Raw genomic sequence first — 71,276 nt, forward strand, 5'->3', positions numbered from 1 at the left:
GTTTGGAATCCCCATGCCATCTGTGGTCTCATTTTTCACATCTATAAAATGAAGACACTTACCTATTTGGGTTGTTGTAAAGATTAAATAAAATAGCACACTATTAAACTATAAAGAAATTAAGGGAGATTCGAGATGATTTAGCTGCCATCCAAAGACTGTGTAGGCCACCAAGTATTTGTTTCCATGTTCCAGATAGTAAAGTCAAAGGTTGGGACAGAAACACACTGGCTACATGTCTAGGGTTTAAATCATGTAACCCTTGAACCTTTTTTTTTTAACCATATAAAGGTGATGTCACTACCTGAATGTCACACTTAGATCCTATCAGACAGGTGTAGCGGAAAACCCTTGGGCCAAGGTCTAATGCATGCTATGCTTAATAATGAGTCAGGTTACTGTTAACTCTCACTGGTAAAGTCGCATGCCAGTTTCTAGGTCGTGCCACAACAAATACAGAGAGGCATTGGCTGGAGAGTGATCTCCAGCAGTTAACACTTGATTTGGACCCACTACATGCCAGACACCATGCTGAGCCCTTGTCTGCATTCTCCTTAATCCTCACTGCGGCAAGGCAACACAGTCCCCATCAGGTCCATTTACTGAGGGGATCAGGAGCTTGCCCAAGCTACCACATCAAGCCTGACACCAGAGTCCATGCTTGGGAACTTCCTTGCTGATAATCTCACTTGCCCCATAAGCACAATGAAAAAGAAAAGGACAGGCCCAGGGTCCCCTGAAGAGCCTGTACCCCACCTTCAGCCTGTTTGATGCTGGGTTCTACAACCCTGGGTGGAAGGTTTACAGAGAGACTGTCAGTCAATAGTCTACTACATCCTTGTTTCCTGAATGAACCAGGCTTGGAAATGCTCAACGGATTCGGGAGAGACAATAGAGAGTTGAGACACTTCTGTCATCTGTTCCTTAATAAGGTAACTGTGGACCCCCACTGATAACTCTCATTCAGCTTTTGATCTACGAAAGCAGACAAGGGTGGTGTATGCACAAAAATGTCCCCTATATTTGGAAACAAGGTATATTTGAAGACTTTTCTACTTCTGTGTATTCTTAAACCTCCACAGTTTAGGTCCATGGTGAACATAGAATTCCAAATTTTCCCCTAAGAGTCAAGCTGGATCCTTGATGATGAAACTGAGGAGCTCAAATTGAGTGATCAAGACTAGCAGGTTGTATTCTAATTTTTTGGACCTAAGTTATCAGAGCAAAAGTGCATATGCCTCTTGTGAGTTTCCCTGCCGCTGAAATCAAGGATTCCAGCTTCTGCTTGGGGTCTTCACTAGGTAAGAATTCTAGGAAATTCCTCGAGTCAGGCTCCATGACAGAGTGCTCCCCCAAAATCTTTTGCTTTGGGGGTGAGGATAGTTAAAAGGTATACTTCAGTTCTCCCATTTCTCAGTATTAAATTAAAGAGTTCGTTCTTGAATTGTCCTATAGTTTTGATATTCAAAGCCTGTCTTGTCATTTTTTTCTTTTTTTTTTGAGAAGGGCTATCTGACTTCCAAAGATACAAGGAACATAAGTAAGTGCCAAAGCTGAAGTCTCTGTCTGTTTCTTTGTTGTCTTGTGTTCATCAAGACTAGAACACCATAGGCTTGAGGATGATGCCATGGGTCTAATTTAGCTGTAAGAATGTCTTCAGGGAGCTGGGATTCTTTTTTTTACCAAATAGATAGCTTGTACATGTCACTTAAAGAGTTTGGACTCAGGGACTCGGCCGGATTTCTTTACCAGGTGTCACAAATTTGTTTACTCATCTTTTATCAAACTTTGTAGTAATTCCTAAAGTCCATGGAGGACCCACATTCAGTGACTTTGTATAACACATTTAACTCCAAACACCCTCTTTTAGTGTTAGATAAGCTTCCTGTTCTACCTCTTAACCAATTCTCATCTTCTCTGGTAAACTCTACAGATACGGCAAATTTACACCTGTATGTTTCATGTAGGATTCTTATTGTTATTTGGATACTGAAGCCCAAGGCTCTAGTTTGTCATGAACTATTGTACATGCTGAATTAACTAGTCGTATTACCTATTCTGATTTCAGTAGAAATATCTAGTTACTTGATTTTTTCAACTCTTCAGGTAGAGTTTCTGTTCTTAGCTACTTGGTGTAGGGCAAGGTCAAAGAAGGAAATACTTGAGACTCTTTGAAGGTTGGAGAGTGGGACCTAGAACTTAAAAGAACTTAGCAAGGACTGGAATCTAAGAGAAGATGGTAGAGAATAATGCTTGATTTTATTCTTAAAAACTATGGCTTTGGGCCTTGACATTAATACTATATAGTCCTTGTAATGGGGGAATGCACTGCTATCTTCAAGCTTCCTAGGTGGGAATTTTGTGTTGCTCCGATTAAAAAAAGAAATAGTTGGGTTTTGTTTCAGAGCAGGGTCAAAGTACTAGTCAACCAAATGGCCTTCAGAGTTGAGATTCAATGAACATGAACCTACTTACCACAATGGGCACTTCTGATACCCTGTGTCAGCAGGCCACAACCTGTTTAGTGTAATGACTTTTTGAAAAGGAAGCAAAAGGGGGAAAACACAGAGTCCTTCCTTCACAGCTATACACCAGACTTGCACACGCTGCCCCCCCGCCCCCCCCAAAAAACCCAAACCATGCCTATTCTTTCACTTTCATCGATTTGACCGAAATCACAACAGGGTGTCTATGAAACAATATGGCAGAAGCAGCTTCCTCTAAGATCATTGGTCTCCACCTGAACCACAAGCAAGGTGTCAACTGCCTTACTTACATTCCACGCCCAAGCAGAATAGGAGTCACCCACCCAACCCTTTAGTTACTCAGAGGATCTCTTCATCCTTTTGCTCCTGCATTGGTCAGTGAGTCCCAAGAGGAGTCACATCTATAGCAGACTCCCTCCCCTCTCCTGTTGAAATTAAAGCATCTTCCCAGGGCTCCAAATCTCATGTCTTCCCTTGTTTGCTCACATCCTGAGATTTTAGGGAAAGGCAGTAATGGATAATCTGATGGAAAACTTATTTAAAACCCTGTGCTCCTATTTCTTCTGCCCAAATTTCTTCATCTGTTCTTCATACTAAGAGTTTCAGACATTGTCCACAGAAGGATTGTATGCCAGCCAGACTGAAAAATGGGAAGCTACTACAGATTTTCCATGAAATTTCCATTTCTATGAAATTTCCACTGTCCTGGAGCTACATATAATGACAGAACATGGAAAACAGAGACTTAGGAATGAAGAAGCAGAATTGCTAGAAATCTTAGCATAGGTTGCTAGGTCAGGAAACAAATGAGTCAGAAAAGGAACTTGCCTCTAAATTCCTCCTAGAGGAATTCTAGGTACAGGCTAAGCTAGCTTCTTTAACCAAAAATAAGTATTTCAGGAGCAAATATTTAATGGTACTTTGTTCTTTTAGTACTTGGTTCTAAGAGAAACTAGCCAATTTATAAGCCCAGTTATGCAACATCAAGGTCTGTACTCATATACTGGATTTGTATTATCTAGCTCATATACTTAGAATGCTTGCTACTACTCAGGCCATCGACAGAAATTTTTCCTGGAGGAATAAGCAGAAACCATGGTTAAGCTGCTTGGTTTAATTGTTTTAGCACTTGAAAAAGAAATGTACAGTAGTTTGAACACTCAGTCTTTACTAACCTCCACGGAGGTCAAAGATTTCATTCATACGTACAAAATTAGTTTACAAATTTTTTGGCAATTTCATCTTAGTAACCCGTTTTATCCTATTGCCATTGTCCCAACCATTGAAAAAGTTTACAATAATTTACATAGAAATATTTTCAAAGTGCTTAAGAATAGTGATTGTTCTCTGGGATATTTACAGATGGCCTATACAATGTCTGTACAGATGGTGTACACTTATAGCACAAGGGTCATTGCTGGACTATGGCTTTCTAGGGAAAGTGCATATTTGGCCAGATGTGGCAATACTGTCTAGAAACTCAAGGTTAGATACTTGGTAACCATATCCAAAGCTGAAGTAGAATGTGGACAGGAATATTTACAAAAGTAATATAAAAATGGTCAAGTATACAAGCTTGATCCACGTAAAGACATCTTGATGTTCTTCCAGAATGGAGGAAGAAAGACTTCAGGTGCTGGCTCGGTTACCATTTTGAAGTGGAGGGTTATTGGTTTTAGACCTCAGAGGTCAAGACTCGTCTCTGAAGTCAAGCTAGATCATCGTCTGTGCTTACAACTGATATCTGTGGAAGAGAAAAAGGACAGGATGAGCTTGGTGACCATTCATTGGTAATGGTAACTCCAGTCTCCCAAATGGACCTTGCTTTTGAGTTGGTCAACCAAAGACCAAAGGGACATGGAAGGGAAGTCCGATCTAAAGCAGTACTGAGTTGTGTCACTGAGGCATTTGCACTTGAATTCAATGGTATCTACTTGGGGGAGAGAGAAAATGGTGGAGCTGATGCTGCCATTCCACTGAATGATCTTAAATCCTGGAGAACAATGGGGAAAAGACACGTGGGGGCCATGAACAGACCGCTGTTCTTTGTTTCACCAGACAGCTTGAGAGGGAGCGCTGAGCACTTGGTTTTTTCAGACTGTTCCCTAAGTGAAGGCCAAATACTCCAGTCGGGTTTCAACTGAAGAACAAGGGACTAACTCTCCTGCTGAAAGGAAGTGAGCTACAGTAGGCCGGGTAGGCCACTTTCAAGCATTTGGTAATGATGGTTAACAGAATCTTGGTCAGTACACTGACTTTAAGCCAACTCCCCTGTATAGGAGGATATGCAAACTTTTAAGTGTCCAGGAGATAGCTGACTTGACAGTCCAAGTAGGAGCCACTTGGTTCATCCTATTATTCACACAGAGTTTCTATAACCAAAAATATCTCCAACAGTATAGTGATAACCTTAGGTTGACTTGTCATTCTGGGACAGATGCTTATCTACGACTGACATGCATCCCAACAGGCTAGACTGTCTAATCTCCAGGGGTAGTAGATTTATTTGGTGGCTCTGTGATCCTAATGGCTCTTCCTAGCCCAAGAAGCCGTAGCTTGAATTAGCAGTCTCCTTTCCAGAAAGTCCTACTGCAAGCCAGAGTGTATCAAGACCCGAAGCTGACTTACTGCTGGGTACGTGTGTCCAACAGAAGCACTGTGTCTCCCAATGTCTATTGACAGGTCCTCTTCAGTAGTCTTCAAGTACACAGGATTGTCAAAGTTCATGCTTTTCATGTTCTTGTGCTGCCAGTTTCGCCACATCAAGTAGCCACCTACTGCCGCCATTGCCAAGAGCACTGAGGAAAAGTGAGAAGGTGACTAAGCAGGGTGTAGTCTCAAAACATACAGAATGAGGTCATGGTCAGGAATCCATGAGACTTGACATCAATAAATATTTCATGTTGTAGGAAGCCAGCATAACTAGGTGTTAAACTATAAATGGGCCAGAAGCTTAAAACAAGTTCAGAACTGTGGTCAAGTATTCTTCTGTGGCTTGGTGCTAAGCTCAACAACGTCCATTTGGGCGAGTGTAGAGTCCTGGGCCCCGGTGCAGGCCAACTGAATGAAAATTTCAGAAGTTTCTGGAAAGCTTTTCAAATTGCCCCCACCACCCCCCTGGTGTATTAGTGAAGCTTGGACTCCAGTCTTCTAGGACAAAGTGGCCATTATAGCACAGGGCCTTAGAATTCCCATGCCCACTAACTGCTCTAGAGGTTCTTTCCCCTGAGTTTGAGGATTCTTTCCTATTTTTAATTTACCCTCTGCAAGTCCTATAACTCCTCAAGAAAGTATTGAAGCATTTGTGTGTCTCTGTATGAAGCATTCTACACCTTTCTAAGGGGAAGAAAACAGTGCTCTTTACCTAAAGGAATGTACTGAGTCAGACTAATGGCCCTGATCTAGAGTGTAGTCGGCACCTTTCATGTAATATGTGAGGGTTTATCACTGCCCCTCACAGTGCCAAGAATGCCACCAAAGAGCAAGGTTTGGACTCAACTCCGTGCCAGGCTGGGGAAGGAGCGAACGTAATCAGGGTCACGGACCCTGTGACCGTGGGAGCGGTGTCTCTGGATGGATTCGAAATGCCCATCTGCTGGGCATCTAACAAGTCTATCCAGATATGTGGGGAGGTACTTACAGAGAGGAAGGATGGCCCAGGCAGCAGACGTGCCTCTCGGGGGGACAGTGGCCTCAGATACCGCTGTGGTCACATTGATCCCTACAGGAGAATGAAAGAAATCCATGTAGATGGATATGAATTCAGACTTAGAAACGGCCCCATCCGGACAAGCACCTCTTGCCCCTGGCACCCATGACTGCGGGTCAGTGCCTACTGCTTTGCCCACCAGGCACAACCAGTCCGGAAGGATTGGAGAGTCACATGCTCGAACAGCTGTTTCTAGTAGAGACCTTCGTTAAGTCGGGTCAGATGAAGAATGTCAGACTTTCGGGCTTTGGAGCTGAGGTGTAGGTTACCAGCTAGGGGCAGAGCTAGTGGTTACAGGGCTGCATGAATTACTGAAGCAATAAATACAAAAAGTGTGGCTGTTAGTTGAGATTCACAGTGTGCAGTACTGGGCCTAGTACCTCCAGGAACTAGTCCAGTAGTTGGTGAAATTTCTGTTGTGTGGATACCTTTTGTCTCACTGTTAAGTCACAGGAGTTGCAGAACCTGAATTATAGAGACTGAGAACCTGGTTAAGGCCAAGGTTCCAGAGCGGCTAGCTGTTTCATCCAGAGAAACCACTCGACAGGTTATGTCCACCCCACGGGAAACAGATCACTGCTGAGCTAAGTTGCGTGGTCAGAGCCAAAAGGAAGTCTTCATGCAAAACCAGAGACACACGAGATGTGGGACCAAACAGTGAGCATATGGAATCTGACAACTCAAACAGGTGCACGGCCACACCTACCCCTCCCGGCACCGTCCTGGAAGTTACCAGAAATGCTCTCGACAACAGAGTATCAGACACACTCGTCTTACTGTCAGATGGTCTTAGCAATTACTTTTTCAGTAAACCGAGCTCATCCCTGCCGGGATGCTGCATTACGCTAATAAAAACCTCACAGAGGAGCTCCTTGCTCACAACAGGGGTGTTTAATTGGCCACTCAATCAAAAGCTAAGAACGGAAAATGAAAATCAAGGCGGGTTCAAGTGTGAGTTTAGGGCGGTGTCGCCCACGGGGGCCGTAAGCTTTCCTGTACCCATGGCCTCTCTCGCTCTGGAGGAGAACATTAACTTCAATGATCTGCAAGTCGGCCGGCTCAGTGCTGTTGCGGGGCTAACCGGGATGCGTCAGGCCGGTCCCGTTCACACCGTGGTCACCTACCGACTCCCCAGTGCTGCAGTGAGTGAGAAGCGGTTGGGAGGGAATGACGCCAACAGCCTGGCCGGCCGTGGCAGCAGGTAGGCTCTCAAGTCTCCTCCAAGCATCGGTGAAAGCAGAATTCTTAACCTCTAGGCTAGTTTTTTCATCAGTGCCTTACTCTTCTGCCCGTCGTTAGGCCCTGCTTGTGGCTGAAAGGTAAAAAGCCTTACTGTGGCACTCCCGGCCGTTCTCCTCCAGCCTGTACCCATTGGGACAGGAGCAGGTGTACTTCGGAGAGTGATCGTTAATTTGTGGAGCCGGCAGGCACAGGTATTCACAGCCTCCATTGGGCATGTCTTCTTCACACCAGTTTTTACCTGTTTGGAGATAAAAATCCTTTAAAAGAGGGATTCTGGTACCCACTGTACAGCCTCTTCTAGAGGCTGGAGACACGAGTCCTTTTCCCCAGGGAGATGACGCTTGTCTCCTCTGTCCATCCTTCAAGTTCAATACAATGAAGAAATACAGGGACAGGCAACATGGCCTCAGGATACCGCAGATCCAAAGAAATTTCTGGAAAGCGGTATCGGGATTATGCCTGGAACAGGGGTGTGGTGAGGAGGCAGGAGGCACCCATTAAGGACCCAAAGCTTAGAGTGAAGACTTAGGGGAAGGAGAAGAGCATGTCCTCGTCGGTCTTCGCTTGGCCTTGCAGAACCCAGCCAAAGGGAGGCTGACGGGTTTCCTTTAGAAAGAACCAGGCAAGTAGTTCGAGCAGGAGCTGGTGTGACCAGATCGATGGGTTTGGGGATCTACACAGAAGATGCATCATCAGCGGGAGGTAGGGAAAGCTTGTGGCATAAAAGCTCCTTGGGAGGATAGTGCAAGAGTCTGCGTACAAGGGAATGAAGTCCAGGAGGTATGGAAAAGCCTGGAATAAAAGACTGCGTGCCGGGGCTGGGAAGGGAGAGCTGAAGTTCTGATAGCTCTTTCACTAGGAAGTCAGAAATGCAAACAAAACAAAACGAAACACCACGTTTGATGTGTTTGAGGTAGGGGACTGGACGGGAGAGTCCTGTTGTAGGGCAGGATGACATATTAAAGAGCTCCTGGTAGCCCGGCAGGTACTAGGCCACGCTGCTGTCCCTACAGCGGCCTTGTGGATGGAGGGCTGTGCTCGTCCCCGTTACCTGACGGCTGCACGAGTTCGTGATACACAATGATGTCTTGGGCATCATTAAGGTTGTTGACCAGAGTGGCCAGCTCTGACCCAGTGAATTTATTGGCACCGTAGACGGCTTCATTTTCTCCATCTATCCAGTAGACACGATCCTAAAACAGAACCCCCGGATTAGCGGGATTAACACAAGTCCATATCTAAGGTCATCCTTACTGTCTGTCAATGTAATGGCGCAAACTTATTGCACATCGGTCTGGGAAGTTGGATGTCACACCATTGGACATGCAAGTTCAGGCTTCTTTAAGTGAGCATTGACTTTACCCCATGTCTGAAGTGGAAGCAGTTTCTCGGGTCATGCTCCTCTGCCCATCCCTCCTTGTCCCACACCTGTCCTGTCCTTTCTCCCTTGAGGCACTCTAGTAACCCAGAGGTAGATGGTTGGAGCTGACGCACATATCTCACCTCAAATATGGTCAGCGCAAGAGGGTGAGCTAGGAACTCCAGAGACTTGAGGACAATCCTGCGATCTTGGCCATTCAAGTCCACACTGGACAACATGTGCAACTTGGAATCAAGCCAGTAGAGACGACTCTTTATAAGGTCTGGGGAGGAAAAGAATGGTCAGCGCACGGGATGCCATCACCACCCTGGCTTCCACTGAACATATTCAGGGAATCCAATATTCTATTCTCATAGTTCCTTCTCTAGCACGGGCTCCTAAAGTGGTGGGGGTCCCACAAACCTTGTGAGGCAGCATGCGGGGTCTGGACCCACACTTCTTCTAGGGGATTAAAGGAGCACCTGAGATTCTCCAAGGCGCTGACTTAAGAAATGGTGCTCACATTAGAGAAGTGTAAGAGAGGTGAGTGTGCTGTTCTTCCCGATGGATGAGAGTTCTTAAGGCCCAAGACGCATTGAATTTATGTCCCATATTGGGCCCAAGTGGACAGAAAAGCTAGTAATGATAAAGCGTCTAATTTGTGGAAGCCCCAGCATTCGATTTGCACTGCTCAGTTCCCCTCATCCCAAATTCTTGCTATCGAGGAACCATGGGAGCTGTCATCTGCTCTAGTCCAGAGTAAACTATGGAGGGAAGCAAAAGCTGTGGAGACCGTTGGCCAAGGTGGTGGCCACCTTGGTGGTGGCCAAGGAAGGAAGGACAGACTTACCGAGTGTAATTCCATTAGGCCACTGGATGTCCACTGTCACCAGGGGCCGCCTATCAAATCCATTCATTCCTGCTTTTTCTATTTTAGCTGGTTCTCCCCAGTCTGACCAGTACACAAAGCTAGGAAGAATTAAATGAGAAAGAAGCCTCAGTGATTTAGAAGGAATAAATTTGTAGTTTGAGATACACATTTAAACGACGACGGGAAAGCTCTGGAGACCGACAGTAACAGGTAACGGTATAAATTATATTCCAGATAAACAAAAGGTAACACTAAGAATCTACAAGCTCATTGTGAACACTATTAATCTATGTAAGTGTGAGAATTATATTTCAACCCCAAGTCACGGGTTATATATTTCCTTTATAAAAGGCCAATTCTTTCAGAGGACTGAAAGTTGACTGTATGTTAAGCCTTATTGAGGGGCTTGGCTGACCTCGTGAGGATTCTGGGGGTCAGGTGTCCTTGCTAGAGCCTCTGTCAACTTCCTAAGCTGCTTTTCTATAGCCTTTAGCACCCACATAGGGGAGCCTCTTGGTGAAATGTTGCTAGAGAGATCCATTTACTTCAACTGGACTTTCAGACGACTCGGACATTTAGATGAAAGCCTTGAGGTAACAGGGCTACCAAAATCCTCACAACGCGTGCTACTCCTGAGGTTTGGCAAAGCATTTGGACAAACATTAAAAATCACTTGCAGAAAAGCTGGTGGCCATAAGGGTTCAGACACCGCTTCTGTGTGTATGTCAAGTCAGACGTGTTTCCTTACTGTCAGTCAGTGCTCATCCTGCAGGGGGGGCCTGGAAGAGAGTGGACTTACTCGACCGTGACAGCACTGACATCTCAAACTGGATAATTCTTTGTTGTAGGGAGCTGTAAGTCTTGGGGTTTCAGTACTATTTCAGCCAGGAGGAACAGCAACTGAAAGGCTAGAAAAAACAGACTACACACCCAGACAGTGGGTCCAGAGCGAGGGAGGCGGGCTCCCGCAAGTCCGAGTTAAACAGGAACTTCCTCTTGGTTCCATCCAGGGTAGCTACTGAAATAGTCTTAGAAGCCACATCAGTCCAGTAGATGGTTTTGTACACCCAATCAACAGCGATGGCTGCAGGATTATAGACATTGTCGATCATTTTAACATGTCTACCAACCTTGTCATCAATTGAGGCACTGAAACAGAATAGGTCACAAGACATTTAAAAGTTTGACACCATCAGAGCCTGGAGAATGGACTTGCTGTTTACAAAATGGTCAAAAACTTTGTGCAGAAGAAACTCGAGTCACACCATGGCTCACCCCTCACATCATTTAACGATGCTTCTTACTGATACTAAATAACAGGGTCCATTATTGAGTTGCTGGGAGGTACTCGATAAGCAGGACTGACGCGTTGCTAAGTGAGATGTCCTTTCTTATACTCCTACAGCTACGGACACCTTGTACTCCATACACCATTGTTAGTCTCTAATGAGGAACTGATAGTAACTTAATAGTTGAAGAATCAATCAGTGTCCAGATTTAAGAGTCCCAGCTAATTAGATGCTAGCGTGGAGCTAGAAATTCCTCCAAGCCTTCACAAAGACCAAGGCTTAGGCTGAGACGCTAAGCAGAGAACTGAAGTTACCTGAAGATGGCCTTCTGACTTAGATCAGCCCAGAACAGTTTCTGAGCAGCAATGTCCGCATCAAGGGCTACAGTGTTTCTTAGCTGTTCCACTAGTTGGATATATTCCTTCCTCTCCAAGCCAATCTTCCGGATGTCTCTTCGATTCGTGAAGATCAGACTTGGCTCTTTGCCTGCAAGACAGGAGTCAGGTTCGTTTAGTGTCGCTGTAGGAAGGCAAGGTCCTTCTAAGTCAGGAGAGAGCACTTAGGAAAGGCACGGCCCAACACCTGAGGAGTAGGCTAGCTGCGGTCTGTGCCCCCCGGGGCACTGTAAGCACCTCCCAGTGTTCAAGAAGGCAGTCCTGGGGTCACAGCACTCAAAAGTAGGGTGGCTGATCAGCTGGGAACAGTCTCTGAGTAGCTGTTGACTAAGTTACTTCCTGGGACTGCATTCAAGTTTTGGAAGCAGGAAGTACGTGAACCTGGTAGGCATTCATGGTATCATACGCAAAAGAAACTGACCAAGGCAGGTGTCTGGGGAAATGCTTTTTTTGTGATACTGTACTGGCAGGTAAGTAGCACTGATCTCAAGAACAGACAGTTCCGGACTTGGGATGATTTGATTTAGGATTTTTCAACTTTATGATGGTACAAAAGCAGTTTGCGTTCGTAGGAAGCACACTTCGAATTCAGAGTTGGGATCTTTGCTCAGGCCAGGGATACGTGCTACCATCCTCTCTTGTGATCTTCTCTCATGATGCTGGGTGGTAGCAGCGAGCCGAAGCTCCTTGCAGCCCCCATGATCACGGAGACTTGAGTCCTGATGCGCTGACACCCATCTGTACCCACGCAGCCGTACCGCTTCTCCCTTTCAGTATGGTACTCGGTAAGCTACATGAGACATTCCATACTTCCTGGGCTTTGTGTTAGATGACATTGCCCAGCTATAAGCTGATGTAAGAGTTCTGAGTGTACTGAAGCCAGGCTTGACTAAACCGTGGTATTTGGTAGGTTGGGTATATTAAATGCATTTTTGACTTGGGATATTTTCAACTTACAATGGGTTTATTGGGTTGTGACCCCATCCTAAGTCAGGGGGAGCTGTACTATTTTAATTCTGTAATTGAGCTGACTCTCGGGTCAGGGGCTGTATGCTTCGTAAGCGCTTACTCCTAAAGGGACCAGAGCAACACCAGTCCAAGTCCATTTACCTACTGCCTTGCACACGCCAGTGGCAAGATCCATCTGATAGCCCCGACTACATTCACACTTGTAACCGCCTTTTAAGTTGATACAAATTTGGCTGCAGATTCCCGGGTTTTGGCATTCATCAATATCTAGGAGGGAAATTAGGATTAGTCTTTCGTGCCTAGATGACCTACAGCAAGATACTGTCGTTTCCGGGCTTCTCTCCCCCGCACCCCCAGGGCTGAGGCTCCCTTCCGGACTCACCTCCGCAGATTTTCTTATCTATCAGTTCAAACCCAGCTGCGCAGTCACATTCGTAGCCTATCACGAGGTCTTTGCAGATGTGAGAACAGCCGCCATTATTGACCAAGCATTCGTTTACATCTGGAAGAAAAAGGGACCAGAGTTACCCCGTACGTTATTTCAAATCGATTTTTGCCCCTGTTAACGTTTAAACTCTGGGCTTTTTGCGATAACTTATCGAGATAGTCTGGTCAAACCCACGAATTTCCTAAGGTCTAATAATTTGCATTTAAGATACGCATCTCGGAGTGTTTGGGGGAAGAGTAAACCCAGTCTGCTTGGCAGGTTACCAGCTGGCTGAGTCGTAGGAGTCAGGTGTCCTCCAGCTGATCAGTTATCTTTAAGGAGGTGAAGCTATGAATGAGCTGGTGACTGCTTCAACTTTGAAGGCATAAAAATGCCACTCTGAAGCCCAACCACAGAACTCGGTTCCTTAGAAGAGATGTGACAGGCCCTGCACGAGGTCCCCACCGCATTGGCTAGGGGCGATGTGAACCTTCCCCGCTCTATGCTCAGGCCAGCCCCCCACTTACGACATTCTTTCAGGGGCTCGTCACTCCAGTCCCTGCAGTCCTGCTCCTGGTTACATACTTTACCGATATCTATGCACTCCCCACTTCTGCACTTGAACTTGCCAGGGCCCAAGCACTGATTGACTACAAGGAGAAACACAAAAGCGAAGTGTCCATTGGTGGGGCTGCCCCAGCAGTCCTCTGACTCCCCCCCCCCCCCCCAGGAGGTGCCCCTCACCGTTTTTGCAGTTGACCTCGTCAGAGCCGTCCACGCAGTCCCGGATGCCGTTGCACTGCCTGCTGCCGTGGATGCAGCTCCCGTCCTCGCACTCGAACTGGTCAGGGCGGCAGGTGCGCGAAGCTGCGGTGGGGGCGGGGGGAGGAAGAGGGAGGGTCAGCCACACGGTGCAGGCGGACCCCCGCAGCGGGCACGGAGCAGACCGCTGAGAAGGCTACTTACGACAGTTGACCTCGTCACTGCCGTCTTTGCAGTCGGGGTCCCCATCGCAGCGCCACTTCTTGTGGATGCACTCGCCGGAGCCGCACTGGGTCTCGCTGGCCGGGCACTTGGCGTGCATCACGGGCTGGCGGCCGCACTGCTCCAGCGACTCGTCGGACTGGTCGGAGCAGTCGGCGTCGTCGTCGCACACCCAGCTGAGCGGGATGCAGGACGAGGTGCCGCACTGGAACTCGTGCGCGCCGCACGTGGGGGGCGCGCACGCCAGCTCGTCGCTGCCGTCGCTGCAGTCGTCCTGGCCGTTGCAGACGAAATTCCTGGAGATGCAGCGGCCGCTGGAGCAGGTGAACTCGTCGGGGCTGCACGTAATGTTGCCTGCAGCGGGGAGAGGGCAGACCGCGCTGAGCGTGGGGGACTGGTCCTGGCTTCCCGACTCTCGCTGCACAGCGCAGCGTGCGGGGTCTCATCACGCCCCCTAGCCAGCTCTCCCAGCTTCACTTAAAAGCTAAGGTGGCATTCTGTTTGCATCGGAGTTCCTGGGGTACTCGCATGCAGCCTCAGTATGGACAAGATGCAGGGGCTCTTGAGTAAGAAGGGAAAGAAAGGACCAAGAGAACTGCTGAAGGCTTAGAAGTTAATTTGAAGTGAGAACCACAACAGATTCCTAAAGGGACAGCGATGAAGAACTTAAACCTGACCGGGGCCTTCCATTTGGAATGGCAAAGACCCAGCTACCTCTGAATGGACAGACAGCTCGTCCGTCCAGGTTATCAGCTGAGAACACCACGTATCAGGTATGCAGGCAAGTGTGGACTCATCAGAAGCATTATGATTCGATTAACCCAAACCAGCCATTATGTTATGCTACCACACGTGGTTCCTTCTCTGCTGGTCCCTCAAACCAGGATCAGGAACAACAGATCTTAAATATTTTCAAATGTTAGAAAGTCACTGCTTGGGCTGGAATCTATCTCAGTCCTCACCGCCCGATCCGCAAATGATGATAAACCAGGCAGACTAGCCAGTTTGTACTTGGACTCAAATTCCTGCCGAATGAATCAAGGTCACAATTTGCTGGTAATTCGGGTAGAGACCACGACTCTCTTGGGAAGCAAAGTCTAGTTTTAGGAGGGAGATACTTGGTAGCTCTGGGGCTCACCAATACATGAAGCTCAATTCTAAGATTGAACCGAAACTCATTGGACTAGGTGCAGTGGTATCGACGTCAGAAGTCGACTTCTCCACACGAGACTGGTGTTCGGAGTACAAGCATGCTCCGCTCACTAGTACTCTGCTGCAGCGGGAGGCCTGTGCTTGTCAGCCCTGGGAGCTGTCGCTCCGGGAGCCCTATAAAAGGGCGGTAGCTTGAAAGAGTGCTCACAGCAATGTTTGTTCAACCCAGATAATTCCCAGGGCCTTGCCTGGAACGCACGGCACTTTATTACACATTTCCCAGGAACAGAAACATGAAAGCCTATGAAACAGAGCTCGTATTCACAGGCAGGGACTATGGGAAGAGCCCAGAAAGGACCGTCAGCTGGGCAGGGTTTTCTCTGGGTCTCCACTGGCAAGGTGAGAGCTAACGCTTCTGGGCCAAGTTAACCTTCGGAAAGGCTCAAAGAGCATCTAGCTCGGAGGCAAGCCCAAGTTCCTCGTAGGCTACTCAGGTCATGTATTCCAAGAGGCAGACCCACTTGAGACCTCGGCGTGAGCTTGCTGGCCCTAGTCCCCTTCCGGCTGTGCTGGGCCCACGTGAGGAAGGCCCGGGTGCCCCTGTCCTAAGAGAGACGCCACACGGCTGTGGTTTCACTGACCTATTCTGGGTGGCAGTGCCCTGAACGACCTACTGTCTCCTGTCTGTCTGCCCAGGAGGAACACCAGAGCAAGCAGTGGCCAGTCACCGGGGGACTCCTGCCAGAGTTTTAGGGCAGTAACGAAGGCCAAGCAGCTGCGCGCACAGCGAAGTCACTGGAACTGCATCTTCACACTCGAGGGACCTTCTCCCCCTGCCCACCCTTCTCTTTGAGCAAAAGGGTGTCAGGCATAAGCCACTCGACACCAGTCTTCTTACCACAGTTCTCTTCATCTTCGCCACTGTCACAATCATTTTCACCATCACACCGCCAGGACACGGGGATACACTGAGTGGACCGGGCGCCACAGCTGATTTCGTTTATGCGGCATGTTCTCATATCTGTTGATGATATACAGTCTCAAAAGAGCCTCCCCCACGCCTCCGTGCCACACTGCTGGTCCCGCGCTGCCTGCCCGGGCTCACACCTGTCCCTCGGTGGCCTGGCGAGATGCGACCTACTAGTGGGAGCCACGCCAGCCGGCGCCGCCCAGCGGGACCCCGGAGAGCCTCGACCGCGTTCCTTCTTCAAGGTTGCGTGGCGTGCTCAGCTCTGGCTTCTGTTTTGTTTGGCACAGTTAAGCTTATCGGCGGGCCTGCTCCTTGACCTGTTTTTGTTTGTTTGTGATCTGTCAGATACCGTAAGGTCACCTAATGGCCACTTCCCAAAAGGCTAGATGACCTAACACCTGGGAAGCCTCCTGACTAGATTCCTTTAAAGGTTCCTCGTGACCTACAGGAGCTTTGCCGAAATGGGGACCCCGTCCTGGTTCCTGACCTTACTGGGTCACTCTCCACTAAAACTCAGGGCCGTGTCTTTCCCGGAGGTGATCTGACCTGTCGTGACCAATGTTCTTATCGCTCCCCTGACTCCTTGCCTCGAAAACTGAAATTGATGCATTTATCTTCCTTTCTGCTTCACTGAGTTTTGTCATCCTTATTCCAGACCTAAACATGGTTCCCATGAGACTGGCACTTTTCATGTTTCCACAGCTCTCGACTGCTTCGAAATGAATTCCAAGACTTTCTTCACCATGACATTCAAAGGATCCTAATTTACCTGACCCAAATCCTCATCCTCTGTGATGTCACAGACCTCTTCCTGGCTATCCGCCTAAGGACACAGATATAAAGTGGCATACCTATGACATTTTTCTTATTTAAGAATAAGGTGTAAGCTTTACCCTACTTTAATAACCTTAGGTAAGAGATTTGTTAAAAAATCATGATGTCACCCTATTTCTAGCCACCTTACCCCTTTAGTAATAGACTATATATGTGTGTGTGTGTGTGTGTGTGTGTGTGTGTGTGTATAACATAAGCTGTACATTTAAAGCTTATCCTGGGCCCAAAGTGGGGAACCTCCTACCTCAACTTAGCTTCCAGGACCAGAGTACCATCTGCTTGGAGTCATGATTACAAAATATTTTAAATCTATGCACCTAGTCAAGGAGTTCTTAATCAAATCGGCTGGCTTCGGTCTTAAACATTCAATAGCGAAGCTACCCAAGAGAATGTCAGTCTTGTTAGACTAGGGACAATATTCTTTAATAGACACTTATCAACTTGTTAATGACTTGACTGACCTTGGAGTCCACTGGCCCACACATCAAGGCAGGCCAAGGGAAATTACAACCAAGTTTTGGATGAAATAAGACTTAGAGCTACAAAACACGAAACAGCCTGGGAGAGTTACGGTCCAAAGCAAATCACTCACGGCACTGTTCTGGGTTTTCATCAGAGCCGTCTTCGCAGTCGGGATCCCCGTCACACTGCCACCGGCTGGGGATGCACTGGCCATTGTTGCACACAAAGTCTGACTCGGCACACGTCTTCTTCACTACGAAAGTTGATCGGCGGGGTTAAAGTCGTAGGCACCCGAGGGCTGGTATTCTCACTGGGGGTGAAACTGCCTGTTGACACCTTTTACTCCAACAACAGAATGGAGCCTGCTAGCGCTAAACTGCCAATATCCAGGCGAACACTAGAAAAATCTTTTTTTTTTGTTTTTGTTTCTGTTTTTGTTTTTGTTTTATTCTCCAGAAGAGCAAGACGGTCATTTGAGAGAGTTGGGAGATATGGAAGTCATGGTAAGACAGGGGTTGCTCCTTACCTTGCAACCCAGGGAGAACGTTTAAGCCCGGGTATAAATAAGGTCACATTTTAGAAGCCAAGAGGTGGACTAACATCAACTAAAAGTCACAGAAGATGCTGTGGGGGCTGCCAATGTCCCCACATGAGGGCTAGAGTGACAAATCACCTGAGAAAGGTATAAATTCTGCTACTAATTCCAACAAGGGCAGGCCTTTTCTCCTGTGATTCTGGTGACTATGCCACTTGTCCAAAATGGGACAATCCACGGAGTGCGGACACCGAGAAGTATGCCGGGAAGACAGGCATAAATCTGGACTCTCCTAAGCCAGTTGGGCAGCTTGGTCACTCGCCTACCAAGTAGTCAGAGATGGCAGGGAGGGTCTTTGTAAGCAGCCACATAGGGTGTTCTAGGCTCCTCCTTCCCAAGCTGCATTCTTCGTTGCTCACGTGCCTAAATTTCCAGTTTTCACTCTTCTTCCCTAACGAATATTCTGTAATGGCAAATCAGCCAAAAGATGACAGTTTGCTAAGAACTAGAAAGGGATTGCTTCAAGTCTGGGGTCTGAGCTAGGGACAACTTGCAGAGTGTAACCGCCGCCCCCACCCCCTGCCTCGGACACGGCACAACAGGGAAATAGAATGATTATAGCCCATTCTGACTACTCAAAAGACGTGGTGACAAATCCTGATGATCCAAAAGGGATAATTCTTCCCCATGAATTGTGTAGCCAAGGAAACAAGAAAGGCCACCTTAGCTCTTAGATTCACACCTGTTTCTAAAAATCACAGAAACGCTCAAACCCCAGTATTAATGGTGAAAGTGACATCCAGGCTCGTGCGCTCCTGAGCGTGTCAGAAGGTGAGGGAGTGTCTGCGGAGCTAGTTTGCGGCAGTTCAGCCTGCGGTGGTCCTCGGAAGAGGATTGGGGGGGGGAGTCGTTATAAAGAGACCACGTGGTTTGAGGATATATAAAATGTTAAGGGAGTAGGCAAGACGGCTGTCCTACCAAGTGCTGATGCTAATGATAAACAGGGACAGAAACTTGCCAGAGTTCCTCTCTCTCCGTTCTGAACACAGACGGGGAGATTAAAGAAAGGCTGTTTGAATTGGGCCTTAAGAGATGGATAGAAATGTAGGTGTGTCACGGGAAGAGGTCTACCAGTTACCCGCTCACAGGGTCTACGTTACTCATTAATCCGGTGAGCTTCGTGCTTGTAACAGACTGAGTTGGGGAGGGGGGTGCTGATGGGAACACATCACTTGTGGATTCCAAGCGGCAGTTGACTAAAAATGCTGGTTGACATGCCTGAAAGAAACAGCTCTGCTGACACTATAGCCCAGTTCAATATCGAGACGGCGGACAGGAAAAATACTAAGTGGCTTTACGAGTTTTAAGCAACTGTGCACCCTTTTCCCTTCCAGGGAGGAACATCTCAAAATAAACATGCAGAGCTTCCCTGAGCAATGTTCCCACTCTCCTTCTCTACCTGCATACCCAGGAGGCAGAGACCAGTGCTGGCTAAGGATATATTTAATTTTTCCCATTTCATGGGATTTCGAGTACATATATTTACCCTCTTACCTCTTCCAAACCCTCCTGCTGTGTCTAGACGTTATTTATGTGGAGACTATTTTAGGAAGAGCCAGCAGTGATCCCTAAGATGACCCAGGTTAGCTGCCACTAAAGTAGTCAGATGGCCAAAGCAGGCTTCTGAAACACGAGGAGAATAATTACTTTCTAAGAACAATGGGTTTTCCCCTTCGTGAGCTCCCATGATGTTGCTCAGCGTAAGACAAGTGCCATGACGCCTACGTGCTGCCATTTTTGTAATGACGCATGAAGAAGCAGGGGAGGGCATAACGAGATGGCACTTGAAGCTACCTGCATTTACCTTCTATTTTTCTTCTGTATTTCTAGTTTATAGAGTGGACATCTTTATATAACATCCTTTAGAAGGCAAATGACCATGTTGTCACTGACATCCATACAATATTGTTTCAGGATTTTTACACCAAAGAACAAAAGGATCAAAAAGTAACCTTCAGCATGTATTCAAGAGAACCTAAAGGCCATGTTGACATGTAGTTCTCAGCTGTTGTGGCTCAACGTAAGGCATTTCTCACCATGATCTTTTGATCATTGTGGTTATGTGCATACCAGTAGGCATGACAGTCTATCCCCGTTCTCTTGGGGAAAGATTGTCTTCCACCCTGCCTAAAGCTTTAGAATTAGCATCTATTGTAGGCAGAGGCTTTTTAAATATCCTTATCTGATATGTGATCTGCCCTGGCCTGGAGTTTCTATGTCAGGAGTTTATGAACCTGCTGAAACCTAAGGGGATTTCTTACTATTCATGACTTAAAAAGTCTCTGCCTACAATAGATGCTTTCTTTTTGGGGGTATCAGGGCTATTTGAAAATTATAAAAAGAAAGTCTGTTCTAAGCAAGCTTCTGTCTCTACTTCTAGTCCTCCCATCCCCTCTCCTAGCTTCCCATACCGAATGTCTGCCTGGCCTAGATAAACCAGGTCCTGCCATTTCCAAGGACCCGCGCTCGATCGGCAACATTCCACACACAGGCTGGTAGTCCCGTGTCAAACATTGAACCAGACTGCTCTAGAACAGGATGTATAGACTCTTGGGACCCTGGGGTTCAAAGCAGTTCTTACGAGCAGCCTCTTATTTTCAGAATCGTGTTATTTTCAGAGCATCACGTTCAGTGACGTGCGCGCACCCTTGTGAGGTGGCCCAGGACACTGTCAGGCTCCTTACTCACCACAGTTCTTTTCGTCACTGCCGTCAGCGCAGTCTTCGTCCCCATCGCATTTCCACAGCAATGTAATACAGCGGCCGTTTGTGCACTGGAATTGGGAGGGTTCACATTTGGCTTTTCTTCCTAAAATCAAGAGGGAGCACTTAGCTAAGCTGGGATGCAAGCGTGGGAAGTTAGAGATGCAAGTTACCCAAAACCCGTGGATACGGTCCCTTTCGGAGGGACCGCTGCAGACTCAGCAGGGTAAAACATTCTAGTCGCCAGGGCTGGGCGGGCACAGGGGCAGTGATGGACAGTTATTGAGTTCTTAGCGGGGCAAACGCCATCTGGAGAATACTAGATTTCCCAGCCTCTCTTGCAATGAGGCACAGCCTGGGATGGGGCTAAGGTCTGGCTTGTGGAATATAAATAGGAATGGTAAGATAGAACTTCTGGGAAATATTGTCAAAGGGATGGGGGCCCATTTTCCTTCATTCCTTTCTGACTCCTGAAAACTGGGCGTGGTGGCTGGAGTAGTGATTCTGGGCCAATGGAGCCAGACCAAGAGAGAAGGAACCTCAATGGCTCAGAGGCCGCAGGGAGTTGGGTGGGACTCACCTGCCCGTGGCCTCATTTCCCTCATTTGTTGAACTCATGAGTGTAGCTATAATACAGCCAAATCCGAATCCTTTCATAGCATTTCTTGGCCACATTCTATACGGTTCATGGATGATGTTCCCATTACATGCAAACTGAGGGAGATTTACAAGGGGCCACAAGGAGGGGGCTGAACAGAGGTAGAATGCTTGGCTCCTTGTCTTCGAATTTGAGGTCTAATTAGAAAAAGATATGCTTACAAAATGCCTTGGGGATAAAAATCAAGAAGGGACAGTTGAGAGGTAAAGGGAGATCCTTCTTAGTGACGGAAGAGAATGGAAAGTGAGGGAGAGCCACAGACTGGACTCTGTTCCTCTAACTCTCTGAGTTCCTATGTTTGATGTATGGATGTTTAATTCACAGGGTGGCATGAATGAATCCTTGTAAGCAGAGCACGTAGTTTTGTTTTTTGTCCTTGCCTGGCACGGGACAGCTACCGTTCAGGTGTTTCCTATCCAGACGTGTGCCTATCTGGAGGGGGTGATTTCTTTGAGCAACAAGGCAAGGGTCTAGCTTCTTAACAGACATAGACTGCGAATATTTGGGTGCCCCAGAGCTCCTGCAGATGACAGAGGGAGGCCTTCCAAGCAGAAAGCCTTCCGACTTCCTGCTACCTTCCAGCATCAGCAGCTGGTTTAAGAACAGACGCGCCGGTGACAAGCACGGGCTGGAACTCTTGTGCTGGCCACACAACACTCCCATTGGCCTCCCGATTGTCAGCTACTCCCGGCTCTCTGGGGGCAGCCTATGCTTTGTGGCTAACTCCCAGGGAGATGAGAATGCGGTCCAAGTCAGGGTTGCCATACGGGGGTGGCGGCGTTCTCGGGAACGCAGTGTTTTCGTAAACCGTGTGTGCCACTCTGCTCCCAGGTGTCCCGTGAAGCTGGGACCCAGATAGAAAGCAGTAGATTTCAGTGGCATTTCTTGCCTCTGTTTCATACCATTTGTTCATTCCACAAGTATCTTACTGGGCTTAAGATCTCAGGGATTGAGGAGGGTAGAGGTTGGCAGGAAATGTCAGGGGCTGGTTTTAATCCTGTTCAACTGAATAGGAGAAGCGGCTGCCTCCCCCCACCCATCAGTGTAATCCCAAGAGCTTGTCCGTGTTCTCCGCGCTGGGGCGAGCTGCTGCAGGGCCCCGGCTTCAGTTCTCTATCCCCCGACCTTTGAGGGCTGTGCTAAGAACCTACTTAGAGCACTTCATTTAAAAAGAAGCAAGCGTGCGATTTGTCGTCAGACAACATCAGTGGAAATCTAGTTGGAGAGAACAGTCAGACTGCGGTTAGGAGGTTCCGAAATTTTTTTTTTTTTTACTGTGTTATGTTAGTCATCATACAGTACATCATCAGTTTTTGATGCGGTGCTCCATGATTCATTGTCTGCCTGTAACACCCAGTGCCCCATGCAATCCGTGCCCTCCTTAATATCCATCACTGGGCTCACCCATCCCCCCACCACCCTCCCCTCTGAAACCCTCAGTTTGTTTCCCGGCGTCCATAGTCTCTCATGGTTCATTTCTGCCTCTGATTTCCCCCCATTCACTTTTCCCTTCCTTCTCCTAATGTCCTCTATGCTATTCCTTATGTTCCACATATAAGTGAAACCATAGGATAATGGACTCTCTCTGCTTGACTTACTTCACTCAGCATAATCTCCTCTACTCCCATCCATGTTGACTCAAAAGTTGGGTATTCATCCTTTCTGATGGAGGCATAATACTCCATAGTGTATATGGACCACATCTTCTTTATCCATCCATCTGTTGAAGGGCATTGCTACTCTCTTCCACAGTTTGGTAACTGTGCCCATTGCTGCCATGAACATTGGGGTGCATGTGGCCCTTCTTTTCACTACATCTGTATCTTTGGTTCTGAATTATTTTTAAAGGTTTTCAGCACCAAAGTTTGCTCAGTGAAAAAGAGACAAAAATTCAGACACTGATATCAACACACTCAAAAAGGTAGGCACAGGGGCGCCTGGGTGGCTCTGTGGGTTAAGCCTCTGCCTTCAGCTCAGGTCATGATCCCAGGGTCCTGGGATCAAGCCCCGCACTGGGCTCTCTGCTCAGCGGGGAGCCTGCTTCCCCCTCTCTCTCTGCCTGCCTCTCTGCCTACTTGTGATCTCTGTCAAATAAATAAATAAAATCTTAAAAAAAAAAAAAAGGTAGGCACATAATCGGGCTTCGACAGGGGTGTAAAATTAGGTGTCAAATGATGGTTTTCCCCTTCAGGGTTAGGCACTGAAGATCTTAAAATTGACTTCAGAAGCTACAGATTTCCTAGACACTCAAGCCAGCCTGCGATCAAATATAGGCACACAGGTAAAATAAGGCTGGCGTTCAGCGCACCAGCATCTCCAAGAGGGTCTCTGAACCTAGTTGTAGCAAACTAATTGTGCGCAATAATAAATGATATTAAAATCCCAGAAGCAGTGCTTCCAAGTCAATGCTGAACAGATTCAGGGCAGAGAGACAAGCATGCTCTTGGTGTTTATTCCAATACCCTGAGATAAAAAGGAGTTTCATTTCTACCTTTGCATATCTGAGATACTGCCATTTCGCCCGATTTTCCTAAACCTTCTGCCCAGTTATCTTAAAGCTGTGTTTTCACCAGGACACTCGCAGGGCTCTGGATTACCAGGGAGAACGGTGCGGGGGAGGAAGGAAGAAGGATACTGCATGTTGCTTCTCCTTGACTAGATGAGCAGGGCGGGGGTCACAGGGGCTAAGTCTGGCCGGCTGCCTTTCTAAAGGACCCTCTCTTTAAAGAGAGGTGAGTAAAGACTATAGGCCTGATGGCTCTGCCTCAGTTTCTTGTAATCTAAGTACTCTGTTATGACAGACTGCTCCCGGGCAGAAAGCGCTCCTGGTTTCGTTGAACTCCCTGCCCTGCAAAGTGACCAGAGGCCCCCACCCCCACCCCGCCCCGGTACTGGGACCTCAGCCAGACTGCAGGGCTGTGCGTCTTCTGTCCAAGGTTCAAGAAGATTCTCCCTCACACCTCGGGGGCTCAGCCGGGAATGCCGTTTTACAGAGCCTCCAGGAGGACCGACAGCACCAAACAAGTTAAGAAGCTTTGGGTTTCCAGAGCTTTGGGGGATTACGGGGTTGTGGACCCAAAGTCTATTTTCATCCATGACAGTTATGTCTCAGGTTCAGCATTCTCTTTTCATAAAAGGAACAGGCCGAGCTTGAAATCATCTCCACCCGAGGTGCTTTTGTGGATTTTTTTTTTCCCCCAAGACTTACTTATTTCAGAGAGAGAGTAGGAGGGGAGGAGAGGGGGAGAGGGCGGGGGAGAGAGAGTTCTAAGCAGACTCTGCACTGAGCTTGAAGCCCGACTTGGGGCTTGATCTCATGACTCTGAGATCACGACCTGGGCTGAAACCAAGAGGGGGACGCTCAGTGACTGGGTCACCCAGACACCTGCCCCCCCTCCCCGCCCCGGTGCTTTTAATTCTTAGACTAAGCTAAAACCACCAATGCCTCAAAAAATGACCCTAGAAGTAGAAGCTCTAGGCAGCCTGTATCCCCAGACCTATCTGCTCAGAAAGGTGAACAGTGGGGGAAAAATGTGGTTTTTAGCAGGGTTTCATAGGAATGCTTTAGCACCAAAAGTATGGTTAAAGTTGGGGAAGAAAGGCCGCGACTCTGGGGAACCCTGTGTGTTTTGCCTGTTTCAACCAGGAGGGCTTTCTGTTTCAATACTAGGGTTTTGTGTAAGCATTTGGAAAGGGTTCCTTCTATCGCTTTAAGAAATCGAACTGTTGGCCTCCATCTGGGTTTTCTTTCAGCTCTAATACTGGAACCAATATCCCTGCCCCTCTGGGTCGGTGTTGGGGGGGGGTTGGAAGTCGCTGGCACCTCATCACATATGTACGTCGTCACAGCTGTTCGCATTTGTAATGAATGAAGGCCCAGGAGTGTCAGAGGCTAATTTGCTAATTCTGTCCCTCGCACGGGGAGAATCTGATGCTGCAAACTTTTGACGTCAAGGTGCCTTGTCCCAGGAGCCTTGCTTACCTAAGGAGTGAGCGCTGCTACCCAGCCATGTTGGCAGGTCTACTGGCTCCAAGAAACTCAGGGGTTTACATGCATAGAGAAGTCAGCGTGCTGCTGCCTGACTGTCCCTGCAAGGATTAACGGGGAAGAACAACAGGGAAGCTTCAGTGGAGAACTGCATAGACCTGCTAGTAAACACCCAGCCTTCAGCGTGGGCCACGCATTTCCCTAGACGGCTCCGAGCTGCCCAGACTACAGGGAGGTTCTGGGTATCGGGCGCAGACCTGAACTTGAACTTGCACCGAGTGGCTCCGGCTGCCGCTCCACGGGGACCGGCAGGCCCAAGGAGTCCGACAGCTCTCCCTCTCCTCCTTGCCGGAGCACAAGGCTGTTATCTAGAGGAATTTCTTCAGTCCACTTGGTTCGCCACTTTGGGGCCGCCAAGGGCATTTATTTTTAGTCCGGCTCGCTACTGCTGCTGCTTTCATGCCAATCTTTCTATTCATAGGCTAAAACTCATTTTAGGACAAGCAGACCTGCGAGTCAGCAGAGTGGTTTTCTCTCTGGAGAGGTTAGTGAGTGAGAGGGAGGAAGGAAGACGGCCCCCGCCGTCAGGCACAAAGGCTGTGCTCTGGCCCTCACGTCAGCCTCTAAAGCACTTGGAAGAACCAGCTAGAAGCTGTTCAACACTTTGGTTCATCCTTCTGATTCACTGAAATAAATGAATCTTACCGTTCACTTGTCAGTTTCTCCACAGACATCGGTGAGATGATCTTAAGCAACCCGGGTAAACAAGTTCTTAAAATTGTTGGCCAAACACGCCTCTAAGGCTTTCAATTCACACCTAAATTCTAAATTCTACACTCCGAGCGCGACTATTCCCCTTTTATGTATCAGGAAAGAGGAGTATGGACAGGGGCAGCGTGGTTCTTACCCAACATCAGCCTGCGCAGAAAGCGAAATGGAACCCTGGGCAGTCCGGCTCCAGAAGCCTCGGCACTGAGCACGCACACAGCCTAGAGCACCTCGATTTCAGGACAGCTTCCTGCTGGAATATTCTGTTGCTTTTGCTTTTGGTAATTTGGATAGTAGAGTCCGTTTAAATCGATCCAGAATTAGGCAGTTTCATCTGCCAAGATGATACTATCCTAACACAGTCTTACTATTGAAAGACAAGGCTGTCTTCCCTCCTTGCCCCATTTTCATAAGGGAAAAAAAAAAAAAAAAGCCACTGGAGTGTCCTCAGCAGGGTTTTTCCTAGAAGGATGCCAGGGCTTGGCTTTCTAGTCTAGGGAACATTGGTCAAGTCAGAGCATATTGGCAAGTTATTTGTTCCTGTGGGTCGTAGACGGCTAGTGCTGGGTCGGGGGCGCTCCTGTTCTCATTTGCACCCGAGTCCCCACAGGGCTTGTTAGAACCTGTGCTGGGCCCCTCCTCCCAGATTTTCAGGTTCAGCAGGAGCAGAGTGGGGCCCAAGCTTGCCTTTCTGTATTCCCAGATGGTACTGACTGCTACTGGTCTCCGACCATACTTTGAAACCACTGCCCAAAGGTGAGGAGGTTAGGATCCAGCCCACCATGGAAGTGACTGGGTCAGTTTCCGGGTTGGAATATGTAGTCCTGGCCCCATAAGCCACACGCCCATCGCCGGATGGGCATGGGGGGTAAATGCCACACTTGGAACAGACATTATGGTGACAGTGTGAGGCGAAACGTCTGTACCCATTAGGTAGGTAAAATCTAGATGCCTTAACAGGCATGCATGGTGAAGAGGTTCTTCTAAAATCTGTCTTGTCTTTGCCAGAAGCCCCTATCCTTGAGGGGCTGTATCACTTCCTCTAAACCCTTGGTCCCATAGAGAGCCTGGGTTCTTCTCCCCTGGCATTTTGCCACCAAGCCCAGCCCTGTTCAGGCTCATCCCTCACTTGGTCTAAATGTGCCTCCTGTCCCTCTGCCTCCTAGCCGCCATATTCTCTATCCATATCAAGATGGCAATTCAAACAACCTAGAACGGCTTGAAGGGCCAAGGATGGGATCACGTCTAGGCTTCTCGCTGGCCCCAGGGCTGAGTCTAGTTCCCCACCTACTTCCCCCAACTTTTCCCAGTTGGTGCCCACCAGCTATCTGCTCAGAGTACACCCAGGGATCCCCAGGCCTGTGCGCTCACTCTTGCTTAGTCTTGGTTTGCTCCTGTCCCTGCTGTGTACTTCTCTACTGGAGTGGGCACCAATGTCTCCCCTTGAAGGAGGCCCTCCAGTCTTTTCTTGACCCTCCAGGTGTGGTCTGGCTTCTTCCCGCTGGTCACACAGCGGCCATGTCCGGAGACGCTTAAAGCTGGTTTGAATTTTAGACTTTTCCTGAAGCATTCTTTCCAGCTTTTCTGAACCTGAAGCGTGTGACCAGTTGTCTGACCAGCTAGAATACTCTGGAAGACTCTGCTTTACAGAGTCCAGTTCTCTGTGCCCACAGAGGGAGTACATTATCCTTATGGCACTTGGTCATTTAAAACCCGTGTGCTTTCCCATATTGCTCTGTCAGAGCAAGTGTGTTAGTGTGGGCGTGCCAGCCTCATTTTCCTGTGAGGACTGAGCTTCCGGGATGCAGGGAACAGTAGTGGCAGCTAACTGGTAGTGTCATAAATTTGATATGTGGGAACTGGATTTCACTTGGGACATGCTTTCATGCTCTTTGGGAATGTTGGCCGCAACCTGTTGCTGCTCAAATCTGATCAACTTTCATAAGGTCATCTGAGGAGATGGAATAGTATCTAGCTTTGTCACATTAGAGTCTATGTTGGTGACAACTGGGAAGCATCATATTGTGTAACAGAGGTAGCAAGTGGGAACTCCAGCAACCGTCAACTGCTATCTTTGATGCCTCTTTTGTGATTTTATGATTAAGGCTTCAATGTTGGGTCTGCTCACTCCTCTCCAGAGCTTCTAAGCCAGGCTGTAGTTGGAGCACTGATTTCCTAATTTGACTTCCCCACTAGACCAAATGCCATGAAAGAAAGGACCAACTCCCTAGTCACTGTGTCCACGCCCACCACCATGCCTGCTGGTGCCTAATGGCACAGGGTAGGTGCTCCATAGATGGATGTCAAGTGTTTTAAGCAGAAGTATGAGGAATGTTGGCATCAACCTACCACCTAGTTCGTGAACCTACAGATCAGTTAATAACTCAGATCTTGGGAAGGCTTCTTCGGAAAAGGAAAGATTAGAGGCAGTCTACAAAATAGGAACTGTGTTAACGCAGTGTTTGGGGGGAAAAGAACTGAGATCTAACACGTGAAGTAGTTTGCAGATGTTGTCTGTCAACTACGGTTTTATCATCTCTCTTGCTTGGCAAATTGCAAGCCCCACCCCTCCAGCCCCCAAAACCACATCTATATACATAAAGGCTCCTAGCCAGTAGGGCCAACCCAGAACCCAAGTTGGTGGCAAGACCAACCACTCCAGCCAGTGGTCCTATCTTAAAGTTTCTGCCTCCAAAGTTACTTCTTAATGCAAGAGCTTGCATACCCATCCCCTCCTCCACTGGCTCTGGAGCATTTCTAAAATTTAAAGTCATCAAAGGCTCCCCAAGCAAACATTAAGGCCCCCCCCCTTTTTTTTTTTTTTTTGCATAATCTCTGTCCTTAATATCATGGCACCTGGGAGGCATGCATACTCTTGCTTAACTTAGAGCCCCTGAATAACCAGCAGGCCCAAGCTTTCCTAGGACACATCACATGAAGGAAGAAGTACACTAACTTTACGGTATCACCTGCCATCCGCTTTAGTTCCTGCAGCATGGCTAGTGTGTCTAACCAGGTGGTATTAACCAGGCTTAGAGTTTTTATTGCTAAGCCAACAGAAGAGCTTAGCAAAGAGACACAGATTCCAACTGAAAAATGCAGAGTGAAATTATCAAGCAGGATTCTGATAGAGGTAAGTCACAGGGAGCCTGAAGCTAACAAGCTGTCAGTCCTCAAATCTGCTAGCTAGAAATTCTTTAGCTGGGCACAAAAAATTGTCCCTGGCTGCTTCTGCTCAACAGGTACATCCCGCCCATCACCTGTGCAGAAGGTACTTTTGGACCCTTTGTCTTGGAAGTACTGTCCGTGTTGTGCCCTAAGAATTCTTCTGAGATGGACGTAGAGGAGAAGGGAACATAGTAAGCAATTTTGAGTCTATCAATTAACCATCTGGAGAGCAGCCCACCCTGAGAGGCTTTCCTAAGGCAGGTACATTTATCATAAACATCATTGCAGACCTTATCATAGCCCTTGGAGGCATTTGATTTCTCATAGGCTAGAATGGGAAGGTAGCTTTCCAAAGTACATTTAACTGTGACTTAAGGTCAAAGAGGTGTAACTGCCTATCCTTGATCATTAGTCCTTCTACCAAAAAGGACAGCATCATTCACATTCTGTAAGAAATAGAGAACAGTCTAGGTATTTAACATGAGTTATCTGTACATGTATGCTGTGCTCTGAGTCTTTCGGCCTTTGGATGGAAACCCAATGCCATATGTCTGGGAGCTCCCTGTTCCCTTGATTGTGGCCACATTCTGCCCTGGGAGTTCTTGTGAAATCTCGCCAGGTTGCTAATTCTGGAATCGAAGGGGCTTGGAGCTACTTTTCATCGCTTCTAAAATGGTAGTAAAACTGCTCAAGTGAAATAGAATTTATGGTTATTCAACTTTATGAAAGGCAGAAACACGTAAATCAGGACCTCACTGCTTTGCAGCATGGAGACTGCCATAATTAACCTTGCTAGAAATGCTAAGTGCTTCAGTATGCAATTGATCACGGTACAGTCGCAATACTGGGCTGCACTGCCGAACCTGGCCTTCATACACAAGGAATCTGGGGACACAAGCGGTAAAAGCCGAGAATCAAAACAACACAGGACGGACATTCTAGCTAAATGTCATGTGAAGGGAGCAACAGGCCCATTTATGGGAGGGAGGGAGGGGCTCAGACTTCAGGAAGCTGTCACTTGCCGGGTGATCCTCCTTTAAAGAATCCGGGCTCCCATGCTTGTTCTATGGTTGAATGAGGATTAGGATCACTGTCACAGTTTCCCTTGCTGCAAGGGGATGAGAGTTAAGTTTATTTTCTCTTCTCCCTCTGGGTTAAGCTAGCTAGTACTACTAGCTTCGTGAACCTTTCCCCACAGTCAGAGAAGTTTCTGTCTCCTCTTCTGCTAGTTGCTAGCCATTTTTGAACAGCCCTCCTAAAACCTTTGTTCTTCTAGGCTCTGGCTTTAATGAATATGTGGTACCCCACATCCTAATCTTGACTACCTTAGGCTGGAGGAAATGTACTAGAAATGTATTAGAATTCCCAAGGATTTGCCATCAGGAGTGCAACTCCACTCCTGAATTTCAACTTCTCTTGTTAGCCTGGTTGAAGTTTTCAGTCAGGATCTGAGAACATTCCTGCCTTGTCCTAGAGTATTTTCGACCAGTACCATGAGTGTATTTGGCGGGGGGAGGTGTTGAAGGGGGGTGAGAAGAAGGGATGTATACAAAACCAGGACCAAAAGGTCAACTCACACACCCTGGGGCTTTGAACTTCAGAGAGGAGTCAGTCTGGGTTGGCATAAGATCAGTACCTCCTCAGGCAATCCCAGATGCTATCCGGTGGAAAAAAACGATGTGCCCCCTTTCCTTTGAAAATTTATGTCTTGCATGGGCTTTTGTTCTTCACTATTCATGGCACGTCACATATTTCACATGTGACACAGGGGAGTCAGGGGGACCCTCACCTACCTCATACAAGGCCAACTAACCCATTTCAGCAGTGCAAGGGCATTCGCAGCATTCTATAGAATAAAGTTAACCTCCAAGGGGAAAGTTATTACATGTTACATTAAAAGAAATCATGCAGCAAAAAACCCTTTCTCTCACCTCCAGGAAGGTTGGTTTTCAAGAGTTTCTGGTATACCTAAGTCTTTTGAAAGGTTATGAAAAGTAGAATACAAGTCATGGTACTATTCCGAGAAATCATTTAATAAGTTAGTATCGCTCATCCATTAATGATTAATGTTCCAGTCTGAAAATTCTTGTAGGCAGGCCTTTTCCAGGCCCTGAGGTTTGTTACCCCTCAGAGGCTGTCGCCACGACTCGCCTTTTCCCCGGAGTCCAGGTCGGGGAGAGCTTTGGGGAGAAGAGTGCGAGGGAGCCCGTCCGGTGTTACGCGTTCCCTCACAGATCACACTTCTCAGGCTGCTACACGCGGAGTTCGCGGAGCCATGTGACCAACCCAAACGTGATCGGGCGGCCAGCCAATCGCAGAGGGCAGAAAAGCCCGTCCCAGCTTCACACGCTCGCTCGGGATAGTCCGAGCCAAAGGGCAGCGGGGGGGCATCGGGAGGCTTCGAACCCCCCAGGTATGGCCCGAGACTGCTTGAGCGCACACTTAAAAGTTGGCTCACTTCAGGGGCCACGTGACTGCAGGCAGGCGGGCCTCCCGAGCCCCCGGGCGGTAGCAGCTAGGACTCTGGAATGGGTGCTCGGATCGGGGGCAGCCTTCTGTCCACTTCCCCGGAGCTGGCCAGCAGGGCCCGCCGCGTCCTGTCAAGATCACTTCAGGGACGCGCCGGGACTCTGACCGAATCCGTGGAAGGGCTTCCTGTCCTCTGCCCAGGAAAGTTGTGCGGCTCCAACTGGGAGAGTGGCCGAGGACGGGGCTCCCGGGCCCAGTGCGGCAGACCCGGGGCACTCGCAGTAGTCCCCAGCGCCACACACCAGCTCTGTCGCGCTACTCCCTTTGATCTATTGTTTGGAATGAAGGCTAATTACACAGTCACTAGATTAGGACTCAATTCCTCTCGAGGAAATCTCACCGGGAACGAAGATCAGCAAACTAACCTGATTAAGTCTTCCTTGCGCTCCCCTCCCCCCCTGCTCAGCTACACTGGAGACCCGAGAGGTTTACAAACACGGCGCGAGGGGGGCGGGGGGGGGGAGCGGGGAAAAGAGGTGAAACACCCAGCGGGGAGTCCTGTTTGAGACCGCACTCGTCCTCTAACCCCTACTCCAGAGAGACCACCCGCGCCCGGGGAGTCGCAGTCCGGGTGCGCAGGCTGCGCACTTGAAGTGGCTCCCTGGAGCCTCCCGGCTGCCGCCCATCGAACGTGCGCCCGCTCACCGTCACCGGGGACTCGCTGCCGGGACCCGCACCCGGCGCCCCGCGTCCCCGGGGGCGCCCATCCTCGACCACCGAACACTCCCACCCCCCCTCAAGTCCCAGGAGCGTGCCCCGGGCTCCCGCGCACCGCTCGGCCCGACCCGGCCCTCTGCCTCCGTCCTAACACTCCGCCTCGCAGAGCAGACAGAACCATTGTTCAGAGGCTCAGAAGCCCACATTCCCCAGCCCCGGCCAAGCGGGGTGAAAAACGGGGCAAAACAGTGGCTTTGGGGGACAGAGTGTAAGGGAAGGAAGACTGGTTCAGGCGAGGCTTTAGGACACCCCAAATCCCGCTGTCCCCCAAGCCCGGCTCCCCGTGGCCGCGGCGCTGACAGTCAGCTCAGAGGCGCCACCAGGGTTGGGAGGGAAAGAAGGCGAGCAGAGCGGAGAGGCGCCTCCTAGGAGGGGGGTGGGCAAAAGGAGACCCGCGCCTCGGGGCCCCCTGGCGCCCCGGCTGCGTCCGGGCAGCCGGCGGAGGGGCGCGTCCTCACTCACCCGCTCCGGTGGCGCGGCTTTCCCGGGGCGCCCAGCACAGCGCGAGCAGCAGCCAGAGAGCCCAGCGCGCGGACGTGCCCATGGTGCCCGCCTGGATGGTGCCGCCGCCGCCGCTCGCTAGCTCCGCACAACAAGTTACCAGCCCTTCGCAAAGGAGGAAGGAGGTGGGGGCGGGGAGGGGGGAGGGGGAGGAGGAGGGGGAAGGAGTTAGAAAGGGGGAAAGGGAGCAGGGAAGAAGAGGGCACCCCCTCCCCTACAACTTGCACAATCTCCTCCCCACCAGCCAACCCACCCACCCACCCACCCACCTCCCCGGGCCGCAGCAGCCGTGCAAGCGGAGCCTGCCGGCAGAAAATAATGCAGGCGCTGCAGAGGAGGGGAGGGGAGGGGAGGGAGAGGGGGTGGGGAGCCGAGAGCAGAGGAGAAGGCAGAAGAGAGCGGAGCCGGCCGCGGAGCACCCACACCGGCGGCTGCCGGAGCGCGGGGTGAGCGGCGAGGAGGGGGCAGGAGGGGGAGTGGTCAGCGACGGGTGGGGGGTGGTGGGGGGAGCGGCGGCTTCAGCCCTCCTTTCCCCCCGACGCGCTGCTCTTGTGAGCCGGGGGCAGCCAGGTGCCTGCGCGGGGGTGCGGGAGTGTGTGTGCGTGCGTGAGTGGCCGCGGCCGCGGCTGCCACCCGGGCTGCTCCCGGGGCCGGGCTGCTCCGCGCGTCCGCCCGGGGCTCACGGGGGCCCGGGGCGGCCGCTGGTTGGCTCGCGCGCCGCCCTCGCCTCCAATCCCCGGTGCCTGCCCTAATTTCCTGATCTCGGGAACCTGCCGCCGCGGCAGCTGTGCGCTCCCTACAGTCCTTACTGTACCCTCCCGGCCGGCGGCAGCGAAAGCAGCGGCCGCAGCGGTTAGCGCTGATGCAACCCGCGCCGCTCTTGCCACCGCCTGCCCGCTAACGGGGCCGGCGGCCGGGGGTCCCGCGGCTTCCAAAGGCAGCAAGCATCTCTCTCTCCCTCTCTCCCTCTCTGCCACCCTCTCCTGCGCCCCAAAGGCAGGCTGGTACTGTGAGGCTGGTAGGTAGCGGCTTCCTCAGGCCTCCTCCCTCCACCTGAAAGTGATGGAGCGGACGGGCTCGAGACCTCTGGCTGCTCCGAGGTGGGGTTCGGGGTGCCTGTCTCAGTCGCACGCCGAGATGCCGTTTTGGCTAAAAATCGAATGTGCTTTTCAATGAGAGAGTGAGTGAGTGAGCGTGTGTGTGTGTGTGGCTTGTTCTCTGGGATAGAACGGGACTGAAATAACCCAGGCTGGGAGGAGGGAGATTGCCAGCGCAGCCCTGCATTCACTCATCAACGATTAGAGTTAATTGCTAATTGCACAAAATGATAGTTTGAGGGCCTGTAATTAAAAGCTTAACCTTTTCTTGTTGGGGGGAACCTAGGTTTATTCTTCTGGATACACTTTGTAACATTTAATTATAAGGCTTAAGAAAAAAGGAAGTAGGGCAAGATTCCGATTAAGGACTGATTCTTGTTTTGTGCCTGGCAGGACCTGAGCCTGTAATTTGTTTTGTGTGTGTGTTTACTTCAGTTTTCCAGCACACTTTCGCCTGGCTGAGATGCACTGTCTCCGGTGGTTTATTAGGCACTTAACAAGAGTTGGAGCGCACAAGGAGCCATTTCTCCATCTTAAATAACGGGTTTACCTATTTTCTTATTCTTTTCCTTTTTCTTTTTTTTAAGTTATTTTCAGGTTGAAAATAACCCAAACTTTGCCAGTTTCAATAGGACGGTTCTAGAGATGTCCTGTTGGTGATCTGAGACGTGGTGGGAACTGCTTAATCTATATTCTCTTTGCCCTGGTGCTTCTAGGCATTTGTCAAGGCTAACCATCAGAGGGGATGTTTATGAGGAGCTTACTGTATCCAGGAGATGGCAAGAAAAGGAAATTTGCAGATCAGGATACATTTTAGTGGGGACAGGGGACGTCAGGATGGCTAACTGATAAACATTAAGGGGCTTAACTCTTGTTTTGGTGGAAGATTACACTATCGCTCATTCCGAACGCTGTTTTGCCCACTCTGTGATTGTACATTTAGTTCCAACCGCAGAGCCGTGCACATGTTGCATGTGAAACTGAATTCGGATTTGTCTTACGCCATTGGGTAGCAAAAATGCGTGTAGGTGTTGTTTTCCTAACAGGCATTAAGGTGTGATGGTAAAACCTTTGGGGCACATTGCCTTCAATATTCTCAGGGTTCCAAAAGATCTGCAGATGAGGAAAGGTGGTAGAGGGGTGAGTGGAATCCATATGGAAAAGCACAGTGTTAATAAACAGTCCGTGTGGCTTGCGTTTAGTCTTTTTCTCAGAGATCAATGCACGGGTACTACAAGCTAAACCCTGACATGGTACAATAGACTTACAGTTGACGAAGATGCATTTTGCTTTCTGCTCCTCCAAGGGCTATGAATAAACTGTTGGTGAACTTAGCTGAGGCTCTGTGTTCAATCTGGTAGCTTTGTTGTTGAACCAAACCATAACTTTTAGCGGGACCTCTCATTGGCTGTGTAACTTAGGAAAATCACTGTGCCTCTCTGTGCCTGCCCTCTGACCCGTAAGCCGAGAACAAAACTAAGCCACATAAAGTCGGAGCGCTCTGTGGCCTCAAGGACCAGCTCTCTGCAAAGCAGTGATAGGAGAAAACAATTATAAGAAGAAATGAACTTAGTACAGAAAATAACCATGTAACCAAAATAAGAAATTTATCATGAGAGGAGACGGGTGTGGTTGAACCAACTGGTCTCAGGAAGGTGGACAGTGCTAGATTCAGAAGCCTTCAGGTACACGCAGAGGCAAGCGTTCACTCCCACAGTCCATCACATTTATTTTTTTGTGGAGGCAACAGGCTTTGGGCATCCCTGGGAGGTAGCCCTGTGCTCTGCAGTGGGCATAGGGAGATGCCAACTGGAGGAAGCTCAGGATCTGGTGGGGACAGCAGAGAAAGAGCACAGCCCAGGGATGCTCAAGGTTCTCTGAGATTATAGGGGAGGGTAGCTCATCTGGCTGGGGAACTAGGGTGTCAGAAAAGGCTTCCCAGGGCAATTGACTCAGAGCTGAGTAGAGTCATCATTTTGACCAAGTCATGGTCACTTGGTAGGGTTGTACTTTCTGGCCCGACTATGGTCGAAACGCCCCACTGAAGGGCGAATTTGGGGCAAGTATTTGCGAGAAGTCACAGGGTGTCATTTGCAGAGTGGGGCATTTCATTGCTTGAATGAGACCTCCGCTTTTTGTCTGCTGTCTAATGATAAGAATGTGCGAGATACAACGGTCTCATGGACCCAGTGTGAATGACTTCATGAATAATTCTGCGGGCTGTCTGCATGTATCTGGCAATAGTCATAGAGAGTAGAGGTCAGCAAATGGCCAGTGGCCTGTTTTTGGACGGCCTATGAGTATAACAATGGTTTGTATGTTTTTTAAAAGATTGTACAAAAAACCCCACAACTCACCCAAAAAGCAATAAATGAACTAAACAAAGAAGAAAAATATGCAGCAAAAATCATATGTTGCTCACAAAGCCTAAAATACTTACTACCTGGGTCTTCGGAGGAGAAACTTGAAGCCTCTTTACATAGAGTGAATGCAAATAAACCTGTGTTGCGTTCATCTCCTGGGATTTTGTTAGCTTAGCCCTCCCTGCATTAACCTGGCCGATGTGCTGGGTGAATGGGGAAGGAAGACTGGGGCGAGCAGAGGGAACAGAGGCCAAAGAGTATTCAAGGAAAATGCAAGAGATGCAGAATGCTTCAAGGGTGAGTTTCAAGTGGATTATGGTGGGGAAGAAGGCTAAGAAGGAGAGGTGGGACTGGCTTATGCGGAGACCTGTACGATGTCCTGAGAACACTTTGCCTTCATCCTGTAGGCCATGGTGAGGACTGGTGATGGCCTTCCTTTTAAATTTTGAAATATTTATTAAGTCATGTGATTCACAAAGGAGTAATTATAAAATGCAGAGAAAAAGAAATTATAAAGATTTTATTTCTTTATTAGAGAGCGCAAACAGGGAGCGTCAGGCAGAGGGAGAAGCAGGCTCTCTGCAGAGCAAGGAGCCTGATGTGGGGCTCAATCCCAGGACCCTGAGATCATGACCTGAGCTGAAGGCAGATGCTTAACCAACTGAGCCACCCAGGTGTCCCAAAAAAGAATTTTTATTTTTTATTTTTTTAAGGTTTTTATTTATTTATTTGACAGATCACAAGCAGGCAGAGGGGCAGGTGGAGAGAGAGGGGGAAGCAGGCTCCCCACTGAGCAGAGAGCCCCATGCAGGGCTGGACCCCAGGACCCTGAGATCATGACCTGAATCAAAGGCAGAGGCTTAACCCACTGAGCCACCCAGGCGCCCCCCACTGAAAAAGAATTTTTAAAAGCATACTCTGAATACCCAGAGATATTGACATATTCTGTTTCTTTACTTAAAAGCAATGAATTTAATTTTATTCTCAGGGCACAGAATTGTATTGATATTACTGTAATTGGTACAGTTATGTCTCTCTTTGCTAATTTACTTCTGTAAATTAGATATATATATATATATATATATGGCCCACTGCTACCTCCAAGTAATATAATTTTGGCAGTAATACCTAGCTAAGTCCTTCTCTGGGAACACATCTAGCTCTCTTCCCTGGAGGAAACCATGGTTGTGATGGGTTTTGATTGGAGCTCTGATAACCAGTGCATTCTAGAACGTTCACTCTGGCAGTGGTATGAAGAATGATGGAGTTGGGAAGCAGGTTGGTCTAGAGGAAGAACAATTAGGAGGTTCTAGTAGTGAGGGGGACCAGGAAGAAACGGTTATTTGCACTCAAAACTGTTCATAGAACTCCTTGGTGAGATGTTTCTCCCCAGCCCTTTGGACATATCTCATAGAATAGTGTTTTCGAGAAACCTGCATAATCCATAAGGCTTCCTGGCAGTGTCTGCAGAACGTGCAGGTTCTCAGCTCCTCCCTTGGAGGTCGTAGTAACCCAGTGGGTATCATGTCTGCCCCAAGGGGCTGCGTACGTAACCTTACTCTGGCTGATTCCCAGGATGAGCCATGACTAAGAAACTTTCGTAGAGAATGCCTTCTTCGATGCAGTTTGAACAGCCAAGTAGCTTTACTTTTCTCAAATATGCATTCGTGTATTTGTCCAATTTCTCTGGGGTGAGTGGCGTAGGGCGCACAGAAAATGCACATGTGATGTTGTGTGTTGCTTTGCCTCAAGTCCCGATTGCCAGCCGGGAAGGGAAGCAGGAGTCATCATCAGGTCAGTTGCTAGTTGGAAGCTCTGCTTTCACCATGGCGGTGCCACAGGAAGACGTGAACCGAACTTTCCCCTTTCGAAGGATTTTGTAACTTCTGACGCCTCCGCTGTATCCTTTTCTGTCGGTGTGACCGCCCAGTGGTGCATGAAATTCACCCCGCTGCAGGCTTCGTGGGGAGGGCTTGACGGTCTAAACCGGCTAGCTGGTCACAGACTTCAGTTTCCATCGGAATCGCCTGGAGGCCTTATTCAAACAAGGATGGCTGGGCCCCACCTGTAGTGTCTGATTCAGCAAGTCTGGGATGGGTGGCGGAAATCCGTATTCACAGTCTCCAGACCATGCTCATGCCACTGGTCAGGGAACACACTTTGAGAACCACCGTTCATAACCTCCTTCAGCCTCTGTGATTGATTCGAGGGTCTCAGCCCATCAGCGCCTGGCCTTGTCCTGGCCCCATGGGTGGGATGCCTCAGCCCCACGCATATTACTCGGGTCTGTCCAGCTACAATGACGCACAGGACTTCTGCTTCATTAGAAAGGCACCCGTCGGAAGCAATGTGGTATACGGACCTTGGACCAGAACTTGAATGGTGGTTGTACCATGACCACGGAAGCCCGTTTGAAGGCCAGGGGACTCCTGGAGAAGAGGCTGAGAGATTCAGAGAGCTGGCACCCAGACTTGACCTTCAGCCCAACTGGAGGTCAGCTTCTCCTGCAAGTGCTGATTCTGTAGGACTTCCCACTTACCTGAGCCAGTAAATTCTCTTTGTTGCCTATGTCCGTTTGGACTGAGTTTTCTGTTAGTAACAAGTAACTGACTTAGAGAGGTGGCCTCTTGAGGGATGTCGGGTGCGTCCTGTAAGTCATTAGGCAAAACTGCAGGTGTGACCGTCCAGTGGAAGTTACATGGCTGTCGCCTCCCTCCTGGAGGCGATTCACAAAAGGAATGCAGGTACCAGGAAGGACTGTCCTCACAGCTGCTTTCTCGTGAGTCATGGCCAAGTCAACTCCCCACCCCCACCTCATCCGAAATCAAATGCTTGTTATGGACTCAGTACAAAGGAGCCCCTACTGAGGGTTACATTCTAAGAAAACCGCCTAGAAATCCCAAGGCCAAGGACGGTTTTTGCAGGCTTGCTTTTGAACAATTTCAGAAAGGGGGAAAAAATGTGGCCAAACACAGGAAAGTGTTTACAGCTGGAGTGAAACTCCAAAAGGGGATGAGCATGAGGCCTGACCAGTGGTTCCTACTGGGAGCGATGCGGCCCTTGGTGAACATTTGGCAATGTCTGGAGAAGTTTTTTAGTTGTCCTGCCGGGGGGGGGGGGGGGGGGGGAATGACCCAGTTGCTACTGACTTACAGGGGGTAGAGCCCAGGGCTGCTGTAAAACAAACAGCTTATAGAACACAGGACAGCCCCTACAACAAAGAATCATCTGTCTGGTCCAAAATGTCGGTGGTATCACAGTCGAAACATCCTGAACTAGACTGAGAGAGAAGTCAGGTGATTCTGTAATGTGTAGTAATACGTAACGAGTAGGGTCAGGGGACATGATTTGGAACTTAGGTGGCCCAACAGAAAGATGTTCTCTCTCTCAACAAAGAAGGCACAAGCTGGGGCTCGCCCAGTAGAAAAACAGATGTGAATGCAGGCTCAGATGGCAGTGGGGAGATTTACAGACCTGGAAAAAGGAGAGCAAACCGCAAGTAGTTTACATTTCAGTTGTAGTAGACCCCTATAGGACGTCCACCGTCCAGTTGCACTGTGCACTGGTGGGTGTTCTATATTTTGCAGAGTGTTGGATTTTGGTTTACCTGTTTTTCAATGAAGGAATGAAATTCTGGACCAGTTTCACTTTATTTTCCAGGAACTCGTGATAACTAATTCCTAAGATTCTGGCCCCATTTGGATCATTCTTATTCACTCTAACTGCAGTTCACAGGAGGTTTTGGGATGCAGTACTACAGCATTTAAAACATTCTTACAGTAGGGGTTGCTAAGGAAATGGGGGCTTTGTGGCACTACTGAGCCAACTGAATAGAAACGCTCATTAGAATGAGAATTTTAATCTGCCAAGTCGTGAGTAATGCAGCAGGGTCTCTAAGTATATATCATTTCATCATGATAATTCCATTTTTTAAGCTTTAAGTTTTGTGAAGGTGAGAGTTGGTGTAGCTTATGTTTTCTTGTTGTGGATCTGGTGTATATTCATGTTAGACTGCTGGTCACCCCCTTGAAGGGGTGAGTTTCTAAATGATGACGCTTCCTTCCAACCCTGATCTTGGGGGAGGTTTCGTCTTAGCATCTCTAAATTGTTTCAGAATCACACTCACGAGGAGTGGGAATTCCGATAACAACCATAACCGCAGTGTTGAGGGGGCAGTCCTCATTCTCAAGCCTATTGTGAGGGTCCTATGGTGGATGGAAGGAACTGTGTCATTTGGAATTGTTGGAGGGTAGAGTGGCTGAAGGTGGGAGGAGATACCAGAGGGTTAGCCCAGTGCAGTGGAGGAAGGTGTTTGTATGTTGTTTGGATTCGTATCCCGTGAACAGTTAGTAAGCCATCGAAGGTTTCTGGTCGGGTTAGTGGGAGCAGATACGTGTATTCAGAAATACGATTCTCTGAGTAGATGATTACGTCCATACAGGATCCCAGGGCACCTCTGTGATTGCTGAAAGCCTTTGTGCTCTGAATACGGAGAGGCAGTATAGGTGAATGGTTAAGAGAGAAGGTGCTGGAGCCAGTCTTCCTGGGTTCAAAGCCTGCCTCTCTCACCGACTAGTTCTGAAGTGCCAGGCAAGTTGTTTAACCTCTTCCTGTGCCTCACTGTTTTCACCTGAAACGTAAGAATGACAAATGCACCACTTCTTATGAGAATTCAGGGCATTCGTATGAGTAAAGCGCTTAGAGCAGTGCCTGGCATAGAAAAAAGGCCAGAAATTGCAAGGTACTATTATCAGAAGTGACGTTTGTTGTTGTTGTTGTCTTCAGCGCCCCCTGTAAAAGGCAGAGGGATTGCAGGGCGGGCCGAGCGTTGGAATGAAGGCGAGCAGCGGGCCACGCGCAGATCCCTTGGAGAGCTTTCCAGAATATCCACACTGAAATCCTACTCTAGACCAATCTGATAACCAATTTGGAAATGGGGCCTGGGCGTGAACTTCTGAGGTGACTCGCATTCTAACTGTGAATCACTTGGTGTCCAGCCTGAAGCCCGGCCTGGCCCAGGGTAGCGTAGGAGGCAGGCAGTGCAGTCGGGTTGGAAGAGGCCTCCCCCTGGGGAGACAGGGAAGTTGGGGTGGCCCCGGCAGAAGAAAGAGCAAATCCCCTACTAGTGTTCCAGAATGGCCTCCCTGTCCTCTCTGCGCCTCCTGCTCCCAGCTGACATCTCTCATCCCAGCTCGATGTGTGAGCTGTAAGAGAGCCAAAGACCGTGGGAGGTCAGCAGCTCCGCAGAGCCAGACGGTCAGGCACCCAGCTGGCGTCTACCTATCAGTGATGGATTACGTATCGCCGTTCTCCCGCCTCTATGAGTCAGTCTACCAACAAGGACCTGCTATGGGGCCAGCCACTTGCCAGGGGACTGGGGGCAGGGGCCAGATAGCGATGTGGCTGCTGTTGGGGGTGAGTTGTTACTGTTTTGTTTGCTTTTTCTCTGGGAGCCAAAATTCAGGCTTGTTAAGTGGTAATTGACAGTGCTTTCTTCTAAGGAAGTTTCTCCCGGATTTGCTGCCAATAGGAAGTGCATTATCCCTCAGAGCACTATAGCATTCATTTATCGAGTGCCCACTCAATTATGAGGCATGACAGAGTTTGCCGTCTAAGAGAGGAAAGACCACTTAATGATTCCTGGAGTCAGAAGTTGGGAATGAATGGACAGACAGATCAAAAAGTTAAGGGGATTCCATTGTCATTGAAGAAGCACTTCCAGCAGAAGCTGGGTCTTCCACTGCAATCTTAAAGGAATCCTTGAATAAATTGTGTGGGAGAGAAAGTATGTTTTTTGAACATAAACGAATCGTGATTTCAGCTGATCTGATAGGATCACAAAACACAGTTGCGGTTGTGCCCACCACCGTGGGACTAGAATTAGCACCTCCTAGAGATTAGAATTCTACTTTGAGATCTTAAGAACTGTTTGCCCTGATCCAGGAGAAATGGAACTCTCTCAGACGGTGTGTTTATTACAGCAGATTTCTGGGCTGGGTCTAATGATTTTTCTGGAGGGACAATTCTTGCATGTGAAGGAGATAAAAAGCTTCACCCTTTGGGAGGGACTTTCTTCTAGAGATGGGGGGGGGGACTCTTGCTTACTGACCCAAATGGAAGGATGATTGATGGCCAATGACCCCAATCAGAGCTTGTTCCTAAATTGACCTGGAATTGCTTTGGGAAGAGGATAATGGAAGGCCATTTGGAAGCGCAGATCAGGTCTTTTAGAGGTAGAGATGGAGAGGGTGATAATACAGGAATTGGAATAAGGGGTTTGGGAGAAGAGGCATACCTGAGATTTGCCCTAGATCTAATGTTTACCTTTCACCTTCTTAACACGAACACCCCAATATCACCAACATCCTTCTCTGCAATCAAAATGTATTCCTTCCCTGCCATCAGAAGTAAGCACCTTGAAGGGTAAGAATTATGGTTTAAATACTTAGGAGGCCTTCCATGTTTATGCATTGAATTAGAATGACTATACAAACAGATCTTTTAATTCATTTCTTGCGGTTCTCTTGGGGAATTTCAGAGAGGCAACTTTCTGGGAAGAAGTGACTGCAGGGTGGGTGGAGGGTTGTTTAGTTTTGTCTCTTTGCATTTCTTCATTGCTCTCTCGGCTTTGCCAAAGATGCCAAGAAAGAACAAAGAGCTGAGGGAGAGAGGGCTGGTTGGCATAAAGACTATTCAGAACATTCAAGAGAAAATCTGCAAAGGTCACGGAAGATCTTCTCTCTCTTTTATAGTGTAGCCTGGCTAGAGGGGCAGTGTTCTAAGTACGAAACAGAAAAAACGAAGGCTCCGTCTTACATCGTGTGTGAAGAATGTCTTGACTTGGCACACACACTGCCTTTCTTCTGAGAAGGTTCAAAGCACTCTGCAAACATGACATCGTTACTCCCCGGAGGAGACTGGGGACCCATGCTCAGGAGAATAATCCCCGTGTGGTAGTTTGGAGGAGCTCATGCATAGATCAACTTTCAGGGGTAAAGCCAGTGTCCCCGGATTGTTTGAGTTAAAAATCTCATGTACGGAAAGATGGGCATCGACACTAAAGGTGGCAGGACGCCTTCATGTACGTGAGGTCTCTTGATGAACTCTACGTCACAGGCTTTAAAAAGGCACACTGAACATTTTTATAGTTTCTCCTTCTTTTCTCCCAAATGGCCATTCTTTTTTTCTTTTTTTTTTTTCTATTCTAGGATTTGTATTGGAATTCTTAGGAAAGCATTTCTCCAAATGGCCATTCTTAGAGTTGACTTTCATCTAACACATTTTTTTTTTTTTGGAGCCAGACAAAAGCAAAATGACAGAACAAAACAAGAGATACCAAGTAGGATCCGTGTTATCATTGGCTCCTCTCAGGCAAAACCCCTGAGTCTTAGATGGGAGTCATTAAAAAGAGAAACGAAAACATCCCGTCTCCCTATGTTGTTTTGATTAGGTCTTGTGGCAGAGTGCAGAAGTAAGAAATTCTCTTAATAACTTGAAAAAAGAAAAAAAAAAACAGGAGTTATCATTTGTGGCAGGTAAAGTCCTGTTTTCTGTCTTTGCGAGGGAATTTTAGTCACATCAATCAGGTTGCTTCTTTTCCCTTTTTTTTCACTCCGCCCCCCGGATCTGATCTGGGCCCTGCCTCCGGGCTCACTCTCTCCAGTAATCTCAGCAGGTTCCACCCATGGGAGATAATTCACAGACTATGAAGATAGATGGAACTCTGCCTTGTGGCTCTCTTAGCATTTCCTGAAATCAAGTCTGCTTCAGGGCAAGATCCGCTGGAGGAATTATTGGAAATATTATAACACGGATTATTTGGAAATCGAAGGTGAAAGCAGGAACTTTCGACCAATCAGGTCAATTCTCTTCCGGTTTCCTTGGACTCAGACGTGAAAAGGCTGTAATCCGCTGATTTCCACTAACAAATCTGTTCCCTGTCACGTGGAGTCACTGCTCCGTCAGAATCTTCATTTGCTTAATCACCGAGGTGTCTCTGGAAGGCGGTGTTACTGGCCATTTAAACCTGGCTCGGCTGTAGATGCCTGTCCTGCGTCTAGACTTGGCACGCGCCCGTGTTGGGTTTACAACCCCAGCAGCGAGCCGACTGCGCCTTTTCATGTGGTTATCTGGGCTTTGAAGGGCTCTTTGTGGTTTTCTCCCCAAATACTCCCTTGTTTAATTAAAAAAAAAAAAATCTTCTTGTGGGTATGTTGGGAGTCTGATTTATTTGCATTGGCTTGTGGCATTCATTTGTGATCAGATGGCCAAGTTCATCTTCTCGACTTTCCCTGTTGCACGCATTACACTTGCTAAGAAATCACCAGTGTCTTTCCTTCCAAAGGCTAACCCCTTTAGGCGGGACACTTGGTGCCTCCTGCCCCACCGTCTCCGTGAGCTCATCACCCCCTCTTCCAACTCAGAAGCCGCTGCTGCAGTCATGCATTATCTCACAGCTTATCATTGACCTTGGTTGTTAGTATCACGTGGCAAGGGGCACATGAAATTGTTGCCGTTATGTACATGTTGTTATGCCCGAGGAGGCTGAGGGTCATAAAACATTACTGTGTGGTCACCATGTAACTGGCCTTCCTTCTGGTCTTCTTAAACTTTCAGGACTCTGTCCAGTCTCTTCAGCTGCATCGACACTCCTATAATTTTGGGGGTCACAACCCTGGAGCCCACACAACTAGGAGACTGCAACATGCACACATTTAAAGGGCCTTAAGTGGTTAATGAGGATAATCTGCAGCCCGGGACTATACTTCCTATCACCTCCTGAAATCCCCACCGGGATCCAAACTCAGACTCAACATGTCTGAGGCCTTCATAAAGTTCTGGCCTTTGGAACACATAGCATGGGCCTCTCCTCCACGTGACACTTTATACTGGAATCCCTGTGTAACTCGGCAGTGCAGAGTCTGGGACCGGACACAGACAGACCTATATGGCACTGAAATGGCTTCATGGGAAGAAGTTAACAGTAAGCTTCCGCTGTGTGTCGTTGTAACCACTGAATGCGATCCGTGGTGCTCCCTCAGTGATCTAGATTACATGGACCATATGCCGTTCGTAAGGTCTGAGCTTTGCTGGGTGGGCCCTGGGGGTGCATGTCTGTCCCCTGCCTACAGCCTGGAAATGCTCCAGTTCATGGCCTGAGCACCTGTGTCCAGGGCCTGGAAGCCCACAGCCATTCCCGCTCACAGATCTGAGAGCAGGAAAGCCCTTTGGCCAGAACCCGGCCAGCTCTCCAGGAGTGCAGAGATGCCTTTTGCAGAGAGACGGTGAGGTGCCCATGCTCCGTACAGGAAAGGGAGAATGGCCCTCGCCAGAGCAATGTGGGATTTCGAAGCAGAGAGCTCTCCTGCTCTGGTGTGGAATAACACCAAAAAGTGGCACTCTTAAAACTTTCTCTTCTTCCCCAGGCTCCACAAGACCTCTGAGTTCAGGAACGTGGCCGACAATAAGCAGCCATGTTTGATAACTCCAACGTGAGATTTGCAACCCCTTGATAAAACTTTAAGTTACCTGGACACGGTCCACTGATAAGCAGCTGAGTGAGTAACTGGTAGGAGATTGTGTGTGTGTATGTGTGTGTGTGTGTGTGTGTGTGTGTGGATTTCTGGACCCTACTGGTGGTAAGATACACCCCAAATGTAAATAATGCCCCCTCTGCTTGTCTAGAGGATGACTGTTGCCTTGTTTAAGAAACAAAGGATACATTTTCCAAGGACTGTTGTGGAAGGGACTTTTTTTGACCCTGGGATGGCTTTGCAACATTTTTCATTTTTATCTCTCTAATGTGATGTGATGTGTGCTGGCATTTGGATTCAGAAACTGGGGTTTGCATCTGGGCCCTGTGACTCCTGAGCATCGTGTCCTTGAACCTCACTTTGTTTGGCTGGTGTAAGGAGACAGTTTTTGCCCTACTTATCTCTTACAGCCTTTCATCTGGCTCCAAAGAGAGAAGGCACATGTGAGTGATGGTCAGTGGTTTTCATGCAGGATCCAGTGAGACATTGGCTATGACAGTGTTTTGATAGTCAGAACTTAAAGTTATAAGGGAAGGGGTGGGATGAGTACATTGGTATAAGGGCCTTAGTGACCCTCCTGGTAGGGGGAAAGGGGACCAAAATCTCAACACCTTCCCATATTGTATGTCAGGGTATAGAAACCTTGTGGGTGGGCTGGGCGATCAGACACCACTGACATATAAAAAGGCCTCTATTAAAAGCACTAGGGGTACACAGATATACTGGAGCCTTGTTTCCAAAAGCAAGGGTTCTGGCCTTCAGAGAATGGCTTGAGTGGATGAATTCAGCAAGGGGGCGGTCGGGGTCCCGAGAAGCTTGTTGCAGTATTATCCCTTGCCTGGGATAATACTGAGTAGGAGGCCCGCCCTCCCTCCCTCCACCTGAAGATCCACGTGGCCCAGACAGGAGTCTGCGCTGTGTTTGATGAGAGAGGGGAGTGGTTTTCAACTCTCAGCTGCTGAATCTTGAAATGCCCCTTCCCTATCCTGCAGTAGTAAATCATAGATTATATCACAGGTGCGCATATAACCCCAAAATATAATCGGAGTAATGTCCTAAGAGTAGCATAAAGGAAAAAGGAATCAAAAGCAATTTGTAATAAAGCCATATGACCCAACCGCAGCAGACACAATGCGGCAGTCTGATGTTGCACACGCACAATCTTTATGAGCACGTCTGCCGACCGTTACGGGAATCGTGAGTTGGAGACTCCCATCCCAAGGGGCATAGCTCTTAGTGATTTGATATTTGGAAATGATGAGCCATAATTAGTAATGTTCTAAACAAAATAAACAGTCTTCCTTGTACTGTACGTGATAGCTGCGTTCCTAGAAATTGCAGTGTATTTTTAAAGATTTATTTATTTGTTTATGTGACAGAGATCACAAGTGGGCAGAGAGGCAGAGAGAGAGGGAGAAGCAGGCTCCCCATTGAGCAGAGAGCCCCATGGGGGGCTCGATCCCAGGACCCTGAGATCATGACCTGAGCTGAAGGCAGAGGCTTTAACCCACTGAGCCACCCAGGCGCCCTGAAATTACAGTGTGTTTTAAAACCACCCAGATAGGTTGTGCTTTTGTATAAAATAGAACCGGGATCTAGGCTCAGATCACTACAAACAGGGAAGAAGTCCTTGGTGCCTGGTGGAATATCTTTGGATGTTGGGATCGTGTGAGCCATTTTTCTTGATGTCTAGTATGTGTCACCTGCGTTGCTTTGTCTGGAATTCCTGGTCCTTCCCACTAAAGGCCAGCAACACACCTCCAGTCACTGTGCCAACCAAAATGTGCTCTTAGAGACCCAGACACCCTCTTAGAGGTAGGTCATCCGTGTTTGTGCACATGGCATGATCTCTTTCTTCTTTATGGCTGAGTAATATACCCGTGTGTGTGTGTGTGTGTGTGTGTGTGTTTATGTACTGTCTCTTCTTTATCCATTCATCTATCGATGGACACTGGGTTGTTTCCATAATCTGGCTGCTGGGACAATTGCTGCAATAAACATAAGTGTGTCCATATATATATATATTTTTTTGGAGTTAGTGTTTTTGTTTTCTTTGGGTAAATAGTAGCAAAGTTATTAGATCATATGCTCTATTTTTATTTTTTTGAGGAATCACTAGGCTGTTTTCCCCAGTGGCCGTACCAATTTACATTCCTGCCAACAGTGCACAAATCTTCCTTTTTCTACCTGTCCTCTCCAAACTAGCTATTTCTTGCCTTTTTGGTTCTAACCATTCTGACAGATATAAGGTGATACCTAGTTGCGGTTTTGATTTGTATTTCCCAGATGATGAGTGATGTTGAACATCTTTTCACGTGTCTGTATGTCTTCTATATATCATCTGTATGTCTTCTATGGAAATGTGTCTCTTCAGATCCTCTACCCATTCTTAATCAGCTTATTCGTCTTTTGGTGTTGAGTTGCATAAGTTCTTTTTACATTTTGCATACTAGCCCTTATCAGATACATGGTTTGCAGATATCTTCTCCATTCAGTAGTGCCTTTCTGTTTTGTTGATGGTTCCCCTTGGTGTGCCAGACTTTATTTTGGTGCAGTCCCAATAGTTCGTTTTGTTTTTCTTTCTCTTGCCTGAGGAGGCATATCTAGAAAAATGTTGCTAAGGCCAGTGTCAAGAAGATGACCGCCTTTGTTTTATTTTGGGAGTTTTATGGTCTCAAGTCCCACAGTTAGGTCTTTAATCCATTTTAAGGAATTTTTTTTTGGTATGGTATATAAAGTGGTTCAATTTCATTTTTGCATGTAGCTGTCCAGTTTTCCCAGCACCATTTGTTGAAGAGACTGTCTTTTCCTCATTGTCTCTTCTTGTCTCCTTTGTTGTAGATTAATTGACCTTGTAATAGTGGCTTTACTTCTGAGCTCTTTATCCCGTTCCATTGATCTATGTGTCTGTTTTTGTGCCAGTACCATACTGTCTTGATACTAGAGCTTTGTAGTGTATCTTAACATCTGGCATTATAATAGTTCTAGGTTTGGTTATCTTTCTCCAGATTGCTTTGGCTCTTTGGAGTTTTTTTTTTTTTGTTTTTTTTTTAGATTTTATTTATTTATTTACAGACCGAGATCACAAGTAGGCAGAGAGGCAGGGAGGGGTGAGGGGGAAGCAGGCTCCCCGCCGAGCAGAGAGCCCGATGTGGGGCTCGATCCCAAGACCCTGAGACCATGACCTGAGCCGAAGGCAGAGGCTTTAACCCGCTGAGCCACCCAGGCACCCCTCTTTGGAGTCTTTTGTGGTTCCTACAAATCTTAGTATTCTTTGTTCCAGTTGTGTGAAAAACACTGTTGATATTTTGATAGGGATTGCACCAAATCTGTAGGTTGCTTATAAGGGTTCCATTTTCTTCATATTCTCACCACCATTTAGATTTGCTGTGCTTCCCGACAAGCAGAATCCAATCAAGTTATGTTTAAGAGTGTATGTTGGGACTTAGATCTGGGCTCAAAATCCGTTTCTGTCCTCTGGTAGACTCTGGACAAGTTACTAGTGGTCTCAGCCTCAACATGAAGTTGGTGGTCTTCAACATGAAAATGGCAGTCTTCAAAGACCGCCTTTGAAGTTTGGTGGTGAGGAGTTGTGAGATGTAGGGTTTCAGACATATGGTGAGAATGTATTACATTTAACTGCATTGGTTAGGTAATACAGACTTCCTTGAGGTCTTCTTTTTGTGGAGAAGGACACTGGTCGCAACAGAGGCTACATAGAACAGCTTTGTGACAAGGTGCAGTTGTAGTCAGCAAAAAGAGATGGGAGTTTTTCTAGAAGGCATTTCAGGAGGAAAACATGCAAGCTCTGGTTCGTATTGCATGAAATTTTTTTTTTTTTTAAATGCATGAAATGTTTTAAACATGAAAGCTGGCATCTTTAGATCTGTCTAGCCCTGAACATGTCAGGGCGTTCTTTCTTCTTACTTCATACTGGGTCCCAGGGGACCTCTGAGTAACTGAGGCATTATGACAGCCACACAGTAACCTTTATTCAGCTGGAGGTGGCCATGAATGTACAGGTTTGTCACCTTTTATTGACTTATCCACAGCCAAGCCCTGTTAAGACCTGTTACTGCTCTGCGTGGGGGGACCTGGAACAAAAATTCATCGAATTCTCCCTTACCCGCAGTCTTTTCCTAAAAAGTGCATATTAATGCATGCTTACAGTGATTTAAAGCAGGCAGCCAGGCACTCTCCTGCACACACGTTTTCCTGGGACAAACCACAGAGACGAGCTGTTGGAAGGTATTATTGAAGACATTTTGCTAGCTTAGAACTTCTTAAAGGAATCCAGCTTTCTGACAGAAAGCAGCCCAGGATTCTTAGAGAAAACACTGAAGGTTGAAGAAATATCTTTCATTTCTTTTGTCAGCATTGTTTTACCAAAGAAGATGTTGGCTTTTTTTTTTTTTTTACTGAAGAGTCAAAGGAAATTCTGATCATATGCTTCTCTCATTCCCTGGGCCCTGGCCAAGTTTGTGTTCCTTTGTAACATTATAGCAAAGTGCCTTTCTCACAGTTGCCCTGTTTTGTAAAGATTTCAAGACAATTTGGAAAATAAGGATACGAAATATAATAAGGACTAAGGGGACAGAAAAATAGCATTAAGTTAGGCATAGAAAATATATGCCTGTGGAAGGGATATTTTTGCTCTGAGCTTCCCAGTGACCAGGGCAAAGAGGAAAATGTCTTGTCATTCCGTGATTTTTAAAAATGAAGTTTCTGGGGTGCCTGGGTGACTCAGTTGGTTAAACTTCTGGCTCTTGATTTTGGCTCAGATCATGATCTCAGGGTCCTGGGTTTGAGCCCCTCATGGGGCTCCCTGCTCAGCAGAGAGTCTACTTAAGATTCTCTCTCTCCCTCTGCCCCTCCCCCCACCACTAGCATGTGTGTGCACGTGTGCATGTGCACACACATGCACATGTGCGCACTGTCTCTCAAATCTTTTTTTTTTAAGGCAATTTCTGTTGCCTGCTTAAAAAAAAAAATTCATTTTCTTAGGAAGAGCTCCCTTGTCCCTTGTCCCTGGCTCTGGGAACAGAATTAAGTATTCTCGAAGGTACTCATAAAGAGGCTATTCTGAACTCTGATGATGAATTTCCTCAAATGCCCCACAGTGACTACCACTGAATTATATAGGACTGCTTTATTGAACGTCCCTCATTGTTGGCATTTTGCCAGCGTTTAATTCTATAAAGGAAAAGTAAGAACCTCCAGGCAATTCTCCATCTGAACTTCTGCACACTATTGAGCAGCAAAGAGTTGGAGGTCATCTCTCGTAAGTTCCTGGAATGCGATTCTTCTCTGCAGATGGTGGGTGCAGAGCCCGAGCCTTGAAACAGGTCAATAAGCTGGGGCAGAGATGATGATTCTCTACAGATAGCAAAAGGAAACCCAAAGCTACAGGGGCCAGAAGAGAAGGTTGAATGTAGAGGTGCAAGTGCATCAGAGAAGATCTAGAAAATTTGCAGGGATGGAGAAGAGAAAAAGATGAATAATTTTATTACTGTAAGATGACCGCTCTTAACACTTTCGTAGGTTTCCTTCCTTTTACTTTTTTTCATCATGGGTAATGTTAATAAAATCAGATTTGCATGTAATTCTGTGTCACTTTTTGTTGAACTAAGTAGCACAGAATAAGCTATTATATTTTATATTATTGGGACATGTGTGGTGCTGTGATAAAATTCCCACCATGGTTTCAGACCTCCCATAAAAATGTGATATGTACCAACATGCCAGGAGTAAACAACGCTTCGGGAAAATTAGAAGAAGCTGTTTAAATGGACTGGGGATGAGTAGAGGGACCAGAGGGGTGGGTGGTGTTGGGGTGAGACCTGAGTGTGGGGAGGAATTCAGCAGAAACTGAGAATCAGCGGGAGATACGACTGTGAAATTATAAGCCCCCTCGAGGACTTAACCCCCTGAGGCCCCCCACTGAATGTGAGATTGGGGGTCTGATTTCACGTGTATCTCAAGATGGGACACGTGCATCTCCTATAGCATTTAAAAAAGTATATAATCATGCCTTTTCATAAAAGGAGATAAAAATAGAACATTACATGGATCAAGTAACATGATAGTCTGGGGTAATATTTGGCAAGTTTTTCTCTTTTAAAGAAGCTTGTCAAGGTGTCCTTTTTTTTCATGGTCAAGAATTTTTCTTTCTGGTAGGGGGAAGGGGCAAAATGTCATCTATTTTTTTTTTTTTTTAAAGATTTTATTTATTTATTTGAGAGAGAGACAGTGAGAGAAAGCATGAGCAAGGAGAAGGTCAGAGAGAGAAGCAGACTCCCCGTGGAGCTGGGAGCCCGATGCGGGACTCGATCCCGGGACTCCAGGATCATGACCTGAGCCGAAGGCAGTCGTCCAACCAACTGAGCCACCCAGGCGTCCCAAAATGTCATCTATTGATTACAGAGAAGAGAGTCTCCTCTGTCTCTACTACATCAAGGTCACATTCAAACTAGGCAAACACATATGCAGATACTTCCTGGTGATCTGCCACTCACCTTGTTCAATTCTGCATTTCTCCCTCCCAGAAATAAAACATCTCTGATGCCTGAACACGACCACCAATCCGCTAAAGTCCTGCCTTGAATGACCTCTAGGTTCTGACATTCACTCATCGACCTCGTGTAGATTTCTTATTGTATTTCTTATTTGAATTACCTTCTGTTCCAGGAAGGGATTTGTAAACACATTTTCTCAAATCGTGGTTAGTTTTGTGCAGGCCAGATGCTGTGATACAATTCCACCTTCTCCAGGGACTGAAGTGTGAGTGTCAAGCCAAGAGGCTAACCTTTTCTTCTTTTTGTCATGTGTGGCTTACAGAAATCAGCCCCGCTGTGAATGATGGCTTTGTTCTCTGACAGCCTTAAAAAGTACAGGGAGGAAATCTGTCAGTAGATTGTCTCAGACGATCTCTTTTGTAGTAAAAGACTATTTCTTCTGAGGAAATTCAGCCAGATGACTTTAGCCATCTAAAATCTCCCGGTCGTAAGAAATGCATGCAAGTATTTGAAAAGACACAATAAAATTAGAACCTTGGACTTGATTTAATTAAGCAGCTGGAATTAATGAGAGGCTGTAGTTCGCCTGCAGTTTTGAACCCTCCTCCATTACCAGTATTCAGTTAATGACAGGAAACAATCAATACATGTTTGGAATGGTTTCTTCTCTCCAACATTGAATAATTTTTAAGCTGTTAGTTTTACCAGTGGTTGTTAAAGTCTTAGGGGGAAAAAAAAAACACACCACCCAGCTTCTTTCATATACCAAAAGGGAATAGATTTTTGTGCGTCTAACAAAACAGGTAGGCTGTCACCAGGTGGCGTGTTTACTGCCCATACTTCTGTTTCAGAAATGTAAATGCAGGGTAGGTACTCCATCATAGAAAAGGCCAATTTCCTGACAAATTGGCCCAGAATATAGCTGTCAAGTGAATTCTACTCTCTTACTGGCTTCTCAAGTCAGAGAAATGCGGCCATGCTGCATCATAGGAATGAATTGAGAGTGTCCGCTGGGAGTTCAGGTGGTCCCCATTCTGTGAATGTCCGTGGATTTTATCCGTGGACGCTCATTCTCTTCCGTTCTTTAGGACCGTGGGTAGCGCTGTTCCTAGAAGGACTTCTCTGGGTCTTTCCCTGGATTCTAAGAATGTCTGTCTGTATTCAGGGCTTGTAGAACATCTTCATTCTTCCTTTAGTTTGGGTGCTTGTAAGCATCTCTATGGAACTGGGTTTCCGTGTCTGCTTACCAAGGGGTTCACTAGCCTCTCAGAGCCTTTTACCACGAATGTTTCTTCCCTTCCTCTTCCGTTCCTACAGAGCCCCCCACTATCTCCCCATTTCCCCTCTAGTCCTACCCCCTCTCTTCTATCCCCTTTGTCCCCCTTCCTTCCTCTCATCTGTTTTTGAGGGGGGTTCTTCTTTTTAGTTTGAGACATTAAAAAACATAGAAAAGCATAACAATTTATGTCTACCATGCAAAATTTAAAATTAATCTTTTAAGCTCCCAATTTTAGGGTTTTTAATTTTTTACGTTTTCCTATGTTCAGTAGCCAGCATATAGTATATCATAAGTTTCTGATGTAGTGTTTAATGATTCGTGAGTTCCGTATATCCCCCAGTGCTCCTCACAACACGTTTGCATAAAACATTACAGATAGGAATGAAAGTTCCTTTTGATGCCGGGTCCCCTAGTCTTCCCTGCTTGTCCTAGAGGTAGCCCTTATCAAGTGTGGTGTCTTTCATTAGACCAAACACTCACCCAGTGGCCCTTCTTGGTCTGCACGATGATGTCACCTGGAGCGTCTCATCAGGCTGTCCTCTTTGGGTCACTGGCTTATTACACGTCATTTGGGGCCATGCATTAGATAGGGCTCTGCGTATTCCAGCAGTAAATTTAACACATGTCCACTTTCACCCAAATTGTGTGGGAAAACCAGCAGGTGGAATGGGCAAACTCATGAGGGAGAATGAGGTGTAGGAGACTGTAGCATTTGCAGCCGGGTCCTCGCAAGCCCAGGAGCTGTTTCTGGAGCTCCTTCTCCCTAGCCTCCCATCTGTATCCCTGGCTAGATCCTTGGTGAAGGCTCCTAACCTTTCCATCCCCGGAACCTACTTATTGTTCTCTTGGCTTCCTCTTGATTCAGATGTCCACCTTTCTAGCCCTGGATTCATGGCTATTTCCTGACCCCCTGGTTGTGTAATGCTTTGGCTTTGATATTCTTAAATGTACACTGTCCCCAGGCTCTGCTTCATTGAGTTGAAGAAACCCAGCTCTGATTCAAGCTCCCCACCTAACCCACCACAGCGTGCTGGGAGGGAGCGAGGGGCTGGTAATCCACCCGGCTAAGATGTGACTTTGCCCCTGGATCTGCACAGCTTTGGCGCATTACTGCCAACTCTCCAGTCCCCAGGGGTAAGAGGGGACCCAGGAAGCAAGGCCCAGCCGTTCAGCAGCATCAGCGACCCTGGGGCCTAGAGCCCGAGCTTCCCCATCACCAGCAGCAGGCACCTGCTGTGTATCGGTGCAGATCTGCGAGGGAGGGAGTGCTTGTTGAAATTGGCCCTGGTCCCAAGGTTCTCTTCTGGGTGTCCTCGTGGGGTTGAGCCTGGCACCGGCCACCTGTGCTTCCCAGAGCTGCTGGGGTTGTTGGCAGTGCCGTGGAGCCCGAGACTGATAAGGCTGGGCCGGTGCTGGGTGTACGCGGGGAACTTGTCCACTAGCTTTGCTACGTGCGCGTCGTGCTCAGTTCAAAAGCTGCTTCACGGGCTGCTTGATGCTGTGCTGCTTCTAAGCCGCCTTCTTCCTGCTTTTTTCCATTAATTTTTTCCTTCTCATTTTGCCTTGACATATGGGCCTGTTTGGCTTTCTCTCTCGTGCTGTATCCGGCTAACTGACCCTCTCAGCTGGTGAGCTGTAGCACTACATAACCTGGAGAATAGAAAATATTGATCAGCCTTGTATAAAGCCTGCCAGATTTTTCATCATCCCTCACTTTTATCAAATGCCAGGGAAATAATATGGTGGGTAATAGACTCCCTCAGGCCTCTGAGATTCAAAACTCATGCTGTAGATTGCGTTTGCATTGAGAAAAAAATTTTTCTACTTGGAGTCTATGAAAAGATAACCTTACTAAGGAACAGCTCTGGTTTTGCATAGAGCATTCTTAGTGTTTTTTGATTCTGTATCTCCCCAGTGACTGGCTCGTGGTTCATGAGGAAGAGTAATTCATCCACTTTCTTCTCTGTGCTGCTGTGACATCTCTTTTCAGGGATAAATTATCATGTTCGAGGACCCTCTCTGTGGTCCCCTGTTCATGCCTTTTTCAGGGAAACAAACCAAATACAATGAAACATCGCATGATGCAAAATGAAACATTCCTCATCCTCCTAGAAATTAGAACTCACTGAAGAATCCAAGCCCTGGCCAGACCTCTCGGCGAGCCTCTTCCTTGTACCGGAAAGATTTGAGGCTCCGGTGACACTGGGCATCTGGCTGGCTGGCTTCTAATGCTAACGCTGGCCTTTGCTAGCTGGGGAACCAGAGAGAAATCATCTGACCTCTTCGTTTTTTTATTTTATTTATTTGTTTTTCATGGTAGAGAGAGAGGACTCCTGCAAGTGGGGGCGGGCACTGGGAGCGCGAGAGGATCTTAAGCCTGCTCCCCGCTGAGCTCGGAGCCCCACGTGCACTGCGAGATCACGACCTGAGCTGAAATCAAGAGTTGGATGCCTCACCGACTGACCCCCCCCCAGGCGCCCCACATCTAACCCCTTTGAACCTTAGTTTGCTCATGTGTAAAATGGGAGTGGATGAAACACGCATGTGTTTGGATGTTGTGACAAGCAGAGGTAGTGTGTGACAGCTGCTCGGCACAGAGGTTGACAGAGAATCAGCACTCAGGTGTGGGGGACCCACGATTACTCTTCTTCCTCTGCCTCCTCTGCCTCGCCTTCCTCCTCCTCTAGCGAGTGGTTCAAAACACAGCTCCGCCATGGGGCTGCCTGGAGTTGACCTTGGATCCACCTGTCATTATGTGTCAGCTGGGATAAAACCTTCCCCTTTCGCGAGGTTGTTTCTGTGTCTGGTGATGATGATGATGATGGCGATGGTGTGACCCAAGTTCATTTCAAGGTTTGTTTTTTTTTTTAAGAATTTATTTATTTATTTGACAGACAGAGATCACAAGTAGGCAGAGAGGCAGGCAGAGAGAGAGGGGGAAGCAGGCTCCTGAGCAGAGAGCCCGATGTGGGGCTCGATCCCAGGACCCTGAGATCATGACCTGAGCTGAAGGCAGAGGCTTAACCCACTGAGCCACCCAGGTGCCCCCATTTTGAGTTTTAACATGGAACATAGTGAAAGTTCAATAATTGTTCGTTATTCTAGCATGGTTAATAGCCTCTCAGTGATCAAAGTCGTAGATCACTGCCGAATTCCTAGGGTGCTGGCAGAGTTGAGATGGGGCTGGGGTAAACTGCTTATGGAGTTGAGATGAGTGACTTTTCACAGAAGACCTACGGCCTTGATTTGTTTGTTGAAACGGGAGTCTCCAGTGATCTCCAGGGTCCCTTTAGCTCTCTCTGTTACAGCCCCTATGTCATCCCCAACCACTAGGATGATGACAGAGGAATGGGAATGCCTTAGGCTCCCTTCACAGAAGCGGCTGCTGAGGGCCTAGAAGGAGGGGGGCCACTTACAAGGCAGCAAGTGGGGTCTGTTTTCCAGACTTCTCCACATCCCGTCACTTCTCCCTCCAACATGTGAGTGTGACCCTGAGCGGATCATCCCTTGGGGTGTTGCCAGTCAGCCCACCCCTTTGCTGTTTCAGAGTTAGTGGGAGTCAACTGGCAAGTGTTTGAAAGCAGAGACAGGACCTGAGGTGGGTCCTGGGGAACAAGATCAGCGCCAAAGTGTAGAGCAGAGAAGAAGTTTTCACAGACCAACAGCCTGTTTTATAGGATTTCCTGAGCTCATTTCCTGCCTAGGATATGATCTACAACTCATTGTCTTCGCCCTTAACAAATGCAGACTCTCTAATCATTACTGGGCTCCCTATTTATCTGTCTGTCTATTTATTTATTTGTATGTTTTTGAAATATTTATTTGAGAGAGAGAGAACATGAGTAGGACATGGGGCAGAGGCAGAGGGAGAAGCAGACTCCCCACTGAGCAGGGGGCCTGATGCAGGACCCGATCCCAGGACCCTCGGCCCCTGGGACCATGACCTGAGCCAAAGGCAGACGCTTAACCCGCGGAGCTACCCAAGCACCCCTATTACTGGCCTCTTTAGATCGGCTTGCTTCTTGTGTGCGCTCGTTCGGCTGAACCCAGTCTGTATATACTAAGATCCCTCTGTGTGTCCAGTGATAACTACATGCTCCTTCCCTCTGGCATGTTCAAGTCTCATGGCTTTCACCGGAGCTCAAGTCTGGCTCTCCCAGACCCCTGAGAAGGCTCCCTGTTCTGGAAGGTTGCCAGGCAAGCAGCAGCGGTCCTCGCCGTGTAAGGGCAGCAGCTGAGGCAGCTTTGCTTCCTACTGGGTCAGCCAGCGCGGCTCTGGCCGTCTCTCCCTGCAGCGTAGTGACTCAGACTGGACTCCTGTCCACACCCAACAGAGCTGGTGCCCGTTTTCTGAAGTGGTTTCAGTGAGGGGGGTGATGTAAGTCATTACCCCAAATCATCAAAATAGCGATTAACTTTATAACCATGACATGAATCCAGCTGTTTCCCTGGGGAAACGGGAAATTGGAAACCAGTGCCGCAGTGTGCTTGGTGCAGCCCGGAGCTTCCATGATACAAAATTAAATATTACAAATACTGCAGGTGGGAGTACCATAAAGATGTCAGTTGGAGGGGCAAGGAACTGCCTCTCTTTTTTGGGGAAAGGGTCATGAGAACAAAAAGAAATGTTTAGAAGGAAAGCAGGGATGCCTGGGTGGCTCAGTGGGTTAAAGCCTCTGCCTTTGGCTCAGGTCATGGTCCCAGGGTCCTGGGATTGAGCCCCGCATTGGGCTCTCTGCTTAGCAGGGAGCCTGCTTCCTCCTCTCTCTTTGCCTGTCTCTCTGCCTGCTTGTGATCTCTCTCTCTGTCAAATAAATAAGTAAAATCTTTTATTAAAAAAAAAAAGAAGAAAAAGAAGAAGGAAAGCAAAAAGATAAGGGTGCCCAGGTCTGGGAGATCACCTTTATAAAAGAATGGCCACAGCAGCTTTCCTGTTATTTATTGGATCGTGGATTAGCTAAACATATTTGACATATTAAGAAGCAGTTACGGTTAAATTTCTCCCAGGAGGTTAATATCTTTGGCAACAGCGAGATAGAAAATTGGACTAATCTCATTATACATACTGACTGTATAGAGTTTTATTCCTTCAAAATTATATTTTTGAAGATTAAGTTATACTTTTCATAAAATAGAAGAGCTAATTTTATACACGAGCTATGGAAACTTTTTTTTAAAAAGTATTTTGAATATCTCCTCGCCCACTTATTTGATCGTTTAATGGTGAAGACCAAGGTTTTTCTTGGGCATCCCACAAATACTACAACCAAACGCTTTGGCAAGAAATGTTTTCCCCCCACGTTGTAAAATTAACATGTGTCCATAGATTGTTTGAAAAAAATACAGAAACGTATAAAAAAATAAATGCTACTAATGTAATCTCATCATGAGACTGTTAAGACCCTCTGTTAATTTGTGTACTTACTTTGTGGGGATTTTGTGTGTAAATGTATTTTTCATATAATGTAATATATATATTATATAATATATATTATATTATTATATTATATATTATATTAATATTAATATATCATATATAATTATATTAGTTAAATGTAATTATATATAATGTAATTATATTAATTATAATTAAATTATTGAATGAATTATTAAATTAAATATAATATATTATAATATAATTAAATTAATTATATTATTAATTATATATAATATGATTATATATAATTATATACAATTATATTTAATTAATATAATTATATAGAATATAATTAATATATTAATATATATTTATATAATATATAATTTTCACACATTTTCATATAATCACATATAATATATGCTCTTCTATTCTACCTTTATATCCATCCCGTTAGTGGGGTCTTACCTTTGAAGTTTTTCTTCGAAAAAGTTTTAACACAAATGTGCCAGACTATTTCCTTGTACCTATTACGGGATACTATCAATAACTAATGTTGCCTTGAACATTTCAGTATATCAGCCTTTGATTCTCTGCCCATTTCTTTAGGATATGTTTTTAGCAAGGGAATCAATTTGTTTGGGCATCTGACATCTTGCCAAATTGTATTTTGGACAGATGATACTAATTTTCCACTCATGAGTGTTCATGTACATTCTGACTTAACTATACCCTTAATGCCATTGAGTATTATTTTTTGATCCAATTTTTCTTAACTCTGGCTTCACTTTGGACTCAACACAGGAGGCTTAAACAAACAAAACAGGCCTATGTCTGAAATCTACCCCAGATCAATTAAATCAGAATTTCTGAGGAATTGGGGGCCAAGGTATCTGTAACTTCAGAAGACCTTGGATCAGTCTAGTTCACGCAAGGAGTTCAGAACTTTGCTAATTGTGTCAGTGAAAAATATTTGACTTTGAAGCCCTTTGTTGTCAAAGCCATTAAAACCTAAGCAGTATATGTTTGCCTCAATGGCAATTAAGTGTAATTAAGGTCCTGGCCAAAATATTTTGCTCCAAGTGGATTTACGTAGGCTTAGAAAAAAAAATGAGGCCATTTCTGCTTCAGCATACAGAGAATCCCACCATCACCTGACCGTCTTCCCAATTAGTTTTTAGAGAAGTTTTGCCTATTCTTTTTTGCCTTTTCCCATTTCATCTCTAAACTTTCTATCCCTGAGGTGCTTTTAGAAGTGGTAAATTTCAATGGTCTTGCCTTTCCATCTTTATTCACGTTTTTATTTATTTTGGCATTTTTGATAGCAGGCATTGTCAGTGTGAGGGTTTTTGCTGTGTCTTAGTGATACATTTATTTCCCTATATTATGTGTTGTTTGGTAGATAAAATATACTAAAGAAGACTCTAAGTAGCCTGATAAAAACATTTTTAAAAACCCTGTGAATAGTTTGGCCCACCAAGTTTGATGACACTCCGGGCGTTTCTGGGTTCTGCTTTTGGTTGTGTTAATGCAGGGAAACCTTTACACTCACCCTGTTAGGATCCACTGATGTGAAATATTCTGCTCTTTGCTGAACTAATTTCCCTTGTGTCAGAAATCAGAGAAGGGAATGTTTCCTTCTCACCTCTAGTGAACCTACCTCAAAGTCTGATAGTCTACTTAAAGTCTCTGATGTTTTGTTTCCATCTTGCCCCTGGCCTCACCCTTTCCTCTTCTCTAAGAAGGAGAATTTCCTTTCCCACTTCCCAAATACTCATTTTCCCATAGACTTGCAGCCAAAAGTGCCTGTGTGGCACAATTTTATCCAATTACGTGTAAGCAAAACCTTGCCAGTGGCCTTGGGGAGGAGTTTCATTTTCTGAATGAATGCACAGTGATAGTGGAAACCCTTTCCCTTACTGCTAGCCTGGAATTCTGATGTGATGCCTGGATTCCGGTGGCCATCTTGCAACCATGAGGTACCAGACCCTAAGAGAAAGAGAAAAGAGTAGCAGAGACACAGGTTCTGCTATATTTGAGCTGGTAGACTCATCCTGATCATTGCCTGCCTCCAGACTTATTTTTGGGAGGTGGGGTGGGAAGAAACCCTATTCTAATTGAGTCAGTGTTAGATGGGTTTCCTCTTACTGTCTGCTGAAAGCATTCCTAGCTATTATTCCTTCCTAAATATTGGCAAAGCTCACTTTTAGCTGCTGACTGTAGCTTGCTGTTTCCTAGTTCATACATATAAGAGGTGGATTATAAAGGTCAAGACCATTGCTAAATGAGATAAATACTTACTATCTTGTTACCTCCCTTTTATTCTCTTCTCCCTGGGTAATGGTGAGATTTGGGTCAGTTCTTGGACTGAGAACTGGGGAAAGTCACCGCTTTGTTGTCTGTCTCTGATTATGTTTCTGCCTGTGCTAGGAGGTCAGCTGGCTTCAGACTAAAGCTGTGCAGGCTAAATCAAATAGAAAAAAGGTGGGGGGGGGTTGGGAATTCTTCTCTATAATGACTTCTCCAAGCTTTTCCCTTTGATTTTGGGCCCAACAAAACACACGTGGTAGTTGCTTGCTTCCTGTTAGCTATTGTTTCTTGTGGATTCCTGTCTTCTGCTGTCCTGGCAGAGTGAGGAGGGTGACCTCTAAGGCCGTATAGCAGTCCCTCTTGCTCTAACTATCCTCCGCTGTACTCCCATTCTGACACAGTTTCCCTCATCCTTAACGATTGAAAACGTTCTGGTAATGAATGTAATTTGAAGTTACATCTATTTATTCTGTTCTACCAAATGGTATGCCGGTGCCTTAATTGGTTTTGTTAGAGTGAGCTTGAAGCGCTGGGTATATAAAGCAATTAAAATCTTTTGGCGTTTGGCATTAATCACTGAAGCATCATAAATTCTTGAGTGGCTGCGCGAGGTTCGTGTTTACCAAACACTAGATAAGATGCGTGTGCGTTCAGCTAGGGGATGGCCAAGAAAATACAAATATGTTTGAGGTTAAAGAGAAATACATCAAATGTTTCGTCATTGCTCCAACAGCCAAGAGTTGAATTAAGTGAGGGGGAATAAAGGTAAATCAAACCTCTTTCCTCTGTACAATCATTACAAACCTTACCTATTTCAAATCTTTGGCTAAGTGATTTTTTTTAGACAGGTTTTGCATTGTTTTCTAGCTATTCACTGTATGTTTCTATTAAATGTGTGGGCATTTACAGACCTGGCCAGTATTTTGCCTCTACACTTAAGTCATCATAAATCTGTAAAGTGTAACAACAACAACAACAACAACAACAAAAATAGGTATTTACAATCCTGGGCTTGAACTAAAATTCCAAAGCAAAGACACTGGTTTATTTGTAACCAAGAATCATCAAGTTGATCTTCTTTTTCTGATGTGACATTACTAGACCATGAAAGCAGCTGTGAAAAAGCGCTTTCTTGGGAGCCTCATTGATATTAGCCACTCGCTGGAGCAACCTTTCACATAGCCTTGTCACTCTGGTCCTGACTCCATCTCACTAAAACAGACCAGTCATGGGGAGAGGCCAGCCCATGTGGAATGTTACTTCCTTCGCAGAGTACCTGGGAAGAGGTTGCAGAGGAAAACCCAGGCAGGTCCTTTGCAGACTGACACATGAGATTCTGTAGTGACCTTTTCCAGAGAAGGCTTTTACTAATGAGAATCTTTACTTTTAATTCACTGATTCACTTCCAGCTTCTTTTGTGGCCAGATAACTAGGCGCCAACTGCTGTCTGATATCTTAATTTTAAATATACAGAAGGGACCTCCATGGTCTACCCTGTGTGCCAGGCTTACTGGTTTAATCTCTGTGTGTTTCTAGGTGAGAGCTGGCTCCGCTCTCCTTGCAGGATATGGGTGAAGGGAAGGGTCCCTTTTTGATGCTTCATGTCTTTCTAGAGATGTTCTGACTCTGTATCATTCAGTGGTGGAACCAAAAAGATCAGCGTTTATTCCAGAAATCAGCTGTCAAACCTTGAAATCCCCCAAGGTCAGGCTGGGGGTTGGGCGGGGGCGGTGGGCATGCTCAGTTGCAAAGGGGCTGCTGTATTCTTCCTGCCAACACCGTAGCCACTAATAAGTCTTCTCAATATTCTCAGGAAGTAGGCATGTAATGTTATCTAACTTTTTTATAGACAGAGAGGCAGGAGAATGAAATCTCCTCACTTTGGTGGTTCTCCTTGAGACCCAACTCTGTGTTCTCATTTGGGCTCTTGGTCTTTGCTCTGTTCTGGCTTGCCATGGAGGAAACCAGCCAAAAGCCATCACTGTGAGCTCTGCCCCTCTTTTCCTAGTTTCTCCTTGTTAATTATCAACACAGACAACTGCTAGTGTGGGAAGACTCCATAAAATCCTCACAGGCCTCAAGCGATGAAGCTAAGAACCAAAAAAAAAAAAAAGAAAAGAAAAACCCTACCATGGAAGCTAATTGTGTGTTTTTTTTTTAATTAATTGCTCCAATTAGTCCTTCTCTTTTCAGTTATGCTACCCTATAACAATGTCAGCTGGGATGCTTCTGGAAGTAGAACTCGCTGTAATGGTCAGGTACTCCTCAATTAAAACTCTTATGTACAATTAGCTCTCTTCATGCTTTCATGGCGAGCCCTTGGGAGTGTGACAGCAGCATGGATACAGCCTGGCCGCCAGAATGTCCCTAGAATGAATGACATCAGTCCATTTCCATTCCTCTCCTGTTGATGGCATACAGATAAGATAGAGAAAAGTCAGTCATCTAGGATAGTACAACTAATGATGGGTTAATTTTCAAAGACCTAGTCTTTCCCCCTTGCTTATTAAATTTATTGAAATCTTGAAAAAGCAGTGGATAAGGTGAAGGAAAAATGGCTTTTAAAGATAAATACCGAACAATGAGAGACTATGGACTCTGAAAAACAATCTGAAGGGTTTGAAGAGGTGGGGGGGTGGGAGGTTGGGGGAACCAGGTGGTGGGTATTAGAGAGGGCACGGACTGCATGGATCACTGGGTGTGGTACAAAAACAATGAATACTGTTATGCTGAAAATAAAAAAAAAAAGATAAATACCTCAGAAGCATCCTTTATATATTATTGATGGGAATATTTGTGATTAGCAGATGTATGAGTCCATTAAAGCCAGGCTTCTTTGGCATCACAAATGAGAAAGAGGAGGTTAGGCTTGGTGTAGTCACATACGTGGGATTCATAAAACTCAAATATTTGGCCTCTTCCTCTGTAGCCTAAAATTTTACTGTACAATACAGTGCGCTTATGCGGAGAGCCAGTGCACAGGGCAGTTATTCTAGGACTATTTAATAATCAGAAAGAATTCTTTGTACCACAATCTTTCCTTGAAAGGGACTGTGAACTACTAGAGAACATGCGGGAAAATGCTGACGACGTGGAAGTACATAGCATGATACTTTATCACAGAGCGAATATCCCTGCAAGCACGCCCAGGTCAAGAAGTACAAGAGTGACAGCAGCCCAGAAGTCCCCCTCCTGTCACCTCCCAGGGCCTTCCTTCCTTCCCCCAAAAGGCAACTTGGAATAAATCATTCCATCGACATTTGGCTTTCATTTTTATGTTTGAGAAGATGGCTGTTGGTCTCATTGGTTCTTCAAAAGCAACTTTTTTTTTTTTTTTTATTACTCCAGCTGCCTTAAATATTTTTTTTTTCCTTTCTGTATGGTTTTCTGCAGTTTTACTGAGATTTCCCTACATGAAAATGTCTTCATTTATCCTACTTGGCATTCAGGGGACTTCTTGATCATGCAGTTGGTTGTTTCTCATCATTTTGGAGAATTCTCAGACACTACTACTTTTTTTTTTTGAGAGTGCGTGTGACTGGGTCGGTGGGGCAGAGGAAGGGAGAGACTCTTATGGAGGCTCCGTGTTCAGCATGGGGCCCCAGGTGGGACTTGATTTCACGGCCCTGAGTTCATGACCTGAGCTAAAATCAAGAGCTGTACATTTAACTGACTGAGCCACCCAGGCACCCCAACTTCTATTTTTCTACCCTCTTAACATCTTTAAAAAGTCTTTTTCAACTTTTGCCTCTGCGTGCTTCAACCTTGTACATGAGTTCTAGCTCATGAAGTCTCCAGCTCTGTATTGGTTGTTCTAAACTGATCACTGAGCTCTTAATTTTGGTTATTTTATTTTTCAAGTCTAGAATTTCTACTTAGTTTTTTTTTTTTAGGTTAGAATGGTAATTTTTTTAATAGATTTTATTTATTTATTTGAGAGAGAGCACAAGTGGGTATGAGGGGCAGAGGCAGAGGGAGAAGCAGGCTCCCCAGTGAGCAGGAAACCTGATGTGGACCAGATACCAGGACACTGGGAGCATGACCTCAGGTGAAGCCAGACACTTAACCAACAGAGCCACCCACACGCTCTTAGTTATTTTTCAATCTGATATATCCTTTAAAAATATTTTCTCCTCTTTGCTGAATTCACAACTTCATCTTTGATTTGCTTGAAAGGGTAAGCAGTTTTGTTTTTATGTTTGCTCTGTTTCATTGCTGTTCATGACATACCAACTTGGATGAATGTCACAGAGATGATGTAATGTTCCCCAGACAGTGGTATTTAGTGTGTTTTTGCTTGGTGGTGACAAAGAGGCAACTAAGATCCTCTTTGCATTGGTTCACAGTCTTTATAATTTTTACTACAAAAAATTCACAGTACAGACTAAAGTACAAGGAAAATTGTATGAACCTATAAGTGTCCATCACACGGTTTCCATAAATATCAACATTTAGCAACCACAATTATTTGAAAGTGCATGCCTGAGAAGCTTCCTGTTTCTCGAGCCACTGTAGGTCTACTTCTGTTGTCTGTTTGTTCTGCTGAGTCTTGCTATTATCTGGTCTTGCAATTATTCTGTTATGTTTTAGAAATTGTACTGAAAAATCATTTGTGGAAATAATTTGGTGTCTAGGATATTTTGTTCTGCAAGGAAGATTTATGTTTCCTTCTACTGTGTGTCTGGCAGCTTTTACATCTGGAATCCCTTTAATCCAGTTTAGGGATAGGATGATTCACAGCTGAGCTGAAGTTATTGCAAGACCCAGACCCCTCTGGTTCACCCTGTTGAGGTGACCTAGGCTCTCTTACCAAGTCCCAAACCAATGGTTATGACTTTATGCCCATGAGATTGCCAAAAGTGCTGCATAGACTTTTGGCTACCTCTTCCTGAATTGGTAAATGCCCCCAGAGGAAAAACCCAAATTATGGACCTTTACTCTCCTGTACTGGTTCTCCAGCATAAATGATATGTGTGTATGAGTGTCTGTCAACCTTAATTAATGTCAGGAGGAGGACTGGTCTACCATCACTGGAAGCAAATCCTATTCTACCCATTGCTTAAACAGTCTCTCATACTCTGGTCTTTTAATATTCATCATTTTAAAAGGGAAAAATGGATTATAATATACAGTGATTACATATGATTTAATTGATTTCTATATCTACCAGGAGGAATTTGTGGATCAATGTTTCTGCAAACTGCTTGTTTACTGTCTGACCCAGCCCTTCTGCCTTTGCCCTTATTTCTATCACTGTTACAGGCTCTCTCACTCTTTGGCTTCCAAGGAGGTGTGACCAAAAAGAGGCTCTGGTGAAAAATAGGGGGGCAAGAATAGTGAAGAGGAGTCAGGTCTTCTTACCTGTCTTTTTGCTTCTTTTGGTGTCTCTGACTATGGCTGCGCCTCCTACGTGGTTCTAGCTCCTCCTGGAAGCTCCTGGCTTCTGGGCTGTGGTAACACAACTTTGCTCATTGTCTCCTGGACCCCAAAGAGAGTAGAGACTGCCTACTCTTGCTGGCTTGTGCTTTGCTCTATTTGACTTCTCAACTGTTCTAATCACTGTGTTCCCTCTAAATTCCCACCACGTTCATAATTCCCAGTATCTTTAAAAAAGCCAGTGCAGTTAGTGTATCTGCCTACAGAGTTTTGCTCTACTATGAAGTACAGACTACACAGTCCTTATTTTCAAGGAAGGTATAATTTTGACAAGGAACAAAAGACATCTCTAGGAGAAGCAATCACAGATGACCTTGTGCTATTTGTCAGCCTTAATGATTGACACGAGAAGGCCAAGTAACTCAGGGAAAGCAGAAACCCGTGGAATCCTCATGACCTTTTGGTTGAGGTTAAGTCAGACTCCCTGTGATGTGTGGTAGAATAGAATCGAAAACACTGCAGGTGGCAGATGAGATCAAAGAACTGAAGTAAGAAATTCTGGAAAACAAAATCCTGTTCAAAATCTTCATGGGAAAGTGGCTTTTGAAATTAATTTCCACTCAAGCTCATGTCATATATGAGAAACTCGGTGATTCTTGTCAGTACTTTAAAAAAACCTTTAAATGTTGAAAAACCTTTAAAACTGCTTGATGTGATGGCATTTTTCAATCTCACTTTATCCATTTGGTCTTGCTGGTCTGTAAACTTGAGCATCCCTGGAAATTACCCTGTCATTCCCTGCAAACAAGCTCTGACATTTCAGATGCTACCATCAGAGAGCTGGTTAAAAGCTGAGCAGTGGGTGATAGGCAGAAAGCTTTTGAGCAAATACATGCATATTTTGCAGTGATGGTTCATGATGGACGTATGATCAGATGTTCCAAGGGAGCGTGTCCCTGTCCTGGATGGACGGAGGTATCAGAAATAAGGTAGTAAATAGAAGGAATGGTGTGAAACCAGTGACCTGGAGGTGGGTTGTTATTCTGCTGCTGGTTTTACTCTGTGTCCAGGCCACACTGGAGCCCAGCGCTGGGCATCACCATGCCTCTCTGCTCAGTAGATGTTGTCTTCATAGAGGAGGAGCGGGGACCATTCACCGTGGAGTTAGATCTCAGTTAGAACTCTCTTTGATTCTTGGGTAAAGAATTTAACTTGATGAGTTTTGCCTTCCACATCTATAAATTAGGAAGAATAATGCAATGTCTTAAGAGGGCGTTGGGATAAATCAGGCAAACCTGCTTAGCCAACTGTCTCACAAATGTAGCTGTTTCTTGCACACACATCTGTTAGCTGCCCTAGTATGTCCGAGCTACTATGCCTGGCCAGGTTATGCAGTTTGCTGAAGGACAGAGTATACACCTCTCTGCACTGCCGCATGGGACCTTGTGCTCATCAGACAGACGAGAGAGAATCCCATCCTTTCCTTTCTTGCCTTTTTTTTTTTTTTTTTCATTTTTCAATCGCCACTCCTCAAATTCTGGTACCTGCCCCACAGAACGTTTGCATTCGTCATACGTATTACCCACATGATGCTTTTGGCTCTGCTCCAAAGGTGCAAGATGAAATAAGTAAATGGTATATTTGCTTTCTAACTAAGCCGCATGTCCTTTCTTCTCTTACATCCTGGAGCCCTCATCCTGCATACATGGCACAAAAAGCACACGAAATAACAAGTCATTCCTTGTAAAGTACATCTTCTTTCCCCTTCAAGGTCTTATTAGCAACTGATAATCTTAAAAAATTCATCTCCTAAGAAGGCTCCTCATCAGGTTTTTCTTGACCCCATTCTTTTTTTTTTTTTTTTAAGATTTTATTTATTTATTTGAGAGAGAGAATGAGATCACAAGGAGGCAGAGAGGCAGGCAGAGGCGGGGAGAAACAGGCTCCCCGCTGAGCAGAGAGCCTGATGCAGGGCTCGATCCCAGGACTCTGGGATCATGACCTGAGCCGAAGGCAAAGGCTTTAACCTACTGAGCCACCCAGGTGCCCCTCTTGACCCCATTCGGTTGAGTGTCCTGGCCTTACATGGGTAAGCCATCTGCTAAGCATCTTAGAAAAAAACAGCTCAGGGGACCCCCTGCAAGCTTCTAGCTCCCACTACTCAGCACAGATGTGAAAACTGGTCAGAAGTCACATTACTTCCTCTGAAAATAATAGTGTTTTGCAGTTTATGCTTCTCCTGTCCTGCGACCACAGTAATAATATGTTTGACATGAGCTGCTTGCTGGTCACTTTTACTATTTCAGACGTTTCATTAGCAACAGTCCTCCCTGGCCCCCCAAGACGCCCCAACTCCGAAACATCTAAAAATATCATCTTAACTCTATCTTTGGAGACAAAATAAATGCTAGCATACACATTTTCTATTCCCTCCACCCTCCCCACCCTACCCTCATCCCTGCCAAATCTTTCAACCATTTATACCAGAAAAGCTGAAATTCAGAAAGAAGCTCATCATGGTTTCTCAGAGGAATTCTCATCTCTTTGAATTTAAGAGCTTTAAAAATCTCCCCTAACTCAGGCATGAGGGACAATTAGACACTTTCCCCCCCCTTCTTTCCTTAAATTAAAAAACAAAACATGCCAAATCATGGCCTGTTTTTAATTTTGTAAACTAATTTTCAGCTATTAGCAGCCTTGGAAACAAATGTAAATACTGAACTTCTGAGTGCCAAAATTTAACTGGGAATTTGAAAATAGATAATGAAGACACCTGAGCAGTCAAAGTAAATGAAATAGCACCCATGGATCACATTCAAACTTTTATTTTAAGCAAAAATTGATCAAGCAGTTCCTGGCAGATTGGAAGCAATGAACCCAAAGTGGAAATGTGGCTCTCCCCGTGGCACAGTCAGCTCGGCCGCTGTGACAAAATGCCATTGACTGGTTGGCTTACACAACAGACATTTGTTTCTCATGGTTCTGGAGCCTGGGAAGTCCAAGATCAAGGCTGGTTGACTTGGTTCCTGCTAAGAGCCGTCTTCCTGGCTTGCAGCCTCCTATCTTCTCAGTCCTCTGTGTGCGTGTGTGAGGGGTAAGAGAGGAAAGGAGAGAGAAATCAGAGTGAGCATGAGCTCTCCAGCATCTTGTCTTATAACAACACTAATTCCATCACGAGAGCCCATTCTCCTGTCCGTATCTAAACCTCATTATCTCCCAAAGGCCCCACTTCCACATACCAGTCCATTGGTGGTTAGGATTTCAACATATGAATTGTACAGGGACAATGTTCAATCCATACACCCACTACAGTTTAATACACCAACAGCAGCCAGGCAAAGCATATAAGTTAAGCCCTTTGATAGGGAGTGATCCAAAAAAAAAAAAAAACAAAACTATTTCAGCATTTTAGTTTAAGAGAGACCATAGTTCAGGAGCATGTCACTCTGCAGTTAGTGGCTCCTGGGGGCATCATGATTACTAATGTTCTTAGTAATGAGTCTGATTCATTAAGAAGGATGAAGGATCTTCAGTGTATTCTGTTTAAGAGAAAGAGTGTACAGTACTATTTTAGAATTATTTTTGTCAATGTATTTTAAATATTGGTGTGTACACAGGTTGCAGTCAGTCATATGAAATACCCACTTATGTGCAACGGCTTTTCACTGACGTATGATTGACATACGGAATTATGTTCATTTCAGGTACACAACGTAAATTCAATATTTATATATTATGAAATGACTATCATACGTCTAATGATCGTCTGTCACCATACCAAAGTTTTACGTTATCATTGACTATCTTCCCTGTACTCTACCTTACGTCCCCATGGCATCTTTAGTTTTATGACTGGAAGATGGTACGTCTCAATCCCCTTCACCTTCTTTGTCCAGCCACCTCCCCTCTAGCGTCCATCAGTTTGTTCTCTGTACCCATGAGTCTGTTTCCATTTTGTTTCATTTGTTCATTTGTTTTGCTCTTTAGATTCCACACATAAGTGCAATCATATGGTATCCGTCTTCCTGTGTCTGACTTAACGTCAGTTAGCATATTACCTTCCAGGTCTTTCTATGTTGTCACAAATGGTTAAGAGTCCATTCTTTTTCGTGGCTGAGTAGTATTCCGTTATATATGCATACCCCTTACGTATCCATCCGTCTATCGATGGACACGTAGGTTACTTCCACATCGAGGCTGTTGTGAATAACGCTGCAGTGAACATGAGGGTGCATGTATCGTTACGAATCAGTGTCTTTGTTTTCTTTAGATAAATGCCTAGAAGTGCGGTTGCTGGATCATAGTGTAATTGTATTTTTAACTGTTCTAAGGAAGCTCTATACTGTTCTCCAGAGGGGCTGCACCAATTTACATTCCCACCAACAGTGCACGAGGACTCCCTTCTCTCCACATCCTCGCCTATGCATGGTATTTCTTGTCTTTTTGATACTAGCCATTCTGACCCATAGAGGTGTTATCTCATTATGGTTTTGATTTTCATTTCCCTGATGATTGGCAATGTTGAGGATCTTTTCATGTGACTGTTGACCATCTGTGTGTCTTCTTCGGAAAAAAATGTCTATTAAGGTCCTCTGCCTAGCTTTTAATTGGATTTTTTTCTTCTTTATATTGAGTTGTATGAATTCTCTA

At 46.5% G+C, this 71,276-nt stretch overlaps 1 protein-coding gene across 2 annotated transcripts; it reads right to left on the bottom strand.

The window, feature by feature from the left end:
* Window positions 1–3,580: 3,580 nt before the first annotated feature.
* VLDLR (very low density lipoprotein receptor) lies at window positions 3,581–32,877 on the bottom strand. Of its 2 annotated transcripts, XM_032866540.1 has the most exons (18): window positions 32,738–32,877; window positions 20,434–20,553; window positions 17,281–17,403; window positions 15,783–15,905; window positions 13,715–14,086; window positions 13,493–13,615; window positions 13,276–13,398; window positions 12,704–12,823; window positions 12,463–12,588; window positions 11,272–11,443; window positions 10,599–10,817; window positions 9,648–9,766; window positions 8,941–9,080; window positions 8,489–8,630; window positions 7,529–7,675; window positions 6,127–6,207; window positions 5,115–5,284; window positions 3,581–4,230 (listed from the first exon to the last, which is right to left on the bottom strand). In XM_032866540.1, exons 1-18 carry the CDS (start codon window positions 32,817–32,819, stop codon window positions 4,195–4,197), a joined length of 2,538 nt encoding a protein of 845 aa, XP_032722431.1. In that variant the 5' UTR covers window positions 32,820–32,877; the 3' UTR covers window positions 3,581–4,194. The 2 variants fall into 2 exon arrangements, with proteins under 2 accessions (XP_032722431.1, XP_032722432.1); XM_032866541.1 differs by lacking the exon at window positions 15,783–15,905.
* Between the last annotated feature and the right edge of the window lie 38,399 nt (window positions 32,878–71,276).

Source organism: Lontra canadensis, unplaced genomic scaffold (genome assembly GCF_010015895.1).
Source record: "Lontra canadensis isolate GAN:19392208 unplaced genomic scaffold, GSC_riverotter_1.0 scaffold31, whole genome shotgun sequence".
NCBI lineage: Eukaryota > Metazoa > Chordata > Mammalia > Carnivora > Mustelidae > Lontra > Lontra canadensis.

Bases quoted from the DNA above. Each gene is read 5' to 3' on its own strand.
- VLDLR (XM_032866540.1), bottom strand. From the start codon at position 32,819: ATGGGCACGTCCGCGCGCTGGGCTCTCTGGCTGCTGCTCGCGCTGTGC. The intron at 6,208-7,528 runs GTAAGGCTTTTT...ATTCTCCTGTAG, and splicing joins GAACGGCCGGGAGTGCCACA to GGATCAATGTGACCACAGCG. The intron at 4,231-5,114 runs GTAAGTCAGCTT...TCTCTTCCACAG, and splicing joins TTGGACACACGTACCCAGCA to ATATCAGTTGTAAGCACAGA.